Below are 72,089 nucleotides of genomic sequence, written 5' to 3'. Positions count from 1 at the left end.
AGCCTCATTACTCTACAACTGAGCCACAATAAGATAGAAGACTTTCCTGCAGGTGTGTTCGGTAACTTATCTCAACTTCTGTACTTGCACTTAGATAACAATGTCTTGGTGGATCTTGAAGTAGGATCTTTCACAGGTCTAACAAATTTGGACCGTCTGTACTTATCAAATAACACGATCATTGGTGTATCACCGGGAGTTTTCTGGAATTTAACCAAGCTTCTGATTCTTTACTTAGATGGTAATGAAATAATCGATTTAAAGCAAAACAGCTTGGAAGGGATGCCAAACGTGGAGTATATTTACTTGTCACGAAATTATTTGACATCCTTACCTGATTTCAGTTTGGTGACATTGAAGCATCTTTTTCTAGATGGTAATCGGTTTCGTGCACTGATAGATAATGCTTTCAATTCTGAGGTCAATGTAAATATAGTCTATCTAAAACTGGACTTTAACTATCTGACTAGTATACCATCCGATGTGTTTACCAATCTAACACAAATGTTATACCTTGAATTTAGTTATAATCAAATATCAGAATTATCAGAAGATGTTTTCTCTGGCCTTACAGAATTACAAGTTCTTACATTGTCTGGAAATGCATTGACAGAGTTACCCGAATTCATTTGGCACTCAAATGGCAACTTATTACATCTTAGTTTAGCTTATAATAATTTAAACACACTACCAAACATATCATCGTTAGTACGTCTCGAAAAGTTATATCTTGAAGGAAACAATTTAGTTGATTTTCAAAATAATTCTATTACTTCCCGTAAGCTGTTAAAATTAAACATTGCATACAATCAGCTGACTTACGTACCTTACGAAGTATACCAACAAAAAGATCTTACCATGCTTGATTTAAGTTTTAATAAGCTTTCCCAACTAGAAGTAATATCATTTATACACTTAACTAATCTATGGGCAATGTTCTTGGATAATAACCAGTTACGCCAACTCCCCTCTGGAATATTCGAGACCTTGGAACATCTTCATCGCCTAAATATACATAATAACAGATTGACAACATTACATAATAACACATTCCACATAATGATATTCCTGGTTCATCTTAGGGCTGATAATAATCATATAACAATGCTACCACCAGATATATTCATATCAAACACTCTATTGGAATCATTGGTACTGTCTGCTAATGAACTGTCTTTCCTACCACCAGATTTACTCATGTCAAACACTCGATTGGAATTGTTGGCATTGCTTGATAATAAACTGTCTTTCCTTCACCCCAAGATTTTTGAAAATCTTGTTCATTTGAAAACATTAGAATTAGGTGGAAATTATTTACAAGAAATCACAGACAGAGAATTCAATTTCGTAGCTAAATTAAAGACGGTTTCTTTGTCAAGAAATGAGGTGTCGCACCTCCACAAAAACACGTTTAAGATCACAGAAATTGAATTCTCTGTCTGTGATTTCTTGTAAATAAGATAAGTCACTTGCCAATTGATATATTTACGTCATTAGTGCTGTTAGAATACTTGTACCTTGCTCAAAATATATTAATCCAGGTACCATTACTTACTTCTTGTGTAAGCTTGATATATCTTGAGCTCTATAATAATCAATTAACGGAATCAAGCTTCGACTACTTTGGGCATGGAAGTTTATTAAATTTACAAATTCTAACGCTCCATAACAATGTGATAACAAAGATACCAAAAAACGCATTTGACAAATTTGATAACTTGGAAAGTCTTTCTTTGAATTCGAATCAGATAACTGAAATTGTAAGCAACAGTTTTGGTAATCTAAAATACCTTACTGTACTGAAGCTCTCTTATAATAATATTTCAAGCGTTAATAATAACACATTTGTTGGGCTAGAACAGCTGGGCTTACTTGAACTGCAGAATAACAAACTCAGTCGGTTTGACAAAGACTTCTTACAATATTTTGCGCAATTGGATATCCTTAATTTATCCTCTAACTCTATTCAAATCGTTAACCTAGACGGTATAAATACATCTTTTACAGAGAATATAACCACGTTAACGTGTGATTTACGGGGAAATCCACTTGATTTTCTTACTTCTCAATCTTTTACTGGTGTTAAAAATATGAATGTGTTGGTAGATGATTATTCATCATGTTGCTTTATGCATAATAATATTACATGCCTTCCTATGAATGCCCGTTCTGCATTTTTAACATGCAAAAGAATGTTACCTAATATTGGACTGCGATTGATTATGTGGATTGTCGGCTTATTGGCAGTTGTATTTAACATTAGTGTCATATGTAGCCGATTAACAATGAATTTGGATAACAAGGTTCAAAATGTGCTAATATTTAATCTGTCTTTATCAGACCTATTGATGGGTCTTGGTATGCTGATTCTCACATCTACAGACGTGTATTACGCGGAGCTCTTTCCCAGTTTTTCTAATAAATGGACGGAAGATCTGCTTTGCAAAATTGTTGCTGTTTTATCGACACTGTCGAGTGAAGCGTCTGTATTCTTGATAACATTGATAGGATATGATAGATTTTTGGGAATAAAATATCCTTTGGGTGTGAACAGAGGAATAGGCAGTACACGAATGAAAATTTGCGTGACCATTTGTTGGGTTGTTTCGCTTTTGATATCCATTGGTCCAATTGTTTTAGATGTATACATTCCTGGATTTTATGATGTTTCAGAAGTGTGTGTTGGGCTACCTGTGGTTAAAAAAATAGTGGAAATGAAACATGAGGAGTCCATAGAACTGGCCAGAAATGAATACTATGCACAGTCTAATTCACTTATGGATTCCCAAAAATCTTTCTTCCTTCCTAACCGTTCTAGTGTTTTTGGAGCTAGTGTTTTCAGTGTGTTAACAATTGATAAATGGGAACTAGTAAGTGTAACTATAACCTACAGCATCTACTATCAAATTGCAAAGATATCCGGGTTAAAGTTAGCTAGCTATATATCAATTATAGTCTTTATCGGACTGAACACAACCTGTTTTGTGGCAGTAGCTGTGTTTTACATTCAAATATTTCAAACAGCAACAAGGTCTGCGAAAAAGGTTCAGAGCACGGCTCATAACAATGAAATGCGCATGGCTATGAAGATGTCTGCTGTGGTTTTTACGGATTTCATGTGTTGGGTGCCTTTAGCTTTTGTATGTTTACTTGTACAATGTGGGGTCTTTACAGTTGGTCCAGATATGTATGCATGGACGGTAGGATTAATTTTACCGATTAATTCAGCACTAAATCCGTTTCTGTACACACTGGCTATTATCATAGCAGGCTGACTCGAAACTTACTCCAAAAAGGTATCTGACCACCGATGTTAAGTCCTGTAATTGGACGTAGCAAATTTGGTATCCGAGCTTGAGGCGCGTTAAAATATTATACGAGAAAAGGCTTACCATGTTGACGTGACTGCATGGACTCGCACTCGCTACACTCGCCAAAACAAAGACAGATATATCACAGAACCAACAAACAATAGATGCATATTTTAGCTCGGATGTAAGACCTCATTCGTTCAAGAAATAAAGACAATGATTCAAAAACACTGAGAAGAAGATGCAAATTTAAAAGTTGCCGTTTCCTCCATTTCATGCCCTATTGATTTGTACTCAACGCGTTCTGGAACAAGAAAACTAGCGCCGTGATTCCATTGATTAGCACATTAAAACTAGCGCCGTGCTTTCCTTTGATTAGAACATAATAGTGCAACTTTTGACTTCGTTCAACAAACGAAGTCTTAAATCAGAGCTACAGCGTATAGGTACTAGCTGCTTGTTTTAATTTTGATATTTTGTCTTTGTTTAAGATATACAGGGGTTATTCTTTTGCGGTCGGTCTATATACCGCAACAGGTACTGTTGATAGTGAATCAAATTTACCGCAGCTAATATTCACTCAAAAGTTGAATGACCTCAGCTGCAAATTTAAGGATCATTAAATCCACTTTTGCACATTAGCATGTGTCCATTTCTTATTTAAATGGCATATTGTTATTCAAATGATGCCGTGACCTTGCTAGAGCTATTTATACCAACGGCAACCTCTTGCTACATAATTTTTGTGCATATTCTTTTGTTTGGCAAAAATATTGTCAAATTTGTATTTACACCGAAATTACAACACAGTGGCATCATCTTATAAATTCAATACATAGAATGTCACATGGTCGAAATTGAAATATTATGATAAAGAGCATATTTTAAGAAAATGAATGTTGTTAGGGTAATGTACTTTTATGTAATGTAAAGTACGTCCGTTTAAGGCTATGGTATGTTAAGTCAACTATAGTAATGTAGTTATGTAATGGAAACGTACATGTATTATTCGATAATATAATGCACCGTAATGATGTATCTAATCCAACGTGATGTGATGTATATGTAATGTAATGTGATGTAATGTGCTGTACATCAGTATTAGGTTATGTTTAGTAAATTATAGTAATTTACACAAAATATACAATTTGAATTAACATTTAGAAAATTGAGTATAAAAGTCAATCATATTGTTATGACGCTATTTGCTTTCCATAGCTTATTTAAATATATATCGCACAAGAGATTCCTTGATCTTTGAAAATTCTGCGGTGGATCTACTGGCCAGGGATTCAGCGATTCAAGATTATGAACTCTAGGGTTAATTTTAAGGTGTAGTTTAAGGTGTAGAGTAAGATCTTCGCACTTTCTGAAACACATGGAACTTGACATTGTAAATGCCCAGTTTGGGGATTGTGCAAGGTCTTGTTCGATGTCTTTCAGAATTGTGTTAGTTTGTCATCCCTTTCCCCTTTTTTTTCCTTGTCTGCTGTACGAGCTTCAGAGTTTTAAAAGATGTTGTTTTTAAAAATAATTTTCCCCCATCCAATCGTGTTTTGGAGTTAAATGTTTCAGATTAAAAAGATGCAGTTAATTATTAGTCATGCAGTTACTTGATGAATGTTATGTCTGATGTAAAGTTTATGTTAAAAAGATATAATTATTTTTAAATCATAGGTTGATCAATTCAAATTGCTATTTTAAAGTTATATTATTAAATTAGAATTGTCAGGCGCCAATTCAAGAAAGGCAGGGCGTGTGTTATGACGCTATTTGCTTTCCATAGCTAATTTAAATATATATCGCTCCGCGGCGTCCTCTCCTCAATTACCCCGGACTATTATTCTGGGCAGTTGTCAGTCAGCCACAGCCGGAGAAGGAACTAAGAATATTTACTCGTCTATATTATGTTGTGACCACTTGGTTGATGAGTAATTAAAGTTTATTTGTGAAGTTATATTTTGCTCTCCGTTTGTTTCTGTTTGAGTCTTTCCCCGTCTCAGATGGAAGATCTACTAGCATGTATTTGGTTTAATTTCTAGTAATCAGATAACTGGTTAGTGGATCTTCACATCAATTCTGAGTCATATTAATATTATGAAATATTGCAGTTTTTTTACATGTATAAAATGACATATATAAGTATAGTGTATGCAGAACAATTCTAGGTGGCAAAGCAAAAACACAAACTATTTATTAAGGAGGTCAACAAAAAACAGACGACGGGCATGTCCAATATTTTGAGTAGTGAATGAACATGAATTGGGGTTAGATTATGATAAGTTTGAAAATATGCTGTTTTATTCAGCAATATGTTATCGGCCCAACCTGTAACTGCAGCGAAGTAAAGACAAAGCAAAAGCTTAAAAAATCCCCAGATGGAAAATCAACTGGCAACACCAAGACCTACGCTGGAGATACATCTAGCGTCGGTTGCCAGTAGGAATCACTCATCATCAAGTGTTGACAAAGGCAACAGTGTTGCTGAAACGTACACAAAGTAAGTGCAATTTATGGATCAGATATCAAGAACTTTGGTTAAAGGGGCATTTCGTGATCCACAGCCTCATCCCCCACTTTTCTCAAAAAAGTTGAGATTTTTATATCACTGGAAACCTCTGGCTACATAATGTTTATGTACAAAATATTTCTTGCAGATTAATTCGTTTTGCAAAGATATCGTGAAATTTGAATTTCGTTCTGGTGCACCAGAACGAAATTACAACGCATTGTCTATGGAGCAGTGTAATACACATAATCATGCATAACTCGCAAACGCAAAATCGGAATCAACTGAAATTTTGGGAATAAGCTTTTTTCGTGGATATCTACTGAAAAATGTCATAAAAAGAGGATGCTAGGATCACGAAACACTCCTTTAAGGGTTGTGTTTAGCTTTTTCAGGTGGGTAGGGGTAGAAAAAAAATTATTGCCATTTTGACCAAAACACGTGAGTATTTATGATTTGCCAAACAGAAACTAACAGAATAATACCTAAAAGTATCACTTTTTAATCATTTTGTCATAAATACGACTTTCCACCTTTTACAATTATTTGTACCGGGGTGTGCCTGTTGTCAAGTCGATCAAGATTGTGATGTAACATTCCGTACAGAGGGTAATCAGTACGGCGTGAAAAGTATGGCTTCTATAAGGTTACAATAAGGAACAAACCAAAAGATCGATGACGTCCAATAAACGTAACTAGTTTCGTTTCTCAGCCGACCCCCTCCCTCCATGCCAGAAACGTAATAATGAAATGTTGGAAATTTTGACATAATAATAATAATGACACATTCTTCAGACCGATGTTTTTGTACAAACGTAATCGAGTATTTTTACCCCTACCCCTTAAACGAAACTGGTTTCGTTTATAAGACGTTATCGATTTTTTGGTTTGTTCCCTAAAACAGGTAATAGGTATGAATGGCCGTGTAATCGATCTAGAGAAACCTGTCTCGCTGTCATCTTAAGCTGCATGGGTGTCCCAGAAAGATCCATACCGGGAAAGTTGAATTTTGTAGGTAGCATTGTTATCAGTCGTATTGTTTTGAGTTCTAAATATTACATATATTTAGCTTTCTTGGTAATTTAAGATTTTAAAGATCGAATGTTTCTAAAATAAATTACAGAATATTGCGTTCAATGGTGGTGAAGTTTAAGTTTTGACAATACAATCTATTATGAAAATAATGAATAACCGTTCAGCACAAAGTTATTTGGAAAAAGTTTTGCAGCTAATTTGGTTATGATCTATCGATTACTAGCATGCATGGTATACAGGATTTGTTAAGCTTGATTGACCTAATACTGCATGTGTCGTCTTTGGCGGCAGTTTCGAAAATAATGATTGCGGTGTATGAGTTTCATCATTTGAAATGCCGGCAGAGATTGATTTAGGGCCTATTATAAAAATATTATAGAGAAGATTCGTCCTTGTGCCACAGCATGTATTTATGTCCCTATTGGCAAACACACAACTAGGAAAAGGTGAAGATTACATTTGCAGCAAGTTTTTCTTAAACAAGTTATACCCTCTATAAGAATTACATTTTTGGCGTAAAATTGATCGTACATTTTTTTTTTAAATTCAGCACAAATATCGGGACTAATATTGAAAACACATGAAAAAGGTCACTTAAATCAATATTAAGAATTATTCAGTGTTTCAAGCTCTACATTTGTGCCAAATTTGGTGTATCTCCTTTGACAACTGAATGATTTCTACACTATATTGCAAAGTACGTCTACGTCTGGGCGATAGTGATAAAGCAGGTCAATGTCTGGTGCTTATGAAGCCTGTGCTGTAAGTTACACACGTGCAATTTTTGTCCAGTTTTAAGAATATCAATATCACGCCAAAACGAATCAAGTTTTTGAAATGAAAGTAACACAATAAGTAGGTGACATTTATGTCATTAGAGAGCTTGCGAAATGACGTTACTTTAACTTTAACTTTAACGTCTAGAGGATTATAGAGGATTATGTATTCAAAACCAAGGTGGTTTTGAATACATAATCCTCTGTAATCCTCTAGACGTTAAAGTTAAAGTTAAAGTAACGTCATTTCGCAAGCTCTCTATTGTATTCCATGTACCGGTACTAAAATTAAATACACTGTTGATTAATTTTTCAAACACGGTATAGATCATTCTGGAACACCCTGTATCTTAGAACTGTCCTTCAACACAGGTGGTAGTATACGGTTATATTGTTCCGGTCCATTTATGACATAGCCATCCTCATTTTAATACATGATAATACAATAAAACATGAGATCGGTTTGAATGGTTGTGGAATCAAACTAGAGACCTGTTCCTTTGTCACCTTTATAGACCTGATAAATCAAGCGGAACGATTCTTGTCATATCGTTTTACAGAATTGGTCGTATTGCCAGCGCTGCAGTGTTAGTATTAACTTTGGGCTTCTTATGAATTGACTGTCAATATCTTATACTAGGTATACATTAAAACTCAAACGGGAGAAAGAATCGCGCATACGCATGTTAGAACATTTTCAACAATGTTTTAAAATTGTATATTACAATGTATTTACATTAACATTGTACCCTAAATAACATGGACATTTGGGTGATATGTTGATGTAGTTACGGGCCATATTTAGTGCCGATTTGTCCCAATTTGCTTTTGACTTGCCTGGCAACACTCCATAAAATATGGCTAGTCGTGTGAAGACAAAGTTGAAGACCTATAAGGAGTTATATTCGTTCTCAAATGGAATCATTATGAAGATCGTAAGTAAAAGTAATATAATAACATAGCGCTATATTAGCTCGCCTATGAACCTTGATATTCGTTAGTTAACCGGATAAATAACTTCGGCAAAACTGACAAACTTGTACCAAAATTGACGTTAACTCGTTACTGTCGAAAATGTACAAAATATGGCTTCCGTGAATCTGAAAATATTGATATTTCAAAATTGGTTAATTGTATTACCATAAATCGAACACGGACATGCAGGATGGTATCTCCAGAAGTCTTTTTTCTTATAAAAATGGAATTTTGTTGAATTTAGAGTAACAAAATAACATGCGCCAGACAGTGGTCGACGAGACTGTAAAATCAGGTAGAAGTTTGTATGTTGACGAGCTTCGAACATGCCTTCGTCGCATTCCGAAGTCACAAATATCTATCATAATTCTTATTTCAAGGTCCTGTAAATACCTCAGCAAAAAGATAGGGTCATCGTCCAACACGGACTGCTCGAAAAGAGTTCACCTATAAAAAAACTGCGTGGGCTGTTATGCGTTAGTCCGAATAATCAGACCCAGAACAAAATACTAATTTCTGACATGATCTTGTACTGGGTCTGAACTGTTTCCATATGAAATCTTGATGGCAAATTGGACAATAGAAGCACATGGTTCTACGTGACCAGTGGCGTACCGTGGCCGCCCCAACCCCGGGGGGCTGAAGAAGAAACAATTTTGCCGCCCCTTCCTTAACAGCCCGAAAAGGTTGACCCAATTTTTTTCACGGTCGTTTGAAAAAGTGAAGAGCAAAAAAAAACAAAAAAACGGTTTTAGGCGCTAGCGCCCTAAAAGCAACCTATTTTCAAATTTTTTATGCTTTTTCAATTTTTTGCGCCCTTTTTTATTTGCTAATTCGTTTTGCCGCCCCCTTCGTTTTTGCCGCCCCTGTTTTTGCCGCCCCTTCTTCTTCCGCCGCCCCTTCGTTTTTGCCGCCCCCTACTTTGACCCGCCAAAGCCCCCCCAAAATACGCGCATGGTGACAGCTTTTTAATCCCTATTCAGGTTACGTGAATCACGCTATTGTGGACCATCCTTCTGATACTTGAGTGTTTGGACACGCGGAACGGTGTTTTGTCTAACTCTCTGTTTGTAAACAAACCAGGAGGTCGAAATCGTCCTCCTCGCCGAATACGAAAGTCAGCGTAATAGTACGGCACTATTATGCGTCGTTATATGTACAGGCATATTTGAAGAATTTCCTATCAACTAATAATATTAAGATTGCTAAAATATTAATCTAAAGACTTCAATCTTTCATGTGCACCATAAATTTTGCACCTGAGATAGATATTGCTAGGCAAAATTTCACAGCAAACATTGCAGTTTTCTCCCATTTCGGAGATATTTGAGACAATACAGCTCGACCCCTTAATGAACTGTCAAAGTGTTTTGCTTATGGATACTACTATTCAGCAAACACCAAAATGCTTTTAAAATCATGATAATGCATTATGTTTTTGGTTTTAGTTTAAACAATTTGATAACATATCAATATCGGTTTATATAAAAATCATGAAAACTGTTTTTTAAAACGTGTTATACTGAAAAAAATAATACAACAACATTTTAAACCAAAATTCAAAATGGATACTAGTGGCGGAGGGGAGGGGTATCCCCAGAAATTGTTCAGGGATTAAATAAATGGAGACGGAAAAGAGTGAAGTGTCCTTAAAATGACTAAAAATGGGACAAAGAAATTGACGAATGGGCGAAAGTTGGGCTTTGTCCCCTCACATCAAAATCCTGGCTCGCTACTTGAGGCCAGTGGCCTACTCCATGCGCGGCCGCTGTCGCATGGATATCAGACTTGTAGTCGAGTCACTGAAAGTCGAGTCCGAGTCGAGTCGAGTCATCGAGCCCTCGAGTCTCGAGTCGAGTCGAGTCATGAAGGCTTCGAGTCCGAGTCGAGTCGAGTCATTTGAAGTTTTCAGTCGAGTCGAGTCGAGTCGAGTCAGGCCATTCTGTCGAGTCGAGTCGAGTCGAGTCGGATATATTTTGTCGAGTCATTTCGAGTCACTTCACGTTTTATATGCTCATGATACCAGCTGTCAACTTGATAGCCCAATTTGCATGAATTTGTACTTTTTTGAAATTAAAATCCCAGTGAGAGTACATAATATTAATTTATGAATCCAGTGCATTGTGGAAATCAGTAATCAGTCATACTTGTAGTATTGCCATTAGGACCCGCCATGAGTATGGGTACGGGTGCGTGTCCCGGACCACGAGTACTTACGGGTACGGGTCCCAGGCCATGGGTACGGATTTCAGGTCATGGGTAAGGATACGGGTACGGATCCCTAGCCATGAGTATTCAGTACGGGTCCATTCCAAAATAGGGTGCGAGTACGGGTACGGAGCCATGGGTACGGGTACGAGTATAGGTACGGAAATTGGGACTCGAGTACGGGTACTGGTCCAGTAGTGGTATGGAAATTGGGACTTCAAGTACTTGTATGGGTCCTATTATGGGTATAAACAAATTAATTAATCAAGTACAAAAAGAGATCAAATATTGGTGGTCATAGTGAATCTAGCCTAAAGGTGGCATGTTTTGGGATGCAAGTGAAAAACTATGTCTATGTACAGTATGGACAGCCAGACTGTGCAATACTAATTTCAACATATATTTAGCAATGATTTAGCTTTCGAGTCTTATTATGCACATCTGGATAATTATATCCATGTTTTATTAATATTTCAAAATTCATATACATCCCAAATTTCTGTATACCGGTATGGTAAGAACCTCTCTATTCATTTGACTCAGATGCACAAGCCCAAGCCTGGGCACAAGAAGTACATGTGGCTGGTGGAAATGCTCACACCAGTCAGTCACATATTGCAATGTAGTTCTTCATGTGTGCAGCATGTAGAGGAGTGTATTTGGATGGGGAATAAAGTGATCAGTCATTGTGTGAATGAGACATGTAGCATACATGTAGGGGTGTGTGCACAGGCTGTTACAGTGACATGTGTGTAGCATTCATGTACATTTTTAACACACACAAATAAATTAGAAGTACCGGTATTTGCAAAACATTACACTGTAGTGCCAGGATAGTGAGGATATACACTCAAATAACACACTGCACACAACTGTTACCATGGTTACAACAGACTTGAGAAAAAAGCTAAGATTTTCTGTGGGACTCATCAGACCCCCAGCATAGACCATAATGTCATAGGGCCTACTTTCAAACCATGAACTAAAAGGATTTATTTTCGCAAGGATTTTAATTTCGCGAGTGGGCTAAATTCACAAGAGACTGCGTAGGCCTACACCACATTTCGCCATAATATATTCTAGAAACGCTTGCTGTTAGAATAAGAAAAATTTTAATTGTAATTATTGCACAGGTCACGGCGACCCTGTGACCTTTCCGGAAAAAGCCGAGTGGCAGGTTTTTCAAATAAATATTTTCTGTGTAAAAACTGTACCATCAGATAGGTAATGGAATATATGAATATTAACTGTACATCTATCACAACAATTTTTGATAACAACTTGCGTCACAATTGATCTAGTATAGAAGGTAGATAATTTATTTCAATCTTATATACGCCATTTTTTTTTTGAATTGAGTGAAAATTAATTCTGTAAAACTGTATTTTTTAATGTAATTTTCACATTAGACCCGACAAAAGATTACCGTTTTGTTGTTATGATAATCTAATTTTTTGATTTTGTAAATAAAATTAGGGGTCTAATGTGGATTTAGGTTGCAAACTGGAACAATCCAATGCCTTGTCAAAATCATTTGCTTCAAAATGGAGTTCGGATGCACTTCGTAATACAACTTCCGCCACTGCGGGAAACCACATGCACAGCAGAGCACATGGCCGATATCAAAATCGATTTTATGTATTGTGTATGTAGGCCTATTCATAGGACCCTCGTATTAATTGTCTCTATGCGCTTGAGAATTCAACAATATAAATAATGGTAGCTTTATTATAATACACATTAATGTTTTAAGCAGATAAAATTCCAAAATATGATGCAGTAATGAAGTTGCGATTTATTAATATTATATACATGTATAAATTTTCACGATGACACTATCAAGTTCTTCGTGGTCGAGCGGTCTAAGGCGCTGGACGTATGGTATACGTGATACTAGCCAAAGCGGTGAGCCGTGAGTTCGAACCCCGGCTCTGCCAAACTTTAAAAGAATTAAAATTAAAATTTTACTTTTAAAAAATTTCATATTGGGGAAATGTGACTGGGAGAATTTATGTATGGCGTGGAGTGGTGTGGCGTAGGCCTAACAAAAATGAGCACAGGTGAAATTAAAAAGGTAATTGTATTATGAAAGTCAGATTGAAATTCGTAAGCTTACTTATTAAAATCATTAAATCAATATCAAAATTTAGCACAATGGTGATTTGTGAAATTAAGTCTCCAAGAAAATGGTGGATTTTGACAATTTGCAAATGAAAAAAGTCCTCACAAAATTAATTGTTATATATTAACAGGCATGAGAATGGGCAAAATAGCTCAAAACAGCCTGAAAATTAACAAATTTGAGCACAAAATTTGAATTCAGAAAAAATCCTGCAAATTCTCACGCCTGTGTTAAATTGTTTACAGGTTACGAATAAATACCACCATATAAAATCAATTACTTACAATATTGTGTAAAACAACAAGAACTGAAGTATGTGTACTACTACAATTGACCTACATGTACTTATGAGTGATGACCACTTTTGACAATCAACTCAAAACACTTCTGACAATGATCAATTGATGTGTTTTAAGATGATGTACAAATGTATAACAATGTTGATTGATTGAATCTCAGACCATTCATGTTACCATGTAAATTGTTTGTTGTTTGATGTAATAATGTTTGTAATATAGCTACATAAAAGGCAAACATGTAGGCATTGACATGTACTTTTAAGTGTAGGTAATCCAAAATGAAATAAGTATATATTAATTATTAACCAGTTACATCAAAAGGTACACAGTAATCAAAGAAAGAATTAACTTACAAAGTTGGATGTTTGGTTCTGTAGTGTGAGTGTCTATTAAAGTTGGATGTCACACCAATTGGGTTTGAGGCACTACTGTTGCACACTTTGCAGATTGCTTCATGTTTGTTTGGCCCTTTCTTATAACTTTTGTAGCCAAATTCCACAATCCCAGGTTCATCTTTCATCATCTTGCTTTCTGATTCTGATGTGCACAAACAGTTACACTGCACTGCACAGCAATGATGTGTGATGATTGACTGATGACACTTTATTGATTGAACACCACTTGAAAGTTGACCTATTCACTTGTGTGTTTTATGAATGGGGAAGTTCAGTTGCTCATTTGCATAACAGTAACAGACACAATTAATGGGTACAGTTTTGATCAAGTCCTGAAATTATGCTCAACTTGGTAGTTCTATAATTAATGTTGTATAGGTGGAAGGGTTTGAGCTAGACTACTTTTCAATATACCTCCATGCACCAAGTACATGTATGTAGGGATGTGAGAGAGGCTCCCAGCTGGTATAGTAAGAGCCCACTTTGTAAAATATAAGAATCATTCACACACTGAGATATGTGGAAGAATACATGCAGATATTATTAGAAATATTAAGGTATAATTTATATTTTCGAGTCATTTTAAAAAAGTCGATTCAGCCATACTGACTCGAGTCACAAGCCTCGAGTCATCGAGTCGAGTCATCAAATTTCGAGTCGAGTCGAGTCATCGAGTCATCAACCCTCGAGTCGAGTCGAGTCGTCGAGTCGCCTTGCCTCGAGTCGAGTCATCGAGTCACCAAAACTCGAGTCGAGTCGAGTCGAGTCGAGTCATTTCGAGTCGAGTCACTACAAGTCTGATGGATATAATGAGATATGCATTCGATTCGGACCCGGAAACCTTAGGATAACATGATACACAGGCCCTTTAATTAAAAAGCATTTATTATGAAGCCTTTCAAAAGTAACAAACTTCCGCAACTAACTGTTTGACCGGGCTGTTTGATGGTTAGTTGGTGGTTGTTTTCCATCCACGCTTGTTTACACTTTGTCCCCTTTTTTCTCCCTTTTCTTGCCTCTTCTATTTGTCTTTTATCTCTCCATTTCTCCTCTCCACTAGATACCTTCTCCTCAAACATCACCACACCCCACAAAGCACACTCACACACATTGTCTCTCTTATATCCCCTGCATATCTTGCTATTAACGTAGGCATACTTTTTCAACATTGCATCTTTTTGTCTGTGCTATTGTCGATGTCAACCAGTGTTGACGCCCTCTACCACTCAACAGCCCGCTGAATTATTGTGCTTTTCGTCGTTGGATGCATACATTAGAGTCACGCGGTAGCCGTGACCAGCAAGTTAAAAAAAAAAAGACTGATAAAGAAGACTAATAACAGATGCTCCCGCGAGACTATATTTACAGCTAACATTAAAACACTTGACTTCTATTGTTCGATGTTATTTTTCGCTGGGTACAAAATGTATCTAAAACCATGCTAAATGTTATTTACAGTCCCAGGTGTAATATCTTGACAACTCATTAATTCAAAAAGGGCCACCAATCCTATAGTCAATCATTGTTCGTAATAAACAAATATTTTTGCTTCCATTTCACGCGGTATTTCATAGCGAAAATTAGTGGCAAATCATACTGATCCAGAATTTTTAGACACTGCTACAGGTCTATCTGGTTATCACCTTCACACTGCTTTTTCAGATTCACTTCCAATTATACCCTAGCAATTTCTGAAATACCGTACATACAAATTCCGAACCCCATTCGCCAAAAAATCAAGTTTTTCACAATTCTTTTGTTCTTTTCGAACGACACATCAATTCATATAATAAATATTGTACATCGACATGCTATTTCACAGCCGAGTCCCGTGGTGTAATGGTTAAGGCATTGAACTCCTAATCCGGGGACTCGAGTTCGAAATCCGATGACCAACTTATTTTTTCAATATTTTATTAAAGAATAATTTTACTGTCATTAATCAAGGATAACACAATTTTAATCATCCAGTGCTATTATGATATTTTTTTAAAAATCAAAGCAAGATGTTTGATTATCAGGGATATTATTTATTGCATTAAGGGCCTATTTAAAAACAACCTATGTATAGTGCAGCCGCTAGCTGAACAAATAATAAAAGAAATCTTGTTATTAATTTCTTTATTTATTTAAATCTGAATAACACAAGAAAATAGATCTGGTTACCAATATTTTTCTCATTTTTAGTTCTGTCCTACCACGGGGCGATTCGCATGATAATAGGACAATAAAACATGTGATATGTATGAATGGTTGTTGAATCGATCTAGAGATATGTCCCTTTGTCATCTTCAGCTATCGTAGAACTGTATTCAGTATCGAAGTTACGTAATGTTACTATGTCAACGGGATCACGCGCTTGAGTTATGAACCACGATCGAAACAATCACCACACAAAGTATATGGCACTTGAAGGCATATCAAAATAGCGTGATCCGGTAACCAAGAGAATTACGTAACCACTTCGATGCTGAATTCCAACATGACTGTCATTTCAATTGTTATACCGTTCCGGTTGGTTTATTGCATACACTCTATAGGTGTGAAAAATTATTGTTCCACTAGTATGGAAGGCCAGCAGGGACAAAAACGTATCCAAAAAGATACAACCAATATGGAAGGCCATTAAAGTCATAGTTACGTAAAGACAAATTAGCAAAGCGGCAAAAATACCCAAAATGCCTATTAAAAGTCCCCACCACAGACACACGGAACCCCCGATAGAGAGCAGGGCTTGAAGAATGATGGAAATTAAAACCATAAACCGCGAAAGACCGCCAACAACCGCCGCTTAATAGGGATGTCAAACTAGATTGCCCTACATGGTTACAAAGAACCACAAACCGCGGGGCTACAAAGAAGTATGGTTATCCAACAAGCTTAAGCTATAAATTACCCACTCCCCTAGAGATCAGGGCTTGAAGAATGAGGGAAATTAAAAACCACAAATCGCGAAAGACCGCCAACAACCGCCGCTCAATAGGCATGTCAAACTAGAACCACAAACCTCAAAATATGGATATCCAACCAGTTTAAAAGACAAATTAGCCACCGATAGAGGCCAGGGCCTGAAAAATTAAAGAAATTAAAACCACAAACCGCGAAAGAACGCCAAAAACCGCCGCTCACTTGGGATATCCAACTAGATTGGCCCGCAGGGCTACAAAGTACCACAAACCGCGAATTTGAATATCCAACAAATTAAAACCACAAACTGCGAAAGACCACCAACAATAGAGACATCCAGCTATATTGCCCCGCAGGGCTTCAAAAACCACACACCGCGAAGTATAGATATCCAGCAAGCTTAAACTATAAACTAACCCCTGATAGAGGGTAGGGCATGAAGAATGAGGGAAATCAAATCCACAAACCGCGAAAGACCGCCAACAACCGCCGCTTAATAGGGAAATTCAACTAGCTCTATAAATCTAAATAACTATCAACCGCGAAATTTGGATATCCAACTAGATTGCCCCGCAGGTCTACAAAGAACCACACACCGCGAAGTATAGTTATCCAACAAGCTTAAACTATAAATTAACCCCCGATAGAGGGTAGGGCATGAAGAATGAGGGAAATTAAAACTACAAACCGCGAAAGACCGCCAACAACCGCCGCTTAATAGGAAATCCAACTAGATTGCCCCACAGGGCTACAAGAACTATCAACCGCAAAATTTGGATATCCAACTAGATTGCCCCGCAGGGCTACAAAAACCACAATCATTAAAACGTAATTATCTTGCATTACATGCATTTCTCAGCTTCAATTTGAAGTAAATCGGACTGACTCTGTGTCTCGCTGGCATCGTCAACATTGGGTATGTGTTGTTCATATTTACATTTTCTTAGTTGCCTTGAATAATTGAAGTATATTAAAATGTATATGTATCCCTATTATCATTACAGTCACGCGGTAGCTGTGACCAGCAAGTTTTATAAATTAACGGCTGATAAAGTTTTTTTAAATTATTTACTGTCATAAATCAAGGATAGCATATAATTTCAAACATCTATGTTTCGTTTTATTCGTTTTATGGAGTTCTTCGTAACACGATGACTTTCCAAACTTAGAGCTGCTTGGCTACATTCATAAAAAGAAATAAAATCCACCAAAAAAACGTTGACAACGTAAAGAAAGCAGCAAGTTTAAAAAGCCCCCACCTTGGCTCACTTTTTGAAACTTGGTCCCATTTTGAATATCAATAGCAAATCGGTGTTATTAACGTTTAAACAATAGCATCATTGCCATTAACATGCCTACTTGTTATTCGTTTAATTCAATCATTGATCATGAACTTAGTAATTATTATAAAACAAAACATATATAGGATATTGCCCAAGAACAACATAATAACCTTTCTGATCGTTCCAGAATGCTAACAACTTAATATCGCATCGGCACATTAAAGATACATAACACTTCTGGAAATGTTTTAAGTTGATAATTATGACAAAGTTTAAATCAGTATCTGTTACAAATGGGACCAAGTTTCAAAAAGTGAGCCGAGGTGGGGGCTTTTTAAACTTGCTGCTTTCTTTACGTTGTCAACGTTTTTTTGGTGGATCATCATTACCATGATTACCATCATCACTCATCAGATATCAAAACTTATACAGTCTTGAAAAACCGCATCAGATTTTAAAACAAGTTACTTCAAGTTAGTCCGGGAAATGGAAAGTCTACGCTAGCTTAATATTTTGTCACAACCCGCATATCTTATTTAAATTCTTTAGTTCCAAACAATGTAACATGAAAGTGCCTCTGAAACGTCAAATAATCATTTAACCTGCGCGAAATCAGTCAAAACTTGAGGCATTCACGTCAAGTTTTACCATCATGTACACGAAACACTCTGTTCTTGGAAATTGTTTTCCATAGGGCCTAAACAATGATAAATTAATTGTTTTGTGCAAACGGGCGATTTATTTTGACTGAAAAAAGTAGGCCTACATGCAACTAATGATTGAAAAATTGCAAACAAATAAGTAATATATTTATAAATTTGGGTGGTTTTTAGAATCATTTGCTAACAGTGGCGTAGCTAGGGGAGAGAGAGAATGCAACTGTTTGTTTGCACAGTATTTTTCTGGGGCATGTTAGCACATCAGACATATGGAATTGCATTCTGAATACGAGGGATTTTTTTCGTGATATAATACAATTTTATGGCAAATTATTAAAAATTTATATTTTTGATTTTTACAGTCCTCGACAGTCTTTTTCTGGAAATAAATGTGTACCTCAAATACGAAAAGTCAAAATTTTTAAATGATCGTCGGCTTTTCCTACCAGCCAGCTACATACACTTTAAGTACATATCATCAGATTAATTAAATTTACTTCGAGAACTGTTAAAACTAAAAAAATATCAAATCTTAATAATTTGCCATCAAATTTGTATTATACAGTATCGCGAATTAAAAAAAAAAAAAAATCAAAATTAGAATACAATTCGATGTCTGATGGGCTCTCATGTCCGAGAAAAAATATTGTTCAAACGTTGCTATCCGAGCCCTTAATGCAATTAACTCAGTAAATTTCATTGAGACGTCCTTACTCAGAAGCATGTCTAGGAGGTTTTTTTACTGTAGATATTCGGAAGATTGTAACGAAATAATACCATAACTGTAACATGACTTGAATATCGACATAGTGCATTAAAATAACATGAAAATTATTCAATAACAAATCTTAGAGAAAAACGACCTTTAAATGTTGTTAAGTGTTTTCAATTATTATAATTAACCACTCTGACAAGCAATTCAATAAAAGGAATAATATTGTTTGTGTTACAGTAAGACTGAGCAAATAAGCTCTTCTTAAAATCAGCTAATTTAAGGTTAGACGAGGTATTGTTGGTCGAAGCAACCTAAACATCGATTTTCATTATCTAGATCAATATATTATTGAAAAATAACACTTTGATGTTTTGCAAAAGTTCATTCTACAAATCGTATACTTTGCAAACTTGCTTAATTTATTGTTATAAATGGGTTATGTACGTTTTACAAAAGTGTTGTTGTTTCAGCCCCCTTTACAATGTAACTCAAGAACCGCAGCACCTATAAAAGTATATCTGTGATATTTTAATTCTTCTACACACTCGCTATGAATTGAGCATTGCAGTTTTTGCCAAAGCTCACTACCATTCGTAAGATGCTGTGAACTACCAAATCACAACAGTTTAAAATAATTAATAACCTTAAGTGTTTCAGACGTCCAACTGCCAATCAAGCTTTCTTTTTACTGGCTTCAGCCGGTTGGGTCTGTGTTTGCTTAATAAACAAAATAAGACTATTTCAGCTGATTATTTCGTCAACTTGACGTCAAAACTAGAACCCCTGTGCATTTACCGGCTGTATTTTTCATGTTTTTACTATTTTGTGAATATCCCTGCTTACGACACCAATTTTTAAAAGTTTCGCTCGTATTTGTCTCAGAATTTTAGCAATTTAGACAAAAAAATATATGAAACTAGATTTCGCGGTTCTCGGGTTGGGTTGTTCTCATTATAGGCCTATCTCTAATTACCCAACACCCGTTACCCATATACCCGCCCTGACCTTTTAAACTGAGATGCACCTGTAAATTAGTCACATGCACACTGTAATGCTTTGCGATACCCGCACTGCGCCCGTCGGTACTCCGCGCACACGCCCGTTGATACTCCGCGTACGCGCTCTGCGAGCACGCGATAGCTCCGCTTGCACTGCGAGCACGCGATAGCTCCTCGCGCACGCGATAGCGCGCGGACAGACGGACAAACTCTCTATAATTAGTATTAAGATATGTTATAATGTTAATATCACTATGAAATACAACGCAAAGCAATTTTATAATTTCAAACAAACACAACAATGTTGAAACAAATAAACGTGATGTGATGTGGCCTGAGTAATTTAATTTGATATGGGTCTACTGTTAAAAGCCACACCACTCCACGCCATACATAAATTCTCCCAGTCACATTTCCCCAATATGAAATTAAAAAAATTAAACTGTCAATTTTGCTTCTTCTAAAGTTTGGCAGAGACGGGGTTCGAACTCACGGCGCAGGCCGGCGCTTATAATGGTCTATGAGCCTAGCGCCTTAGACCACTCGGCTACTTGTCTTGATGGATTCCATTTGAAACTTATTTGATGATATAATCGCAACTTCAATATAGGCCTACCACGTGACAAGCAAAAGCAGAAAACGTACCACATTTTAGAATTTTATTTGCCTAAAAACATTAATGTGTATTAATAGCGCTCAATTGTTGTTAATCTGACAATAAACATAATAAATGCGCGTCTATATGGACAATACATGATATCGATTTTGACACGTGCTCTCACGGTGTCAGTACATTTCCATGGTCAGTAAAATACTATAGAGGAACCTACCATTTTTCTTGTATACACGTTCGATGTTTTTATCAATTACATAAAAATCCATTTTAGACCCCAAATGTTTCTTCAGGAAATAAAAGATTAGATTACCATAAAAACGAAACAGTGATCTTTTGCCGGGTCTAATGTTATTTATACATAGGATTTTCAACGTTTTTTCTATCCTTATTCTTGGTCAATTAAAAAATATTTTGGCGTATATAAAATTGAAATAAAATTCTCTGCCTCATAAACGACATCAAATGTGCCACAATTGGGTATCACGAATCGTTAAATATGATGTGCAGTTAATATTCATATTTTCTTTTATACAGAGGATGCTTCAGTTTTGACAGGAAAAATATTTTCTTGAAAACCCTCTCACTCGGTTATTTTAAAAAGGTAACCACGCTTCCCTAGAATGTGCAATAAATTAGCATTAAAATTTTTCTTATTCTAACAGCAAGCGTTTCTAGAATGTATTTTGGCGAAATGTGGTGTAGTTAAAAGCTATATTGAAATCGCCATTGATCGCCATTAATTACAATAGTGATAGGTGAATACAATTTTTGAATGTATCGCCCCGCACTAGACGTACGCTGTAACTATGCATCGCACAAAGATCTTTTAGTAAAGCTAGATATGGTGATGCGTAATACTGATGAATGGCTGTAAAGTGTAATCAATCCTGTTACATCACTACTTCTACGGCGAATTAGATAGATTTGGGGAATTCCCAGAATTCCCGGATGTTATTGTTTTACCGGAAGTACTCCTGTGTCCAACGTTGTTTTTGAGCAGAGGATCAAAGATGTGGCTTAGAAAGAATGTCCCCTCGTCTCTGTTCATGGTGTTGTCTCCTCTCTTGCGAATCCATACCGATTCCTTGACCCATCTTGCCCGGGATTCCCGCTCCAAGCAGATGAATTAATAACAACATCAATCGCTTTGAGAAAGCCAGAAGGTTTCTGGCGAAACGGTCAACAGAAAAACGTAAATTTTTCCTTTGGTCTTGACAAAGAACTTTTATTAGCTCTGGCAAATTTACCTTGACACTTATCTTTTGCTCAAAATCAATACTTAAGTTCATGTAAATTTTAAAGTGTGACGTGTTGGGTAAATTCTGACAATTTTAGACCCAAGTCTTTGAATGAAAATATAATACTTTGTTGCCTTACTTCCATGGAATAAAATTGGTTTTCGGTTTGAGATAATGCCACAAAGTTTTTAAGTGTCAATAATTAAAGTGTTTCCATAGTAAGTTTGTGGTATCAATTACATAAGAATGTTTGAAATACTTATGAATATGAACAGGAAAGATCGGGATTTGATTCATTTCAACCCATCTCCATTGTATCTATATAAGGCACGGTTGGGCGTAAGACCATCCTCTCTCAAATACACTTCTGACCTTGAGCGGAAAGGCTGCATAGTGCGCAACACTGTGCTGAGTGCGAATGGCCATGACTACTTTCTCTAAACCACTGAACTGGACAACTGTGCAATGTGTCGCATAGAATAAGTTTCTTATGAATAGTATGGTAGCTGACCATGTACATCTCTTTTTAGAGCCACTGGCAGTCTATATCTGATATAGTTTGTCCAGCAATATAGCCAACGATCTGACGATACCATCTCTGTTCAGAGCCACGGCCAGTCTATATCTGATTGTTTATCAGTAGTATAGTAGCCGACAATACACATCTCTTTTCAGAGCCACTGGCAGTCTATATCTAATAGTTTATTCACTAGTATAATAGCCGACCTTGCACATCTCTTTTCAGAGCCACCGTGCAGTCTATATCTGATAGTTTGTCCAATCGTGTGGTAGCTGACCATGCGCATCTCTTTTCAGAGCCAATGGCAGTCTATAGCTTATAGTTTGGTCAGTAGTATAGTAGCACATCTCTTTTCAGAGCCACTACACTTGTCCTAATAAGATATGCACCCGTTTAAACCATCGACTGAATAATAATTCTATCTTGAAACTGATTTGGGTTCCACTTTCTTTTTAAAAGCAACTTTATCTCACTAAAATGAAACATTTTAATTAATAAGAAGCTAGAATTGAAAATAACAAACAAACACAGCACCATTTAGTTAAGGATCGCGCCTCTGAATGTCATGTGATATATTATTTTTTCATTTAACTGTCAAAAAGAAAGTGAAGAACAAAACAGGCTTACTGATTCCGTAAGAATCCTTTTCAATAAAATAGAAAATCCTTCACAAAATAATGCTATGGAATAGTTAATAAAACAGCGAAACAACGTCAGACTTTGTTTCACGCAAATATTGGAGATCGCGATGATTAACTAGAACAAATTAGTTCCAATCCTTACCATTTACCGTGTTACATCTTCAATCATAGAAATAAACCAAATCAATTTCCAGAAGAGGCCGGCAGAATACTTGCTCAAATATTGACCGCTTGCCGTAATTTCTATTGACATTTCATGCCGGGCGAGTCATTTTGAAAAGCTTCAATCGACAGTTGAATTGCTCTGTGACCTGCCAATTAATAAGTTTGCATGATGTAGTATATTTTTGTAACAGCACTGTTGGTTGGGTATAGAGAATATTTCGAAGGTTGACAAACAGAAGGCCTTAACTCACTTTTGGCCATTTTGAGATTTTGGTACCAAAATAATCTGTAATACCACAGATTCTTAAAATCATAAAGCCTTAAGGGCTGGGGTATGAACGTTTGGACAGTATTTATTGTGGGACATTAGAGCACATCAGACATATCGAATTGCATTCTGAATACGAAGAATGTCATTCTGATATCAAATAATTTAGATTTTTGAAATTCGCAATTTAATACACATTTTATGGCAAATCATTAAAATTTATATTTTTGATATTTAACAGTACTTGAAGCAAACTTTATAAATCTGATGATTTATACTTAAAGTGTATGTAGGTGGGATGAAAAAGCCGACGATCAATTGAAAATTTTGACCTTTCGTATTGAAGATATGGATTTTTTCCCAAAACACCCAAAACAAATTTGGGAAAAAAATCCATATCTTCAATATGAAAGGTCAAAATTTTCAATTGACCGTCGGCTTTTCCTCCCTGCTACATACACTTTAAGAATATGTCATTAGATTTGTATAATTTACTTCGACTGTTATATATCAAAAATTTGAAAAATATCACATTTTTATAATTTGTCATAAAATTTGTATTATATTGTGATTTTAAAAAAATGAAAATTATTTGATATCAGAAAGACATGCTTCGTATTCAGAATACAATTCGATAGGTCTCAGGTGCTCTCATGTCTCACAAAAAATACTGTCGAAACGCAATAAACGCTCATTTTAGATCCCTTAACTCAATTCAACTTCCTATTGCTTCTATAGCACAATAAATACTTGGTCATATCTCAATGCAAAATATTATTTTACTAATTTTTCTCAAAAAGGCACTTTTTTAGTTAAGGCCTTCTGTTTGTCAACCCTCGATTTGATCAGAAAATCGGTAATTTAACAAGCACTATCTAAAACAAAAATCCTCCGGTTCTGGCCGCCTAATGTCAATGGATTATAAAGAATTTTATACAGTGAAACAAACTGATGAAATGTTTTAGAAAATAAAAAATTAAATGATTTGTTTATCAAATTTAAAAAAAAGTATGAACGTTTAATGGCCAGATTTAAATTGTTTAGACAGATCCATGGTCAATCATTTCACCTTTCTTTACTCCAAGAACATGCTGAAATAAGTTATCATGGTGTTTCCTGATGGAATATTTTAGCAGTCAGTGGTAATCCAGTGTAGGGATCTTTCATGTCCTTTCAGGTACATCCATGTAGATTCAGGAATTAAAATGGTATTTTCAGGATATTGGCTGGACTAGTGATACGATTATTTTAACCTAACTACAAAATGTAAAGTCCATATCACAAAATACAAATACATGATGGAATTACCGTAGAAACCTATATGGTAGGTGTTTCGAATCGAGGACGAGCAAACGACCCAAGGCCAAAAACATCTTTTATCCTAATTCACATCAGAATGTACATCAAAAGATAATCTTCAACAAAATATCAATCTTTAATGAGAACTAAAGTATTATTAACCTTTCTAACAATCAACAAATTATAATGATTTACAATATAAATTTCCATATCCGGCAGTCTTCGAGTTGATCATAAAGTTCTGTTCCGCTCAAAATGTTCCTGATGACTTATTATATCCTGATTCAAACTTGTCCAGCGAGGTCCACCTTTGACTTAAATTTATATATCATTTGTGTACAAATCCTTGCACAGATGATAATTTCCAAAACAGTGCGCTTTCACCATTCACTCACTCTCTTCAGGAAACAGGTCACAAATAAAAGGTTGTTCCACCTGTTTTTTTGACAAACATATTGTTTCATAAACCAGACTTCAGCAAGTCGACAGCCTTTTGCACTGTAGGATAAGCACTTTCGTGTACTCTAAATGTCCTTCGTTATACAGGGTGTCTCAATAAAAATAGGCCCTGTGGATCTGGGGGCATAACTTAAAATTATCTGCAGTAAAATTAAAAGTTTCTTGCAGATTCAAAATCCATGAAGTGTCTTCTATAGATTGGTGCATAAACCATCAAAATCCGTTCACGCGTCACTGAGATAATTGGGAAACTACAAATAGACTCATTGTTGGACCTTTCCAATGGGACAATACACATTAACAATAATGTGTTGTATTGTAGTTTAGAATGGAAGAAATTAATGAAGTTAAGGATTGGCTAAGTATTGTTGGTCGAAACAGCCAAAAAGATCGGTTTTCATTATCTAAATCAATATATTATTGAAAAATAACACCTTGATGTTTTGCAAAACTTCATACTTTGAAAACTTGCTTGATTTATTGTTGTTAATGAGTTATGTATGTTTTACAAAAGTGATGTTGTTTTATCCCTCGTTACAACATAACTCGAGAACCACAAGACCTACAAAAGTATATCTGTAATATTTTTGCCAAAGCTCTACCATTCGCAATATGATGTGAACTACCAAATCGCAATAGTTTGAAATAGTGTGAAACCTTAACTCCAAGTGTTGCTAGGTAGGAGATAACTTACCTGATCAGCAACTATGCCTTTTTTTTTTCTGTTATTGATGTTGTTTATCAGTTTTTGTTTATTTCATCATCAATACTATCACCTGGACATTTCATTTTGAGGGAACCAATTTCTTTTGAATCAAATAGTTCAGCCACTTCAATTTAAAGTTCAGCCCTACTGTTGGTCGACAAATGCATGAACAGCGACATTTTCACGTATTTTTTTGTGGGTCTTGAGAGCACATCAGAAATATCTAATTGAATTTCGAAAACGAGGAATGTCCTTCTAATATCATTTTTTTTTAAATTCGCGATATAATGCCATTTTATGCATTTATCATTTTATGTACCGGTATAAATTTAATGATTTGTTCGCACTTAAAGTGTATGTAGCTGGGACGAAAAGCCGTCTATCATATGAGAAAACCTTGTTATTGAAGATAAAGAATTTTTTTGATATCTTCAATATGAAAGATTAAAATTGTCAATTGATGGTCGACATTTCATTCCAGCTACATAAACTAAGTACATATCATTATATTTACGAAGTTTACTTAGAGGATGGTTAAATATCAGAAATAACAAAAAATAAAAACACAATTACAATTTTTTTGATATCAGAAGGACATTCCTCGTATTCAGAATATAATTCAGTATGTCTGATGTGCTCTCAGGTCCCACAAAAATAGTGTGCAAACGTTGCTATCCGAATCCTTAACTCAAAGAGAAACGTGTGAAAAACATTCTTTGGGAGATTGATTGATTGGTTTTGAACTAGCAACACTTGGTGTTTCCTTTTATTTCTTTTTATAATAAATTACACATTGTTGTTAATGTGTATTATCCCATTGGAATGGTCCAAAAATGTGTCTATTTGTACAATCTTAATTATCTCAGTGACGCGTGAACGGATTTGGATCATTTTTGGCACCATTGTTAAGCAGACACTTCATGGTTTTAGAATCTTTAAGAAAATTGTTATTTTATTGCCGATGTTTTAAGATATGCATCACTTTCCATAGGGCCTATTTTTATTGAGACACCCTGTATATCGCTGGATTAATAGCACATTATTGACTATGCAAACTGACTGGCTTACAGGTAAGGCGCAGAAAGTTTACAACAACTTTCTTGATAAAGTCGGCAACGAAAATCTCTTGCTTCTCTTATAAACTTTTAAAATTGGAAAGCCTTCATTCTATTAATATATCATTCTGTCACAATCACCTTAATTTAGGGTCTTTCCATGTTACACTCTGCACTGAACATCCTGTGAGATCTGGGAATTCCCGACCTATAAATAGGTTTGATTGACTTTTTCATTACAACCCATTGGTTTTCCAAAGAAATGTCATAACACATAAACTATTATTGCATGCTTATACTGGTAGTTTCCCTTCATATCACATAAACCTCACCACCTCAATTCTTATGGTCGATTTTGACTCAGTTACGATGAGCGCAAAGAATGGATACACGATTAGCTTAAGTCATTTGGGTGTTACCACAAGTGCCAGGTTTTGAATGCCGGTTAAAAAACCTTGATGAGAGGTAAATAAAAGAGACTAACTCCATCATTACCTGACCCGACCTGATAGAGACCAAGACCATGAACCAGACCCTAATTTTACAGGAATTAGCAGGAAAAAAAAAAAAGAAATTGATCAAAATTCTAAATTGGCCTCTAAATTGGCCTCCTGAACTTCATCTTTTGCATTTGAGCCCTCCAAAAAGTTCCTAAAATGGAGAACCATGACTACCCACAATCAAAGAATACAAATGTCCCTGGAGGACAAATGAAGAGCTAATTTGGCCGGTTTTCACAATTCTATTGTTCATGCATTCTAGAATACTTTGGTTCATGCATACCAACTTTGGTTAACATTGCAAACAGTAAATGTAAAACGTATGAATGAAAAAAAGATGGAACTCTATAAATATGTAGACATTTAGTTGCTCTCCTGAATGTAATTGTAACTTTGTCGTAGCACTATAACTATGTAGAACTGAAATCATGTTGTTGATCTCAGTACAGCACTCACAGGGCACTAGTGAGTACTGTGTGGAAAGATACAAAATACTTTGGTGAACCTCTATGATAGATCTGTTACATTATAGAGTCTCAATTGCTAGCTGTCGAAACCGTATCCCAGACAGATTTGTGTTCTTCCTTACGGGTATACGGGTGACAGGAGTTTGGTCTGAACCAATTTCGTGCCCTATTTAATCTGGTCTGAACCAGTTTCGTGACCTATTTCATTTGAGCTTCATTTACATGTTAATATGGTGATGAATTTATTCATCTTCATGCTTTGTGCGTTCCTTATCCTGTTACCGAACATCCGGGCCGAACATGCACTTGCTTGTTTATGGTTTGTCAAATTGATTAATTATGTCTTAAAGTGACACGACAAAAACAATCAATATAACAAAACAACAACAACCTAGGATTGGTTACTAGTATTAGTTACTTTGCATTTTATGGCACCAAATAGTGAGATCTTAGGCGATTTTTGTCTTAATGGGGGAAATGCATCAGACACCTTTTGGCGCCGCCACTGGCCCTTACAAAATATTCTAAGTGTTATTGAATACTTAGATTAGATTTCTGAATTTCTTTCTTATTTGGTAAAAAATCCAGTGAAAATCGCATGTTTGTACGATTTTTAGTCCAAAAATGAAGTTTTTGCAAACGAATTATAATGCCTGACGGCAATACGTGAGGTCTGTTGGTACTTACTTAACTTTGGTATCATTGGACACAGCTATCTATTGGTACCAAATAGAACGACGTGGTCGTTTAACCTGTAATAAGGAGATGTACGTACTCCATTGGTAAATATTTTGAGTAAACCAACAAACACGGACGAGACAAGACTTGAGCAATGAAGGAGCCTATTTTCATGCTGGGGATATGGCGATTTTACTTTTAATATTGGATGTGTCAACCGCTTACAAATTTGAAAGTGACAAGTTGACCGGGATTTACTGGCCGACTTTTTTCTTTTTACATGTAGCATACACACTAAAGGTTAACCTTTCCACTCGAAATCATTTAGATTCTGTAATTTTTGAGACGTTTTCTTGAGTGTTTAAATTGCTTTACATCGATAATTTGCAATACTGTAGTTTGGCAATTCACCCAACAGCAGTACTTTTGTTTCAAAAATCAGTACATTCGCTTTATCTTTTTCCGGAGTTGTTAGTGCTCTATGAATTTTTATTTTTCTAGCTTGGAAATGGTTTTGGAGTACCAAGAATACCAATGAGTACATGCACTCATATTTCGTGGTTATCTAATTCTAATAAAATGGTTGACAATATTGCATGCAGAAACAAAGTGCATCACTTATATTGATCCAAATATTTGTGTGTTTATCAAGAAAAAATATGAAGTTACTATGGTTATACACCTCAGAGCGACCCACTATGCCTGAAACGCATTGAGCATTCAAGTAACCATAAAGCATAAATGCATAAGTTTTACATTTTTAACCTGAATTTGGAAAATGTCATTTATAGTGTATTATGGATTCAAAGTCAGGAGGATATCTAGTGTGAACACAAGTAATTTGACACTTTACAAATGGAAAGAACTCAATAATGCGAATAAACTGCTGAAATCGTAAGAGCGTGGGAGCTATATTTTGGAAGAAGTATCTTCCAACCAGAGAGCTGTCTTCACTGTCTTTTTTTAACGCACCGGTTTGCGTGCTAATAACTAAAGTGACATATTGTGATTTCCTGCGACTCTGACCAACTTATTACAATTACGCCTCATTAGAACTGACTTGACGTGTTCATCTGTGAACATCATAGACGTTACAGATGATTAAAATTACTTCATTTTGACATGGTTTGCTTTATTCCTGATAGACAACATCAATTTGATCAGCAAATATAGCTACAGTGGCAAGCTCACTACTTATGCAACATGCATCTGATGAAGACCATGCATAATTATCTCAATTTACATCGTATAATTTGCAAAGTTTTAAAGTTTTGTATTTTGATTTGAAGACCCATCCATGTATGCTAGCTACCCAGGGCTAGCTAACTGAAAACACTTATAAGGATCAAAGACAGTAATTGTTTCTGATATATGTTTTATTGGACATATCACGAAAACCTCAGCTAAGGGACGCAACATTAGACTTCAATGGGGGGGGCAAAAAAAAAATGGCGGCAAGTTTTTTATATTTTTTTAAAAATTGTCATGCATTTATACACTGTGAGTTAGGTGGGGAAAGTTTTTTTAGTGTTGGTGGGGACCGGGTTTTTTTGCTCATGTAGTGAGTGAAGTTTTTTTTTCAAAAACATCCTACCCCCACCCTTGAAGTCTAATGGTGCGTCCCTAAGGTCTAGTGTGTTTTCCAATTTTATTATTTATAGACATCGTCATTGTTTAGTTATCGCATAATCGTGAATAATCAGTAAATCTGTAATTTAAATCATAATTCCACTTTCCCGTGATAGATTTTGAGTCGGGCAAAAATGCTCTGTTCTTTCGAGTATTTATAACAATAGCCCTAAGGGATTTGATCTTGTACAATTGGAAAATATATGGAAGTGAATCCCAGAATCTGCTGGTTCGTGAACAACACGGTTACCTTGATTACTAAAGAGCTTTGTGTCAAATAATATGTGACATATCTTTGTATTAACATACTGGAATGCCAGAGTACTTACCTCGCTATTCGTAAGTGCTTTTAAGGTGAATTTATACTCGATCGCCGAGCGATTGTGATGCACCGCTTTTGAAAAGCGATGAGCAATCGCCGAATTTTGCGATGCATCGTTCTTCGCTTTAGCAATTATACTAATCACGGCGATAGCGATTGCAAGCGACAATTAAAATATTCTAAATGCCACAAAATACATTTTTAAAACGTCCATTGCTGTCAATAATTATTTCTTTGAATTAATTCATCACCGAAAGATTGAGAAAAGTAAATTAATTAACAAAATAATAGATCTAGTTGGTTGTAAATGATTGGTTGATGCATTCACGTGTCAAGCGATATCGCTCGAAAGTTGAGATTTCTTCAACTCAGCGATTGGTATCGATAGATCGATTTGACGCTCTGAAAACAGAAGTAAACACTAAGCATGCGTGAGAATCGCTTTTCTGCCGAAGCGATCGAGTATAAGTTCAGCTTTAAGATCCAAAAGCTTTCTGTGACAGTATTCCTGCAACTGTTAAGTCCAACGAGAAATGCAATATTGGATTTGAAGGCGATTGCATGATAACGGACAATTCAGACTACTGCTGTCACCTTAATTACCAGCTTGCATATTTCGCTATGAATATAAGCATTTATGCAAGTGAACAACCTTGTGTGTGCAGTAGGTTAGCTACAGTATTAAATTTAGATCTTGTTTCTGAAACTGAATGCTGAAATCAAAAATGTCTTCCCTATGATAGAAAATCAGTTTTCAGTTTTGTGGAGTAAGGTTTCCCGGCCGGAATGGCACTTATACCATAAAGTCCTCTCCGGTAACATTATGCTGAAGGAAATGTACGACAAGGCGCGCAAACTCACAAAAAACTGGAACAGAAGCCAACCAGTATTGCAATTTCAGATTAGGAAACAATACAAAAGGCGTAGCATATTTATCTTCACCAACGTTTAATAAATTCTATAGAATAACACATGCTAATGCAAAATAATGAAGGAAGATGTTATTTCAGTTGGTATTGGAGTTAAAATAGTCATGCATAAATCAATCAACTCATTTTCTCATTTATTGCACCGTTAATAGTCTCTTCAATGCAAATTAAACTTGTATTATAAGTGCAGTGACTTTATGTTAAGTAAATGGAAAATGGTGATTCCAAGTTTTTTACATATCAAATTTTGCAAAAATGCAAATGATCTTTGGAAGAATACTTACGTTATTGATTTTGAAATTATGCATTGGAAAATAAATCAAGAACATCGTCAACAATGTCTTGCCATTAGCCAGGGCGTCAACTCCGGGGGGACAGTGGGGTCGTGTACCCCACCTTTCGTCAAAATTTCCCATATTTTGTTCTTTTCAGACACTTTTTGACAATTTAGGCCTAACCCTCCGCCTCCACCCCTTGTGGCGCTTATGGCCATTTGTATTCAACAACATAAAAAACATACAATAAAATTCCGTATTATGCCTGAAAGCATAATCTAAAAGCATTATGGGAAGACAGTTTTGAGACAATACCTCAGTAAACAGTTTTCATGCAATTAAGTATGACATATCTAAATTAAATACACGATACAAGTCACGTTTCCACTCAAGACACATCTAATGTAAGACGTGTCTTTTGAAGCTACATTTGAGGTACAATGACTCTGTGTATCTACAAAAACACTATTGCCAGACAGCTTGTTAAGACAGCATTTTGCAGACACTAATGTCATAAATATTAAAATCGTGTGTTGTGCACGAAAGTGCATGCTCTGTTAACACGCATTATGGGAAGCAAGTTTTGATAAATTTTTTAGTCAAGTTTTCATACACGTAAGACATTTCCATATTAATCAATTAATATTACAATCATGTCTCCAAGCAAGACACGTCTAAAATGCAAGACGTGTCATTTGAAGCTACTTTTGAGGTACGTGTTGACTGTGTGTATTTGCAAAATACTATTGCCAGCAAGCTTGCCAAGAAAGCATTTTGTAGACACTATTGTCATAAATATTTAACATCTGAGTAGCCTGAGGCTTGGATGCTCTTTTAGCTTAGATTTCAATTGTCATGTTTAATTGACTTATTGATTTTGATATTATTTTTCACCAAGTAATAACATGTCAGACAATTTCAAAGCATTAATACTAATTAGATTCATGGCGAGCATGGACCATGTCTTGTATGTCACTGGAACAACATAGAGTAATTATATTAATAGTCACGTGTACTCTCGGGTTACATACTTCAAATATTAGCTTTCACTTAGCAGTTGTAGGTCACAATGTTGTGTACATTTTATACTCAAAATCATACAAATTGACATGGCGGACATATAAAAATGTTTCACATAAAAAAGTATTGACTGATTCATCAATTAAAAGCTTTTGAAATGTTTTTCCTGATTTTGAAAGATTAACCTAATCACTGCTGATATACAGTTTAGATTTGCATAGATAGTGAAAATACTCTCCCTTTAAACCATAGTAACCATTAAATTTGCATAATTTGCAAAAAATGCACAAACTTTCAAAATTTAACTTTGTTTCCTTTTGACGTTTTATACACTTTGATTACATTACATTTAATTTAGGGAGAGGCAAAAAGTCTTTATTTTACTGATTAATAATAGTCATGATAATTAGCTGACGAAAATAATTTTTCAAAAATATTTACAATAATTTAGCTGACCCGTGATAATTAATTTAAAGTAGCTAAAAGGTGCCTACTGTGATGAATATGTAGTTAGGAGTGTATATTGCGGTAACAACATTGACCTGCAAGATTGACCCGTTTATGTCAAAGCATATTAGTAAATTGTTTACAAAATGTTATGCCATTTACAAATTAAATTCACTTCTTTTGATCAGGCTTTGTTAACTTTCATATTTTTGTCACATGGTCAGGTTAATTGGTGCTATATTTTGAAACAAAACCATTAGGGGGCAGTGAATGTATTCATAGCAAACACACAACGTTTTACAGAAAGGTTTTAAATCTCGGGTTATATAAAGGGTATAAAAACGAATGTTATTTAAGGGATCCAAAATGAGCGTTTATTGCGTTTCAACAGTATTTTTTGTGGGACATGAGAGCACATCAGACATATCGAATTGCATTCTGAATACGAAGAATGTCTTTCTGATATCAAATAATTTTCAGTTTTTAAAAATCACAATATAATACAAATTTTATGACAAATTATAAAAATTTGATATTTTTCAAATATTTGATATATAACAGTCCTCGAAGTAAATTATATAAATCTAATGATATATTCTTAAAGTGTATGTAACAGGAGGAAAAGCCGACGGTCAATTGAAAATTTTGACCTTTCATATTGAAGATATGGATTTTTTCCCAAAAGACCTTATTTTTTTGTGTTTTGGGAAAAAAAATCCATATCTTCAATACGAAAGGTCAAAATTTTCAATTGATCGTCGGATTTTCATCCCACCTACACACACTTTAAGTATAAATCATCAGATTTATAAAGTTTACTTCAAATACTGTTAAATATCAAAAATATCGATTTTTAATGATTTGCAATAAAATGTGTATTAAATTGCGACTTTCAAAAAATCAAAAATATTTGATATCAGAATGACATTCTTCGTATTCAGAAAGCAATTCGATATGTCTGATGTGCTCTAATGTCCCAAAATAAATACTGTCCAAACGTTCATACCCCAGCCCTTAACTGTCCATAAAATATTTTGCAAAAATGTTTGCCCAAAAAGTTTACAATAACATTTTAAAAACGTATTCATGATCTTTACATAACCCGACAGTTAAATGTTATTGAAACGTTTGGAATACACGTTTTAAGGGAGCGATCGTTATTTATGGCAGGGGGGGGGGATGGGTAAATTTAGGGGGGAACACGAAATTTTTTTGTGGTCTTGAGGGGGGAACCTGAAATTTTTAGTTGAACCAGGAGGGGGGATTGTTAAATTTTAAATGGAGAAAATTGGGAAAACAAGGGGGAACGCGAAAATTTTGAGCGGACGCGAGGGGGGAACACGAAATTTTTTGTCGATATTTTTGCCAAAACACCCATTCCCCCCCTGCCGTAAATAACGATCGGTCCCTAAGAATAGTTGTGTTTGCTGGGTTATATAGACTGTAACAATAAAAATTATACAATTGCAATGTTGCTTCTCAGAAAAAGAAAATAAAGAGATCATGAAAGAAATGTTAGATGCAGTGGTATTAGTAACATCTTAGCCAACAGAAAAACTTTACTTGGTGTCTTTCCTAATTCAGGTTCAAACGCAATGCCCGATTTTACTTAATCGCCCAAGTTGGGCCACTTTTTGCCAATTTGGTGCATCAAGTTTGCACCGCGTAAAATGAACTCTCATTCCTATCGTCAAAGATCTCAAAACAAAAGCAAAGGTTTTCATGTTTTTCTTTCACTTAATTGACATTAGTAAATATATAGATAATATGATATTTATTTCAAAATCATAAATTAAAATCCACTTTAAATGCCCCATTGACCCATCTTAAGAGCATCGACCAGACGGTTCTTGATTCATTACTACACAAAGACACGAAAGTGGCTTAGGCTGTTTTAGGACTACTTTACACAATTGGCCATATATTCGCTTTAAGGCCACCGATATATTGCAGCGGTCTATTGCCATTTGGTCTAATACCATTTCGTCTAATTCCCGTTTAGTCTATATTCAATTGGTCTATTACCAGACAGGCTAATTGCCACTTATTCTAATAATCATATAGTCTAATGTCCATTTAGTCTAATATTATTTGGTCTAATAACCGATATGTCTACTAAACATATAGTCTAATAACCATTTGGCCTAATATTTCTTTAATAACCATTTGGTCTAATACCTATTTGGTCTAATAACCGTTAGGTCTAATACTCATATGGTCTAATAATCAGTTAGTCTAATACCATTTGTCTATTTATTAATAAACTAAATGCTTGTAAGACTAAATGGTTTGTAGACCAAATGAATATTAGACCAAATGGATATTAGACTTATTGGTTATAGACCAAATGGATATTAGACTGAATGGTTATAAGACTAAATGAATTTAGACTTATTGGTTGTTAGACTAAATGGTTATCGGACCAAATGGTTTTGGTTAGACTAAATGATTATTGGACGTAGTGGATATAGACTTAATGGGTTTAGACGAAATGGATGTAGACGAAATGGATATTAGACCAAATGGTATTAGACCAAATGGCAAATCCCCATTGCAGCAATGCTTGGGTAGTAGCTTAAGAAATCACCTTGACGACCAAGTTTAATTTTAATTATAAGTGACATGTTTGCCTAATGCTATTTCAATTACAAGTGACATGTTTGCCTAATGCTATTTTCTAAATTGTAGAAATATTTTTTGTTACAACCTGCAGTGTGTTGAAGACATGAAAACAAGGAACTAGAACAAAGACAACAACTACAATACTCAACCGATAAATGTGAATGCAGCAAGAGAATCAAGTCAACCCTGTTTACGGTGAAATGGAGATTTGGTTATTTTGTGTTATTTGAGAAAAAAGCAGGTAACGATCAAATTTAATCTTCACGTATTTGGCGTGGAATAATACTTTGATAACCGATTTTACTCCATGATAAATATGGTTTGATGTGACATTTCAAAGACTCATAATACATGTAATGAATATACCTGCTCTAAAACTAGGACAAAATCTAATGCCTACACAGTTAATCATGTTGACAAGATAAATCCTTGTAGCATACTTTATAAGCATTCAGTATGCTTGACTCCAAACCCTCTATAATAATTACCAATATCTAGGGTAAACCTTATAAGCTGAAGAAATTATGGCAGCATTATTAAGACATTTGTGATGCGATCAAGCAAAATCAGTCTGAACTCGGAAATATTGATTTTGAGATATAGCCAAACACAGGAAATGTTTCTTTTCTTTCTTGTTGTTTTGGAAACTCTTTAATTGCTCATATCTTTGGAACTGGTTGTTTAATTTCAACGGGGTTTTCTGAAAAATCCAGCTTTGTAAATGCTTTTTACTATTTTATAATAAACTGAAAATGTAATATTTCCGAGTTCCGACTGATTTTGCTTGATCCCATCACATTTGACATTTGGAGCAACTGATTCGATTTAAACCTCTTCGTGTTGAGGTGCATAAGCCGAAAGAGATTTCTTCTCGATTGTGATTTCATTGTAGCCAGAATCAACTAGCAGTGGTTAATTCGGTGGGTTAATCCATAGACCCTAGTTAATCTACATCGTAGCACCGTAGTAATACAAACCATGGGGTCCCTCCCCTAGCCCTCAAGAGCTTTCACGACGAGATGATCCGCAGAAATATAAACAAGATTATTGTTTGATACAATAATCTTGTTTTATCAACTACGAGGTAAGATTTAGTGTATTCAATGGATATTTGGCTTGAAATATTTTAGTGGATCATCTTCATTCCAACCCGTTTTAATTTTGTGAGTGCTTTAAATTTTGACAAGCTTTTGGTGACAGCGCAAAAAAACCATACGTAGTGTTTGATTTCAATAAATGCAAGAATTAGTTATTGCTTTATCGCGGAGATCATTTTGGCAAGTCAATATCATTCATATTTCCTTATTGTTTTCCTTGTTCAGATGAATAATAATAATAATAATAATAATAATAATAATAATAATAATAACAATAATAATAATAAAATAATAATAAAATTATAATAATAATAATAATAATAATAATAATAATAATAATAATAATAAATAATAATAATAATAATAATAATAATAATAATAATAATAATAATAATTATTATTATTATTATTACATTATTAATACACAGTAGTAGTTACATTAGTAGCAGTGGTGGTGTAGTAGTAGTAGTAGTAGTAGTAGTAGTAGTAGTAGTAGTAGTAGTAGTAGTAGTAGTAGTAGTAGTAGTAGTAGTAGTAGTAGTAGTGGTAGTGGTGGTAATAGTAGTAGTAGTAGTGGTAGTGTAGTAGTAGTAGTGTGGTAGTGGTAGTAGGTAGTGGTGGTGGTAGGTGGTGGTGGTGGTGGTGGTGGTAGTGGTGGTGGTAGTGGTGGTGGTGTGGTGGTGTGTAGTGGTAGTGGTGTGTAGTAGTAGTAGTAGTGTAGTAGTAGTGGTGGTGAGTAGTGGTGGTGTAGTAGTGTAGTGGTGGTAGTGAGTAGTAGTAGTAGTGTAGTAGTGGTAGTGGTAGTAGTGGTAGTAGTGGTAGGTAGTAGTAGTAGTTGTGGTAGTGGTGGGAGTAGTAGTGGTAGTGGTAGTGGTAGTAGGTGGTAGTAGTGTAGTGATGGTGTAGTGGTAGTTGTAGTGTGGTGTGGTGGTAGTGTGGTAGTGTAGTGGTAGTGGTGGTAGTGGTGGTGGAAGTGGTGGTAGTGGTGGTGGTGGTGGTGGTGGTGGTGGTGTGGTGGTGTGGTGGTGGTGGTGGTGGTGGTGGTGGTGGTGGTGGTGGTGGTGGTGGTAGGTAGTGGTGTGTGGTGGTGGTGGTGGTGGTGGTAGGTGGTGTGGTAGTGGTGGTGGTGGTGGTGGTGGTGGTGGTGGTGGTGGTGGTGGTGGTGGTGGTGGTGGTGGTGGTGGTGGTGGTAGGTGGTAGTAGTAGTAGTAGTAGTAGTAGTAGTAGTAGTAGTAGTAGTAGTAGTAGTAGTAGTAGTAGTAGTAGTAGTAGTAGTAGTGGTAGAAGTAGTAGTAGTAGAACTTAGTATAATTATTATTTTTAAAGCAAGAAACTACTACATAATTGAAGGATTCAAAATAAGCGAGAATAAGTAAGCGACTCTAAAAACGAAATAACAAATTCTTGTAACTACACCCAAACTCTTGCGTTTAGTTACCGTAAAATGGGGTAACTTTGGGCACTTTTCAGAGTTTTTAAACCACTGCTTCCAAACAAAACCAGTTCGATTTCTAATTATATCTTTTTTGTGACATTAGGGTTCCCTTTACACCTTGAAGTTGAAAAAGATTTTTTAATAATTTTGTAAGGGTGCCCTAGGGGTTGAAAATAGCCTGACCAAAGTTACCCCGCATTTGGGGCAACTTTGGTCAGAGTATTACATTCCATGAAGAAAAAAAAATCAAAAAAAATGATCTTCGCTGTATATGGGCAAGTTGTTATTTTTTGTGACATTTGACCCCTTGAAAAATTAATCAAGCACACATCCATGCTCATAAATATTGATTTTTATTTTGTCTGAAAAAAATGTAAAAAAATGCTAATTTTTGGTCCAAAATCCTGATTTTTTCGTAAATTTCGAGGACATTGGACATGAGCGACTATTATTTCTTCCAAATATATTTCTTAACAAATTGACATCAAATATGACTAAAAACAATATTGCTGTATGAAAATATGACCATTTAAAAATATCTATTTGACCGACCAAAGTTACCCCGCTGACCGAAGTTACCCCATTTTACGGTATTTTGCTATGTCACCGAATGCTTTTCAAAATTAAAAGCACTTAAAAATACTCCATAAAAATGTGAGCGTTGCATAAACACTGATTCTTGGTTATTGAATAGAACTAAACGTGACCCGTATTTTATACAATAATCGTGTTTTCATTTGCCGCGGATCACCTTTCTCGTCACGAAAACTCTTAAGGGCTTATATGAGGAGTATGGTGTACATCACTCCACCTAATTTAGTTACAAGCTGAACAGCAACGAATCCTCGGCAATTTATGAGGGGCTATGGTGTAGATTAACCACGGATATAGTTTTTCCTGGCAGCAAGATCGAAAAGACTTTCGGCTTATTCACCAATGCACTCCACGAAAGAAGTTTAAATCAATTCAGTTGCTCCTAATGTCTTTATAATGCTGCCATAATTTCTTAAGCTTATAGGTTTATTATAAACAGTTTCGAGTCAAATATATTGCATACATCAAGGAATTATCTTTTTAACACACTGTCAACATGTTCACCTGATATTTGCATTATATTTTGCCCTAGTTATTAGAGCGTTGTAGCGAAGGTGTTTATCATGTATCTTCAAAACGTCAAATCAAACCAGATTTATCATAGAATAAAATCGAGGATTAAAGTATTATTTTAAGCCAAATACACATAGACATATTTGAACGTATTCCCTACAAATTACACAAAGAAAATGTTATTTTTGGACCTGTGTGTACAGTTTGGTCAATCAATCGAGCTATCCGCTATTGTAAATTACAAGAGCTAAAACCAATAACCTAATTTAGAGAGTCCCAGTGACAATCTGATGAGGGCCCTATACCTGAACAGCACTATGACGATCAGATTTTTGGACACATTTGAACAACAGGTTCAGCCACCTTAACATTGTCTATTGTCATCTGTATGACATAGTCCCTTTCCTGCTATCTGTTCTTACGAGTATCGGTTGCACATTTTTATAAAAAAAAAAAAGATTTTGTTACTTTTCAAATTAATCAGCAAAAAAACTTATAGGAAAGTATTATAGATTGATGAACCAATTAGCATCAATACTTGAAGAAAGATTGTTCTATATCCGCCATGTAAATTACAATGATGTTGAACCTCATTGCCGTAGTAAGACGAAAATATAGAATGTACACAACATTGTGACCTACAACTGTTAAGTGAAAACTAATATTTGAAGTATGTAACCTGAGAGCACACGTGACTATTAATATAATTACTCCATGTTGTTCCAGTGACATACGAGACATGGTCCATGCTCATTATGAATCTGATTAGTATTTGCTTTAAAATTTCATGGTACATAAGAACGTTAAATCAAACAAGTCAATTTAACATGACCATTGTAAGCTTAAAGCACATCCAAGTCAGCTATTTTTAGACGTCAAATATTTACGACAATAATGTCTGCAAAATTGTGTCTTGTCAAGCATTCTGATATTAGTGTCTTGTAAATAGATATGCCTTCCTTCAATAATAGTAACCTAAAAATAAAAAATACATATCTTGGCTGAAGCCACATACTATACGTTCCACAACTTATAAGTCCCCCCTAAGATTTTTTAGAATAAGTCACAATGTTTAATTGTGTAAGAAAAGAGGCCGTTTTAAAAGTTGCACCAGAGTCCATAGCAGTCAGGTTTTTAACCATTGTTAACAAACACATGAATAGACCTGGCCTACTGTATTGTTTGAGAGCTGACTCCTATGGACTCATATGCAACTTTTAACACTGTTTAAAACGGTCTCTTTTTTTTTACATAATGAACCATTGTGACTGAACGCAATGACGTGTGACGCTATAATTTGGTCCATACGTGTAAAACAAATACGGTTACCCATACCTTTTTACACGTTTGCATTTTGTCAAATATTTTTTCGATTTATTTCAAAAAGTATTTAGGGGGAACTTATAAGTTGTGGACCCTATATGACTCATATGCACATTTTGATGTCCAACCAGAAACCATAAAATCAAAATGTGCCTCAAAGTAGTTTCAAATGGCACGTCTTGCATTGTAAACGTGTCTGATGTGGAAATATGACTTCATGTCTTTAAGGGGTTGGTCACCCACCTTTGCACAGTATTTTTGTGGGGCCTGAGAGCACATCAGACATATCGAATTGCTTTCTGAATACAAAGAATGTGCTTCTGATATCAAATAATTTTGATTTTTTGAAATATTATTCGCGATACAATACAAATTGTATGGTAAATTATTAAAATTTATATTTTTGATATTTTAAAACAGTCCTCGAAATTAAATTTATAAATCTAATGATATTTACTTAAAATGAATGTAGCTGGGAGGAAAAGCCGACGATCATTTGAACATTTTGAATTTTCGTATTAAAGATTTACATTTGTGTATCTTCAATGCGAAATTTGAAGTGTTAGCTTTCGTTTGATATTTAAAAAAATTCTGATTGGATGAAGGGAACACTTGAGGTTTCGACAAAAACCAATCAAAGAGGCCCATTTTTCAGCTAGAAGCTCCATAGCTCTTATAATGCTATATACTTAACCGTGTAGTGTAATCAAAGACTGTGCGGAGACAATTCACTGCTTGCTTGAGAGCTCTTGGACGAAAATGTGTTCTCAGGTGTATCGAGGTGGAAACTGTGATAGATGTGATAGATGGCATACTCAAAGAGCCTACAGAGCAGTAATTTAGAGGAAAAAAAAGTAAAATAAAATAACCCAGCAAACACAAAAACGTTTTAAAAACGTTTTAAATAAGTTGTATTTGGGCTTTTGGTTGAGGTAAAAACGTTTTAATAACATTAAAATGTCGGGTTATATAAAGGTCATGAAAACGTTTTAAAACATTTGGTATAAAAACACACTACAACAATATTTTAAAAATGTTTTCAAAATGTTATTGTAAACTATTTTTGCAAACATTTTTTCCAAATGTTCTTAAAATGTATTTTTTAAAACGTTTTAATAACATTTAAATGTCCGGTTATATAAAGGTCATGAAAACGTTTTTATAACGTTATTGCAAATATTTTGGACAAACATTTTTCGCAAAATATTTTTTCAATCCCAAAATAACATTCTGTTTAGAACGTTTTGTATCAAGTTTTCAATAATGTTTTTGGAATGTTATAAAAACGTTTTTATACCTTTTATATAACCCGACATTTTAAACGTTTTCTGTAAAACATTTTGTGTTTGCTGAGCAGTTGATTATCAAAAAATGTTTTTATAACCATTATAACCTTAATATACCTTTTATATAACCCGACATTTAAACGTTTTCTGACAACCTTTTATAACCTTTTGCGAATGATGTCGAAAACGTTTTGTGTTTGCTGGGTAAGAGACACATTGTGAGTGCCACGTTAAGCTACTTTGCTATTGAACGGTTTTGGGAAAGTTGTAATGGAGCCAAACTATTTCCGATGCTGATTATTATATGGAAAAACAGTACGTACATGTTGAAAACTGGACTTTGACCAAAATTGATCTTGCATCTTTTTTCAAATCTCACAATGCCCCTTTAATTGGGAGATTTCGTACATGCATGACGTGACTTTGTGATGAGTTTAGAGGATGCGGAGAGGACTTTATGTATACGTTAAGTAGCTGTAAGTGCCATTCCGGGCAGAAACCTGAAAACATCCCTGACAGATTTTTTTATTTCTGTCAAGGGAAGATCATTTCTATTTAAGCATTCAATTTCAGAAACAAGATCTAAATTTAATACCCCAGCTAAGGCACTGCATACAAGGTTATTCACTTGCATGAATGCTTATTTTGCGAAATGTGCAAATTTGCAAACTAGAAGCAGTATTAATGTGTCTGTACGTTATCATACAATCGCCTTCAAATCCAATATTGTATTTCTCTTGGAACATTGAGGCCTTAATAGTTGCAGGAATACTGCAATGAAAACCTTTTGGGGCTAATATGCCATTATACCACCTTAATGCAAAAGCTAAATTTACTCTGTATCACATATTATTTTACAAGAAACTACTTAAGGTAACCGTATCATGCACGAGCCAGTGGATACTGGCTCGATATGTTTCACAATAATTGTACAAGATCAAATCCCGAAAACATTGGATGTATTATGCTCAAAAGTTTCGAATATAAAACTTTATATGTCACCTGAAGAATGAGGGAAATTATGGGGTAAAAAAAGAGTAAAAAAATGTAAAAGTAGGCCTATGAAATGGGTGACGAGCTGTCCGTAAATGTAACAGAATTTTCGTTATCAGCTCGTCATCCTTAAGGTTACTCTTGCTTTCTTGCCCTGCAGGGCCCTTATATTGGGGTCCCACTTGGAGTGTTTAGTCGTCGTATGGGAGTCGCCGGCCTCTTAGTAACCCTAAAATATGTTTTTTAAATTAACCTTAAAAGCCTTAAAACCTTGAGTAACCTTAATGTAACGACCTTGAAATGTAACTTCTAAAAATACTAGAACGTAAGAACTGCAAGTACCCAACCCTGACAAAGACCATAAGTGGAATGGAGAGCCTTCAGTACAAGTTTTGACAAATGAAATTCCTTTCTTATTGAAATTGGTTGATTTTTTCATTTATTTGTTTACCTATTTATTGTCAATCGTATATAAGTTCCCCCGGGTAAGTGCCACGCCTACCTAAAGTTAAAATAAGCTAATAAATATGTGTTTATATGGTAGCTATTGGTATTGTAAAGGTCTATAATTGAAAATTATATAATGTTTTGTTAGTAAATGATCACATCAAACAAACGTGAATTAATATATTCTGTAAAGCATGACCAAATTATATTATTCTGGACAACTTCTTTAGAATACGAGAATTTAGAGTTCATAAAGATATCAAAAGAAATGCCAATGAAAGGCATAACAATATACGTTTTCATATTGCCCTACTTTATTTTCAAAGCTGAGCATATTGTGTGTCATGGACAATACATTGGTAATTCACCAACACTTTATTACTTGTCTCCTTTCCTGAATCAACAGCATCTCCATGTAGCAAGCATCCTAATCTAAATAAGCACATTTACTTCCGCAGTTCATACATTTTTGTATTGAAATCAAACTAGAGCAATGAACTGCACCTGAGTTATTGTGATGATACCTGTCCTCACAAGAAGGTTTCATTGAATACATTTCGTGTGACAGCATAGAAGCTTTAGAGCTGCGCATTTGAAGTCGAGCATGCGTTTCCATCTAAACATGTATAATAGAAATCGATGTTGCAAGATTATTTTCTTCTTTATTAGCTCTTTGCTGCTCTAGATTCGTTCTCCAAAATGAAGATATGTTTTTGGTGTGACCTGGTGACGGTACAAAAATAGTCAGTAACATCATCGGGGGAAATGGAAGAAATTCAGCAAACCTGCTTTAAATTAAAGCCATATTATAACATTTGCTGAGGAGGACGCCCTCACTGAATTTTTTAATTCATTTTTTACACGATTAAATTGTACTTTATTAAACCAATATAGTCTTCATAAATCAATACTCTAGGTTCTGTAGTTTTTTCAAAATCCGAGATTTTGAATAAAACGCCGGAACCGGCGCTTTATTATTACGATGGAATTATTAGTCGAACGCATACACGATGTTGATAACACACAGTACGTATACGGCGTGCGAGACGGTGATATACACAACAAAAGGTCGTACTGGCGACATGTGCGCTGGTAGTAAATTCCAATTTTCTTTGCTTTGCCGTAGTTGTTCGGCTCAAAAATAAAAGGGGATATATCTGACAGTAAAAGCTAACATTTTATGGCAAAGAAATGTTAATCTATTTTGTTTGAAAATGTTACAATATGGCTTTAAGCATATTTTGCGTAATGATATAGTGTTCGAATGCTATATACAGGGTGAGTCAAAAAAAGTTATTGAAAAAGTTTATAAATGCCACACTCAAAAGTCACCTTACATACATACATACATACATACATATTGAGCATTTATAAAGCGCTGCTACATTAAGAGCGTAGCGCTACACACAATATTGAAGGTGGCAAAAGGCCAAAATATATACACAAGCAAAATATATACAGAGCAACAGGACAATTAGGAAGATTTATACAAATGTGTCTTAAGAGCCTTCTTAAAAACAGCAAGTGATGCAGATTCACGGATATTGATCGGTAGACGATTCCACATTCTGGGAGCAATATAGTAGAAGGCCCCGCGCTCAGCAGACTTCAGCAATTTAGATGTATTGTGCTCTGTCAGTCGTGTGGTGTCAGATGCTGAGCGCAGTCCAGCTCTACCAGGTTGATTGAGAGTGATACAAGAGGAGATGTAATTGGGAGCCATATGATTCAGGCATTTGTAAACAAATAAAAGTACTTTAAACACAATTCTTTTTTCCACAGGCAACCAATGCAGTTCTTCCAAACATGGAGTTGCATGATCTTGTTTACGGACTTGACATATCATCTTCGCAGCCCAGTTCTGGATGCGTTGAATACGCTGAATGTCAGTTTTGTTTGACCCTAGGAGCAGTCCATTGCCATAGTCGATTTTAGACAAGATGAGGGCACGGATGAGAAGATGGCAAGTATCACGATCAAGATACCTACGGATCCTAGAAAGGTTTCGAAGATGATATGTCAAGCTACAGCAAAGGTTTGTAATATGAGCAGACAATGACATTGAAGAATCAAATATAATACCTAAATTGCGGATGTTATCAGATGGATTGATTAACATATCACCAACACACAATGACACAGGACCCTCAATATGTTTCAGGTGGGACGGAGTGGCTACAAAGAACTCTGTCTTGCTGTCATTGAGCTTAAGCATATTCCGCCTCATCCATTTTCTGAGAGCATCAACACAGCAAGACAGGTTATTCAGAGCAACCACAATGGAAGAAGGGTCCTTGGGGTTAAAATTTGTGTACAATTGTATGTCATCTGCATACATGTGAAAATTCAAATCGAAAGATCTAACAATACGACCAAGTGGCAGAACATACAAAGTAAAACCAAGTGGTCCTAAAATAGACCCTTGTGGTAAACCAAACTCTAAAGACATAGGGTCTGAAAACACACCATTGATTAACACACTGCTTGATCTGTTTGAAAGGTATGACCTGACCCACTGAAGAACAGTACCCTTTATACCAAGATCCAATTCAAGCCTGTTTATGAGGATTTCATGGCTGACAGTGTCGAAGGCACTGCTTAAGTCTAGCAACACTAGAAAGACACCTTGGCGTTGAGCAAGATTTTTCATGATGTCATCCTTAACTCTCATGAGTGCCGTCTCAGTGCTATGTGCTGTACGCCGATTGAAATTCTTCACCCAGATGATAGTTATCAATATAGTTGGTTATAGTGGTACAAGCTTGTTTTTCGATCAGTTTGGATACAAAGGAGAGGTTTGATACCGGTCTATAGTTTTTGAAATCATTTTGGTCAAGAGATGCTTTTTTGATGAGTGGGGTAACAATAGAATATTTTAAACTACTTGGAATGTTTTAAACTACCTTCTGTGAAAATATGAAGTGAATCGGGACTACCGTTTAATTTTTATAAGTCCTTTTGCTGCGATACCCAATTTTGTTATTTGTCCACGAGCTACCATGTATTTTGAATGAGAGCACACAATGCACGATAAAGGCATTAGCTCTGAAACTGACATCAACTTAAAAAGGTTGACTTTTGCGTTATTTTAATTTCTTTTTTTCTGTTCTAACAAACTTTCTAACATTACTTTAAGTCCTTCATACCTCACTCGACAGTATTTTAATCCCAATATGTCCAACTTACTGGATATTATGTAATTCACTCCACTTTAATTTGCGCGCATTTTATTTTGACAAAAAACCGCCTACAAATTTGTATGTTTTGATTGAGAATAAACATCTTTAAAGTAAAGGTAAAATGAAAATACCAACAAATAATGTTTCTTTTCCTTAAAAAAGACCAAGGGCAATAACACTTTGGGTGCTCCATTTAATTTCAATGCCAATGAGGTTAAGAAAATGGCAGTTGTTCCAAATCTACCTTAAACAGAGTGCGCTGACATTCAAATTTTAGATGTCTCTTGGACAAACATTAAAATTGGGTATCGCTATAAAATGTGTCATAAAAACAAAACGGTAAATGCTAATTCCTTCATTTCTTCACACAAGGTTGCTGATGAATATATCATATATAAAATGTTTTCAAACCTAATAGGTTCAACTCGGTTCTTTGATAAAAATGGATTCTTTTCTCTATTGCACTTTTTTTGACTCACCCTGTATAATAGATGCCGGTCATCTATTCGGTTTGAATAGTCTTTAATTAAAACACACCGAAGAGACACCATCAATGTGTTTGAGGAGTTATGAGGACATATTGAAGAGACACCTTATCAGTAAAACATCAATCTAAGAACGATTATATTAAAATACCGTAAAACCCCGTCTACAAGGATATACCTAAGAAACGCCCTCAATAAAATTGGTTGCTTGTTGTATTTGGAGTTTGAGCAAATATATACTGGCACTGGGTGGCTATGCATTCCATCTAAGTATGTTGTAACACCAATCAATTGTATTGACATAATAACGACTGTTTCGTATATCAGGATCGTATAGCTCAATTGATAGAGCGTCAGACTTTGGAACTGAAGACATGCTGAAGAGAGCATGGTCCGGGCACCGGTTCCGTTTTTCATTCTCGTTTAATTTTAACTTTTTGACATGTTCTTTTTTTTTTTCTTCAAATCTACCTTTCTACTTTTAATTTTAGGTGTTTTTTGTTTTTGTTTTTGTTTTTTTTAATAGTTTTTTTAAGTAATTTTGTGGTTTTATAGAAACTAGTAAAAGCATTTATTCTAAATAATAGCGAAACCCACGGTTAGACAGATGTGTTGTAACTACTTTTCTGTCCTCGTCTTTGCAATAAAAACCTATGTTGCACCTTTGTGCCATCCCAATTCTTGAGGAATGGTTGGTAGGGTGCGTTTTTGGCTTAAGCACGATTTTGTTTCTACTTGAAATGAAATCAAAATAAATATTGTTCTGTTGCCACAATTGCAGTTTTTTCAATAAAAAAAATAGATGAGGAATAATAATTATTCCATAATGGAATCTATTGTCCCATCAAGAATAGAGTGTCTTCAAAAACTTCAATCAATTCATCTGACAAAGGAAACTATTCTGGTCATTCAATTTTGTTTCGCTTGCACATGTTATATCACAGGCGTTGGTAGAGAAGGCACACTTCTCTTGTCTTCACCGAAGTAGTGATGTAAACACTAACATGATTAATTACCATAGCTAGCAATGGACATACACTATTTTTTGTTCCACTTGAACCCATACTATAGGCTATTCGCTGTCGATGTGACGTAATTAATCGGATTAACTACCATAGCAATTGATGAATACAATTTCGAATATATAGCCCTGCACTTCATCGTTCACGTGGCACCTATGCATTAAACCATAGTTGTCAAAGAAATGCTAATCACTCGCCATGTAAGATTAGTATTTATGAAAAGAGTGGTATTCAATCTATGTTTGGTGACATACGCGGGTGATTAGTGCAATCTGCTTGATGGTAGTTATTGCGATTATTACGTCACTTCGACAGCGAATTGTAGTATAGACGAATCCAACAAGCCAAGTGATGGTCAGAATTTATTCGGCCATTATACGCTGGTGAAGTTGCGTAATTAATCGGATTAATTACCATAGCAATAGGTGAAAACAATTTTGAACATATCGCGCTGCGCTACAAGCAGGTTACACTCATCACCTGTACTGTGTATGTCTGCAATAATAGATTGAATACAATACTGGTCTTTTCAAAGATCTTACAGGTGCAGCATGATATGGTTCAATGAAGAGGTACCGCCTGAACGTATCAGTGTATAACGCGGTATATTCAAAATTGTTTTCACCTATTGCTATGGTAGTTAATCCGATTATTACGTAACTTCGCCAGCGTATTGAAATAAAACAGGAGGATGTGAGTTCATAAGGGCAATGTCACGGGGGTGACACTAAATTCACGGTTATTCTATTACGCACGCAAACCTATGACAAATCCCGCTGGTTTGCTTGGTAGAAAATGAGTCCAGTTATCGATCGGTATGGATATTAGCATGTTCGACCCCTTGATTATGTTAATTACGGTTGACAAATAAAGCCGCCATTCAGTTTGCGAACTTTGTCTGTTCAATGCGAGTACCAAGCTTGAAAGTGCGCCCCCTCTGAGAGCTGAGACCACTGACCTCCACTGACCTCGTTTGTTTTTGTTTCCTCGTGTGATGATAAATATCATTCAATCTATAGTTATCGGACGTACACGTTGTATTACCGCCCTAAGCAGTTTGTTTTAAAAACAAGTAAATAATCATTACTCGCCGTTCTATTTGATCTTGTGCATTTCCCAAATCACGTAATAAATTGACACGCCCTCAATTGAGCTGAGGCCACTGATTATGTAATCACCCGAGTGTTTTGAATTTTGATTTATACACTACAGCGTGTGAGCCGGTTAGTAATATTAATGAAGTGACACACTGATGCACGGCGTTTATAGCACTTGTACATGTCACTTGCTGAATACGTATACACCAATCCGAGAAGCGTTTACTGTATTTGGCCCTCTATTGACGGCAACACAGATGTACCAGAGCGGGGGATTTAATTCGTAATTCAATACTCATAGTATTTAAAATCTATGGCCTACTAGAAGAGTTTAGGTCTATCAAAAGAATGATTGAATGATTTTGGAGATTATCCCCGGAGATTATCAAGGGCTGTGTAATAATTCTGAGCCGGGGGGGGTTGCACATAGGCCCTATTCATGGTAGGCCTACGCCTATAGTATTAAATAAAATGCTCTAAAAAGGCTTAGGATAGGCCCTAACAGTACGTTACCGGGGGTAAAATTTCCGAATGGCCCGCCAAATATCGTTCCCCCCTCTCGGCCTGCCAACACCGCTCCTGCCCCCCCTCTCGGTCCGCCGAAAATTCTTAGCCCCCCCCCCTCTTGCACATGCCAATGATTTGCGGGTATCATGCGGTATGGCTTATTATGTTGCGAGCGCGGCGAGCAGGAAAATTTGCATATTAAAGCGTTTCCGTACTGTTTTTCGAAGCCTTTTTAGAGCGTTTTATTTAAAACGCACCCCATGGATGTGTGCCAAAAATCGCTTTCCCCCCTCTCGGCTGGCCAAAAATTGCTTGTCCCCCCTTGCGGCTCGCCAAAAATTCTTGCCCCCCCCAATTTTATCCTCCCCAGGGATCATAACTATTGCACAGCCCTAATGATTTCAAAAGAGAAATAGGCCTACAGCAATTTTATGAAAACAAAACAAATATACAGATAGATAGCCGTAAACGAAATGGGACATCTGTTGCATTGATTTTTCTTGCACAACCTATTTATTCATCTAATAATTAATTAGTTAATTAATGAATGAATGTATAAATTAATTACTTAATAAATTAATAAATAAATAAATAAATAAATAAATAAATAAATAAATAAATAAATAAATAAATAAATAATTAATTAATTAATTAATTAATTAATTAATTAATTGAATTAATTGATTATTTGATTAATTGATTGATTAATTAATTAATTAATTAATTAATTAATTAATTAATTAATTTATTTATTTATTTATTTATTTATTTATTTATTTATTTATTTATTTATTTATTTATTTATTTATTTATTTATTTATTTATTTATTTATTAATTAATTAATTAATTTATTTGCTTGTTTATTTATTTATTTAATTTAGGCCTATTGAAGTAACTCAGCTCTTAAACATTTCACGTACTCACTTGCAACGGCTCAACGAATTAATTGATACATCAATTCTTCAAGTTATCAATCAATCAAACAATAACAATATTAATAATTATATAATAGTCAATTTCGATCAATAGACTTATCAAACCATCAAACAATGAAACAATGAACTGATCGACCAATCAAGTTGTCGATCAATTTTAATTTTATGACTTGTGATGACGTGAGACTAAATGACTGACAAATTGACTGATTGATATGTTGATGTATGGGTTGATTGATTGATGAATTGATTGATTGATTGATTGATTGATTGAAGATTGATTGTTGGAATAAAGTGTGAAGGTATAACGGGTAAATGAATGAATGCAAGAGTAATTGAGAGGAGGGAGTTGATTGGTTGATTGATTTACTGACCATATATTATTTCACACAATATTATTTTGTAAGATGGATGATTACTGAATCTGTCATTATGGTAAAATAGACAGCGGTGACGGTAGATTTCTTGGCATTGGTGGATGAATTAATTTTTCTGAAATAAATGCGAGCAATAAATTGCCATTTTGAAATTAAAGTGAGACAGGTGTCAAGAGAAATAAGAAAAATCATCATTATATCAATGTGTTTTTCATTATTAGACACATTAACATAATGCACTTTTGATAATACATTAAACAAACTTTCAAAAGTTATGCAAATCGGATAAAAAAATTTAAAAACAACGTTTTTTTTAATTTTCAAACGCGTTTTTTACACATTTCATTTTTTCACCATATTTCGACCTGAAATAAAATGTAGCTCCAAAAGTATACCCACCATAAAAGGCTTTAAACTTTGCACATATTGTCTTTAGACTATTTTCTACTGCATGCACCTACAATCAAATTAATCTTTCTGGGACAATTCTAAAAATATTTGGTCAAATTTACAAAATTTTAATAATTTAAATAATATTGTTCATGATATAATTAATTGGGTTGTTTTGTCATCAGAATGAGATTAATTTTAAGTGAGTGAGTGATGAAGTGAGTATAAATGTTAGTGATTAAATAATAAATTAAATAATTAATTAATTAATTAAGTAAGTAAGTAAGTAAGTAATAATAAATAAATAATAAATTATAGTACACACAAGTTATTGTAATATATTTTTTTCCAATGGAGGCATAACATTCTGTTTCAAAATATTTATTTAAATTTATTTGATTATTTTCTAACTTAAATATTTTCTTTAGAGCAAAGACAAATATTTTCCCTTTTCTCTAGTAGAGCTGTCTCCAATTTGAGCCCAAAATAAAACTCTGCTTCTTTTATTATTGATTTAATTTCACGATTTATTCCATTGAGCAATACCAAGGATTAAAATCACACGTCTCACAGCAGATAGTTACTTGGCATAGTGGTCGTACGTTGTGCCTTTCAACCGAGAGGTACCGAGATCGATTCCCGCCTCCGCCAACTATTTTGTTCAAGACTGGAAAGAATGAAGCTTATTTGACTTTACAACACTAAATTATTCATGGCTTACCCTACCTGGTGGTGTAAAGTGCTACTGGTAAACATGAATATGAATTTATAACACAATGGCTAATTTAAATAAGAATGCGGCCTCATGCTAATTAGGGAGTGCCTCTTCCTATCAATTATTCCATGGCAATGTCGGGGATTATAGGTCACAATCGATGTGGAGAGATGAGAGGTCTGACACAGCCATAGCGAATGGTTCATGTTCAACTAATTTCAGCGGACGGTCTGTGGCTAGTAAGGAATCGTCTTTGACCACATGCGCAGATCTGTCTCGTCAGGAAGATATTTAATATCCCGAATTTATAATAGGCCTATGCCTACCAGTTCCATCGTATAACCGATCTGCTAGAGAATATTTGTTACCATGTTTAATAAATTCGTATTTATCGTATAATAAAATGTAGCCAAATGTATATTATGTGTCACACGGTTTTCTGCTGAACCACTAGCAGGCTATATGTTACCACATCTATGACAATGACAAAGGTGAATTTTGATGATTTTTACGATCGTCCGGATGAGCAAATCACTGAATGGGTCTTTAGTTCCCGCCTCTCCTTATCCTGCCAATATTATATGAATCAAAGAAAAATAAAGAAAAAATAAAATTAAACAAGAAAAAAAGACAAAGAAAAGAAACAAAAAAAGAAAAACAATAGAATAAATTAAACTAAATATGAAAAAAAATGATCACGAAAGGAGTCTTTAGAAAATGCAAGAAAATATAAATGAAAAGTTTGAACAATATTTTGTTTATAAAAGTTTGTGTGACCGTGATGAGGCTCGAACTCACCATCTTCCGATCTAAAGAACCAAAGTCTTATGCCTTGCCAAGTGAGCTATGCTCGTGAGATGCGAAATAAAGATAAAATAATACATTGTATACCTGCTTGTGTCGGTAAATGATTTGCTCAAATTCCATAATGATATAATATTGTGGAGGGCGCTAGCGTGAAATATGCTATCATCACAGTCGCTTCTATTCCTTATAGACGGGTTTCTACGGTATGTCATGATTTTGGCTAAAATGTGATTCTCAGAAATGACGATAATATTGGTCAGAACTTAAAATATAACACTTGCAAAAGCAGGTACAGAAGATATGCGTAGATAGTATAGTTCTATACAAACATTGACAACAGTTAAAACATTTTCCGAAAAACAGCAATATATAAACGATGTTTCAAACAGTTCGTGAGTAAATTCAAGTAAGAAAGGGGATTATTCTTGGCCGATATAGAAGATCGGAACTCTCATTATGTATTTAACATCATACATCAAAATGTGTAATTTTTACTCTGCCGATACTTCGGACAAGAAACCTAAATCTAGTAATAAAGCAGGTAAAACTTATCGCACAATGTCGCAAAACAGGGACGAGGCGAATGCCCTCAGACACAGTGCTATTTTTCGCTATTTTTACAATAGTGAAAAGTTTCACAGGTATAAGCGGTTCTCGAATTACGTAATATAGCCAACAAAACAGACCACTTTAATAAAAAGATATTTGACTAAAATACATTTGATTCTCAGAAATGGAGAAAAGTATTGGCCAGAACTCATAATATAACACTGCCTTGTTTCAATAGAGATAGAGAGAGGGGGGATCTTTAAGGGACCCTAAGGAAGGGGAGGGGAGAGTGGAGTGGAGTGGAGTGGAGTGGAGTGGAGTGGAGTGGAGTGGAGTGGAGTGGAGTGGAGTGGAGTGGAGTGGAGTGGAGTGGAGTGGAGTGGAGTGGAGTGGAGTGGAGTGGAGTAGTGTGTTATGTGCAAAGGGCAGATGAGAAAGTAGACGAGCTAGAGAAGGAGACAATGGGGGAGAGAAGGAGGGGCAACGGTAGAAGAGACGGTTATATAGGTGAGGGGAAAGGGGAGCATAGGTGAGAGGTAGGAGTTGTGCTTTTCGGGGACAAGATCCTAATTTTTAATCAAATCATCTCCATCATCATCGCTTATGTCTCATACAAACAAAGAAACGAACAAAAAAAAAAAAAATTGTATGACGTGTATGATGGTTCAGACTTACCATCAGTCACCGTGCACGTGTGATTGATCTATATATAATTGTCTATATTCAACACGAACAAAAAGGTGCTATTATTGTACCCAGCTTTCTGCTCTTTTTCTCCCAGGTTTTTGGTTTCCGAACAAAATAGTAAGTAAAACTTTCAATTTGAAGCAAGACACTGTCAAAACCTGTAACACTGTCAAAACCTGTAACACTGTCAAAACCTTCAACACTGTCAAAACCTGCAGCACTGTCAAAACCTGTAACACTGTCAAAACCTGTAACACTGTCAAAACCTGTAACACTGTCAAAACCTGTAACACTGTCAAAAACCTGTAACACTGTCAAAACCTGTAACACTGTCAAAACCTGTAACACTGTCAAAACCTGTAACACTGTCAAAACCTGTAACAATGTCAAAACCTGCAACACTGTCAAAACCTGCAACACTGTCAAAACCTGTAAAACTGTTAAAACCTGCAACACTGTCAAAACCTGCAACACTGTCAAAACCTGTAACACTCTCAAAACCTGTAACACTCTCAAAACCTGTAACACTCTCAAAACCTGTAACACTCTCAAAACCTGTAACACTGTCAAAAGCTGGAACAATGTCAAAACCTGGAACACTGTCAAAACCTGGAACACTGTCAAAACCTGGAACACTGTCAAAACCTGTAACACTCTCAAAACCTGCAACACTGTCAAAACCTGTAACACTCTCAAAACCTGTAACACTCTCAAAACCTGTAACACTGTCTAAAGCTGGAACAATGTCAAAACCTGGAACACTGTCAAAACCTGGAAAAATGTCAAAACCTGGAACACTGTCAAAACCTGGAACACTGTCAAAACCTGGAACACTGTCAAAACCTGTAAAACTCTCAAACCTGCAACACTGTCAAAACCTGTAACACTGTCAAAACCTGTAACACTTTCAAAATCTGTAACACTTTCAAAATCTGTAACACTGTCAAAATCTTGTCAAAACCTGTAACAGGAGAAAAGAAGATACAGTAGATAGTGTAGTATTGCCAACAGCTACAAACCTTTATCCGAAAACAGGAATATATCAAAAATAGTGTTTCAATGGTAAATTCACGTCGGATGCCAAAGGGAATTTATGGTACTCTTATTATGTATTCAACATCATAAACAAAAATATGTCGTTCTTACTATACCGATGTTTTGGACAAGAAACCTAAATCCTGTAATAAAGTGGACTGACTTATCACACAATATCAGAAAACGGGGACGAGGCGAATGCCCCTAAGATACAATAAGAGTGCTATTTTGAAATTTTCACAGACAGGTATGAGCAATTCTCTAATTACGTAATATAGATGTAAACCGGATATAAAATGGTACCTATAGAGTATCTCACATAATGCTCAAGTTATCTGCTAACTCAACATTATGTATGTATAAAAGGTTACACGAAGAAACGTATAAAAAACGTATAAAAGACGTATAAAGTTGTTCTCTAAAACAGCGTTTTCTCAGTAATCAAATATCGCAGCGAGTGAAATGTTGGTGCATTGGACGTAGCTTAACATTTTTGTGTGTGTTATATACACATTTTTAGAATAAATTTGAAAATCCTTCGTTTAAAGCATTTTTACGCACCATATTCACAAGACCAAAAACACGTTCCATGACGTTTTTCTCAAATGTGCGCCCCGTATAAATCCACGCCGAGTGATTGTTTTCTTCTTTTTCGTATTGTACTACAAATCGATCAAAGAAATAATGTTGCCATGGGGAAGAACCAAATACAGTACCGATTAAATTTTAAAAGCCCGTTTTAGGGGAAAATTTTGGAGAATTTGCTTGAGAAAAAGCTGGTTTGTGAAATTATCGATATCTTGATTACGGGACGTTAATTTAGACATCTGAATACCTACATTATTTCTCAACATTTTGCCAATTGCCATTCCATTTCATTTTCACTCCAAATTGAAGCTAGTTTTGTAAAAAACGAGGTTTTTCTCCATCGGGTTCGTCCAAAATTTCAGCGCCGACATGCGTGTTTATTCTAAGCGGACGCAATTGTAATCACGTCATTGCGTCAAATTATAATTATATATCCCCTTCGAGGACTATCAATTGCGTAAGCTGATGTGTGGCCGAGCGGATAGAGCGTTGGACTTTGAATCTATTATGATTAAGTTTTGTGGGTTCGAGTCCCCGTGTGGCTGAAATTTCAGTTTTTTTCCCTCTTTTCTCATTTTTACTTATGTTCTTCCCTTTTTTCTTTCTCCTTTTCTTTTTTCATTTCTTTTTCTTTTTCTTTTCTTTCTCTCTCTCTCTCTCTTTTTTTCTTTCTTTCTTTCTTTCTTTCTTTCTTTCTTTCTTTCTTTCTTTCTTTCTTTCTTTCTTTCTTTCTTTCTTTCTTTCTCTCTTTCTTTCTTTCTTTCTTTCTTTCTTTTATTCACTATTTCTTTATTCTTTCTTGCTCCTTTCTTTTATAGTTTTTGTATATTTGATTGATTCGCTGACTACAGTGATTGATTGTTTTGTCACTTTATATAATTCAGAAATTTGTAGGCCTGCTAAGTCTATCTTGTTGAATATTCCCAAATTCGATTTAGCCTACAAATAATTGCATTGTGATGCTGTTGTTGATGTTATTTATTTATTTCATCAAAGATATCAAGGCTCTATAAATTTAATATCAACACATTTTCTAGACGGTGGCGTATCTTCATGGGGCGGGCATAGGGGCCAGAGGAAGTGCCCCCAATCGATTTTAAAATGTATAAAATCCTCATGAAAATTGCCGAAAATGGCTTGTGCCCCCCCCCGCATCACGAGCTCCCGGGCACGAGCTGAGCCAAGTTTCATGTCTTGACCGTGGATCGATATTCTATTATAATTATTAAAGTAGGCATATACCTCCCGGTACGCTTGTTCATTTTTTGCATGGCTGTTTTTGTTATGAACTTACGCCCCTCTGAAATCAAGCGCATGAAAAACCTTTCGGCTAACCTTAAAGCGAGACGAAGCGGGTCATGATGTAGAGCTTTTCTGAATCATTTTGTGAAAAATGAGGAAGAATTACCGTAACAAACTATTTACCATGTTGTAGCTGAGATATTTATGCTCTTCCTTATTCCAGGGTTTGATGGCAGAAAATGCTAAAATAATTGAATGAGGGGGACAAGCATACAAAACTTCCCACGTTTTTTATTTAAGACAAAGCCCTATATTTAAGACAAAGCCTTTATTTTCGCGACCTGATTTCATTCTACATAATGTACAAAGAGAGCGACCAACACACAGCAATAAACTCTTGGCTATGAACGTTCGTCTGATTTATAATTTTAGTGTATTTTAAAGGCAGAACAAGCTAATTATGAGCACAGCGAGTGAGTGTTGAGCTGTCACGCTGTAATGAGCCCGTTACAAAAGTCAATGATAATCGCTCTGAAGGAACTGAGAAATATCCCATATGTGTCACTTTTGAAATGCTCACACAATAAAGTCGAATAAAGTCGCACCATGCCGAATGCGCTGTCAATATACGCAAAACAAAATTATCCAACTATTGATTACTTTATTGGGTAATTTAGGTTTAGTGTATTAAGTGTACGGATACTTTTTGTGCGCAGTATATTTTGTTACTATAGTTTTTCCCAATTTTATCACAAAATGGGCCAGAACAGCTCTACCTCATGAACCAACTCCTATACGCCTGTACCCTAATGTGTTTCTAAATTGGCATCTTGTAGGCAAATGAAATTACTTCATGATCTGTGATGTTTCAGTCTGTTTTACTTCAAATCACCCCGTTGATGCTATTGCTTATGCTTTCGAGGATGATTTCAAGTGCTGTGTTGGCTTCCCTTAGCTCTTATATTTATTTTTAAACTTCTCCTTGTTAAATTACCCCACTAAGCGTTGCTCCATGTAAGAAATCACCAAAACTACTCTAATGTGAAAACTTCATTGAGGGATTATAAGCTTTATTCCGTATAATCCTTCAATTAAGTCACCCTAATCTAACTCTGTATGTCTTGCATGAAAAAAAATGACTTGAATAATCGTAGATCCATCCTTTGCGCTTATTTTGTAATACCAATTCTAACAACGCACATTACCTAGTGGTAAGGTCGACAATCAAACATTTAGGTTAAGGGGGTTTGCTGAAGCATACATTTCTACAGTAAAAGCCATGATTTTTATCTTGCTCTTGTGAAAATATTCTAATTTTTAAACATGATTAACATAAAAATAATTTAATTTGTAACATCAAGACTCGGTTAGCATTTCACCAGCATCAATATTACAAGAAAACGTAACTATAGAAATGGTGTGTCATTGTATACTGACTGTTGTCTGTCTGACGCCAATCCAATGTGCGACATCACATTTTATGTAGGTCACTCTATACGTTTGACTTCAGTTATGAAATGGGTGACATAAGATTAATTATGTATTTCTTAGTTGCGATCATAATTCTTGATATATTTCATGTTTGTCTACTGGCATAAACAGAAGAGAAAATACAATGTATATAAATGAAAAATGGGATGCAAACAGAATTGGATAATGAAATCACTGATATTTTATTTTAGATTATATAACTCATACAAAGATTCTTATAATTTTGATTGGTCAATTACTATTGATTATTTTTGCCATTCTTAGAAAAACGACTACTACACTCCGCGCGAGTGCAATAGTCCATTTTCCATTGCACTCACGCGCAGCTACCTTGGCAACGCTGACAAACGCGAGCGTATAGCGAGATTATACATGTAGGTATGGGTGTCGCTTCTAAAATATATACACTTTAAATATATTTTTTAATTTATTTTGTTTTCCTGGTGATATATAGAATTAAGTGGAAGAAAAGGAATTTGTATAATGAGTTAAATAAAACAAATATTGAATGTTTTTATTTGTTCAATGGAAAGAATATTTTTATGAGATGAAATATGAGTTGGTCCATTCAACTCGGCAAAGCCTCGTTGAATGGAACAGTCCATATTTCACCTCATGAAAATAATACCCATTGTACTCATAAACATTCAACATTTGTATACTGTCCAATGATATTTGCCTTTCAAATGGCAAACAGGTACGGATAAACTTAAGGTTATACTAAACTTTGTAATGATCGATCCAGAATGAGACTGCATGTAGCCCCCTTTAAAATTATCTATTTCTGGAAATAAATATCGTAGAGAGAAAACGCAAACTACGTCTAAAAGCTGAAAGTGTAAGGGTTATTATTATGCTTGAATTTTCCACTTGGCTCAAAAAGAAATGTACTTTTCAAACATTTCAATTTTTTTTCAATATCCGGAGCATCAAGATTTTTTGGAACACGGCCATAATTTCTCAGTGGAAGTGGCGATTTTGTTGGGAACTACGACGCACATTACAAACAAGTCAATAAAAGAATGTGCATATTCATTCTTGATATTGCTTGTCTCGATTTGTTTTAGTAAGCTTACATGTTGGCCGAATTTGAAGTAAAATGGCCTCCACTTGTATGTCGTTTTGTAACCAGTAATAATAATTCCGTGCACGATTTCATAGACAAAAATCTGACCTACATTATTTCTATAAACCCTCTTCTATATGCAGGTGCTATTTAAATTTTTATTTCGATAGCAGAAAATTGAGATATTTGCTATTTTTCCGACTCGCTGCTGTCAAATTGTCTAGTTTCGCGATAAAAGATACAGCGAAATCAATATTTTTTAGAACCATTTCACCTCGTTTCGGCTTGTGCTTTGAAGTACAAACTTCAAAATTGATATAGTGATTCTATATTTCAAGCTGCGTCATACTGTGTTTTTTGGACAAAAGTGGCACTCTCATTTTTTTTTTACACACGCTGTTTACGTACGACATGTACGACGGGCTCTATTTGTGGTGTTGCCGCCGGGTGTTGCCGAGTTTGGATTTTAAAATATTTAGGTATTTTCTAGCTTAAAATCTAGCGCCAATGAACCTGGTGCATGGGAGGGAAAATGTGGGGGGGGTTAGGGCGCGAAAAAATGTGCACATTTTCATGCTTGCTGCGCTTGCAACAGGTAGATATTTCGAAATCCATTTAAGGTATGGGTATGGAAATTGGGGATCCCAAAAATTGGCATATAGGCCTAGGCATATGCAAAGGGGTGGGGGCATTTTGGCAGGCCAAGGGGAGGGGCCACAAAATTTGGCAGTCCAGGGGTGCGGACAAGCGATTTTTGGCTGGCCGAGACGGGAGGCAAGCGATTTTTAGCGAGTCGCTTGGAAATTTTGGCTTATAGGCCTAATTAGTAGGCTAATACCGGTACTGATTGCACAGCCTTTCGAGAAAGCAATTTTTGGCAAGCCGGGGCCGGGGGAGGGAATAAATTTTGGCAAGTCGAAAGGGAGGAAGAATGACTTTACCTAGCACACATTAAAGGGGCATTTCGTGATCCACAGCCTCATACAACCCCATAGGCCTACGTCCTTTCTCACAAGTTAAGATTTTTATACCACTCATCCCGCTCTGGCCACATGTTTAGGCATTTTCACGCAGATCAATTCGTTAAGCAATGGAAAATATTGCCAAATTTGAATTTCGTTTTAAAAGCCTACTCCCCATTAAAAAAAACCCACTAATTTTGGGGGATTAAAAAAGTTCTGTAAAATGAAACAAAAGGCTGCCTCAATCCTAATTATTCATTTAATAGGCCAGGCCTTCATTTCTGAAAATAGCGGGAGCTCAGTTAGTCACTCTCCTATGTGTACTGAGGAGCTTGACAAGGAGCTCAATTGTATAATATCAATATTAAACCATATAATTTTCAAGAAGTGAGCAGCTCAATAAATGCCAGTGGTAAATTATTAGGCCTACGATATTTTATTTGACTGTGATCCGTTTTAATAGGCTATATACACTGTATATACCTTTAAAATTTCTAAAATTGGTGGAATTGAACAAGCTCTAAATTTCTCATACGTCCAGCATAACCAAGGGCAACTGGGGTGGGGTGGGAAAGCCCCTAGCTATGGCCATACCCGTAGTGGCGGAACCAGAATTTTTTCGCGGGGCATGGGGGAAGTGAATTTGAGACGGGGCACTTGGAAATCATTGCACTAAATTGCCGCAAAAAGTGGAAAATTACATAATTGTGGGGATTTTGCCTAAAAACTGAGTGGGAAAGAAAAAATATTGGGGGAAATACTGCCCCCCTCCCCTAGCGGCGCCACTGCATATCCAAGATTATCCATCCATGATGCTAGAATGACGGAAGTTCTGGCGCTGAAATTCAATTTCAATATCACGAGTTTTTATCAGGGATTTTACCAAGGGAAGGCGATAGGTGTAGGATTTTGCTGATATATACCAGGCAACCCGATAAAGGAACAGAGGTGTGGCTAAATAAGGGAGTGTTCATTATAAATATTTTCCATTTTCATACTTTCGACGCCGAGAGCATAATTATTTGAAGCGTAGGCCTACATCGTGTCAGTCACATGGTCACATATTTTCTGTTGAAAGAGAAACGCACATGTCTCTGATTAGCTCGGGGATTAGCTACTGCGCGCTGCGTGCTGGCCTGTTGTTGTCGAGTGGAAATGGGAAATTTATGAATGAACTTCCGCAACTTTGCAACATCATCACGCAGCGGCGTAGCTGGGATTTTTCCCAGGAGGGGCAAGACTGTAGGCCCTATGGGGCGGGGCCCAAATCCACCAAATTTTCCCACTGGGGCAGGGGCCCAAATAGACAATTTTTGCGAGGCTTATTGATAAATAATATATGGTAGGCCTATTGAGCTGTATTGCATATCGTTTGGATTCCCCATCTCTCTGCCCCTCCTCTCACCCTCTCTTTTTCCTCTTCCCCCCCCCTCTTTCCCCTTTTTTCCTTGCACTAGGGGCGGGGGGGCCCAAATAGGCAATTTTGCAATTGCCCCCCCAGCAGCTACGCTACTGTCATCACGGTAGACATACGCGGTAGCCTACAACTACAAGAAAGGTTTACAGACAAATATAGGCCTAGTAAGCCTATCAAAATGTTATATTTTTATATTTTCTGGTGGACTCGCGGAGAATATCATGTCATGGAGGTCCCGGCGCTGGGTTGGGGGGGTCTCAAGGCATTTTGGTATGCCTACCCATGCTTGATTCCGGGAGGTTTTTTAGCAGGCCCGACCATTTTTTTTTATAACAACACCTCGGGGCGGGTCTCTTCAAAACATTTGTACCGCGCGGGGATCAAAGTCACCCACATTTGGCCTAATTTGACGCTTTTTAAGGGCACTTTTGCCAAAATGCGCCCAAAAGTTGGTCTTCGCTGTAAACCCACCCATCATAGTCGTTGAAAAGGTAGGCCTACCCCAAAACTGTGGCACATCCACGAACCCGAGGGAGAGACCTCCGCGGGTAAAAACACACCTCTAGCGGGACCAGATTTATAATTTAAAATAGGCCTACATTTTGGAAGCCAGTCATCACGACAAAACGGGCCATGGTCGTGTTAATGGTATTAACACTTTGATTTTAGGCTTACTAATGATGAGTGTAGGCCTATAAATTGCAAATTTGCACACACCCCGGGGGAACCTTCTCAAGTTGGGTAAGGATGCGATTTTAAACCAAATTTGAATAAAACAGACCCAAAATTGTATCAACTTTTGGACTGAAAAAAGTCGCAAATTTGTACTTTTTCGAGAAAATGATTGAAAAATACCCTTCTTAAACCTAATTTTCATGACACTGAGGGTCAATAAAATCATGGCTAAAAATACAACAGAGTCTAAACTAAATGGCTGAAAATGCACCCCAAATCTGCCGCACATCCCCACGACACATTTCACCTTATAGATTTTGAAAATTGTCGCAATAAAATAGGCCCGAACTTATCCCAAATTATCCGGCCCCCGAAATAAATATTTTTTTGCAGGTGAGGTTGGAGTCTTATTATTTTTATTCTCAGAGAGGATAGGGGTTGATATTTTTAGCAGGGTACAGTTTGTATTGTTTTTGTTTTGTTTTTTTTGACGTTGAATTTCCAGATTCTTTTTTCATATATTATTATTCATTTATTATTTATACCCTGTACGTGGGGAAAAAGACACACAACAGCTACAGAGAAGCCACGAAAAAACTCCTGTGAAGTGCATGAAAATGCCCCGAAAATGTGCCAACCGAAACACCCGAACAGGAAGATAAAATAAAAAACAAAACCAAAAACCCAGGACATTTCCCGAAATAAGTTCCAAATTCTTTGTCCCCACTAAAATATATTATGAACACTCCCTTATGAAGTCTGCCCTCTTCCGGCTATTCTGGTAGTAGGCGTTGACAATTACCTATATTTTTGAAGCATGTTTGAACCCGGTGGGGAACCCGATTTGTTCTCTATTCACATTTTTAACGTTGCAAGTAACATTTCAAGACCTCTATTTGTGACAGGTATTTAATTATCTTGCTAGAGATGTGCCTAAAGTTGAAATTCAATATTTCGGATCGCAAAGATCGAGAGATATAAAGTTGCTGAATATCAGTTTAACACCATGGATCATATGGGCGTCTTATATGAACGATTATGAAAGCTAAGCAAAAATGGCTGGGATACAGGTTGTATAAATACTACATGAATATTCATGAACTATACAGATTCCATTCTTCTCTAATAATAAAGATGTCAATCACTCTCCTTGACGACAGTTGCTTGGCGCTTGTAAACAAATCGAATAATAGTGCTTGACAAGAGCTAAAAAATAGGCTAAAAACACATTTTCACACATTTTTTTCCGGATTTTTTTATTTCACATGATAAGTACACATATTTTCTTACGTATAAGGTAATAATATATTTTTTCTGGAGGTAAAGCCCTTCAACACTTTGTTTAACCTTAATGAAAAAGATGGAGATTTATATAGTTTTTACATTATTAAAGCAGGAAGTACACAAATCAGCCGTTCACTACGACAGCAAGTAAGTCATTCTGTTTTACACAGTTAATAATTAAGCTTGTCCAAAAAATCGAAGGGACATTTTTGAATCATTATGATCCATTTTGCAATTCCATACCTTAGAAACACAACCGGCCGGAAATTGACCTGCTCGATTTTACCAACTATACATGGTATATAATGGTACAGCAAAAATCATCCCAAAACCTATCGAAGGCACAACTAGGATTTACTCAAGTTTACCACATTTTATTGATTATTTTCAAACCCTCTTACCATAACAAACATATTAAGCTACCAGAAGTACAACTAGCCGAAGCCTTTCCTTCCAGAATTTGATTTCACAAATGACGTTGACTTCCAAACTGACTTTTCTTGACTAGATATTCATAGTTTATCAACTGGATTTTGTCCACATGTCTTCCATACCCTGCTGATAGCTTATTACTTGCAGGTATTTACGTTTTGCTATTCGTGTAATTGCGACTCTTGATATATTCCATGGGTGTATGCATGGGATTTACCTTTAAAACTATACATGAGATACAGTAAAAATCATCTCAAAATCTACCGAAGGCACAACCAAAGAATCTTTTTCAAAATCACCGATCATGTTTCTAGTACGGCTCTCGCTTATTTGAGCAATATTATCACTTTATTAAGTCACAATGTAACCTCTGAGAGCAGACAAAGACTCTGTTCCTCAACTGAGAAGACAAGTTCTGTTTTCACAAAAAAGCTGGGGATTGTTCTTTTGTGGTTGCGGGTCCCCAGCAATATAGTGGTTTTTTTTTATGTATTGGAGAGCATTTTGTTAAGCAATATGTTCTTTGTAGAGCGCTACTAATCGTCGTCGTCCTATGGGTCATGACTGGCCCGTTGTGACCCTTTTGATATTCGAGACCGGCATGTCCGAGACCAAGACCGAGACCGAGACCGGCTGGTCCGAGACCGAGACCAAGACCGAGACCGAGACCGGGCTTGAAATTGATACGCTTTGAGGATTCAGAAATATCTCAATGACCATGATGACTGATACACCATGTACACGATGGACCATATAATCATTTATTTAGCACAAGGTTTTCCAAGAAGGGGTCAAAAACCACAGCAGTAAGGGGTTCAAGTAAATCTTTTGCAACCTTTAAATGGTAATAATGTTGTCTGCCAAAAGCTAAAAGAATGCATCTAAACCACTTACAAGTATGGTCCCATAGAGCTCTGCTATACATGAGAATTGTTATAAAAAGTGGTATTTTTCCCCAGAATTTTCACTTTTATAATTAAGAAAATAGTAAAATCTAAAACTCTTCAAGGAATTGGAACATAAGCTGTATTAAGAAAATCAATAATTTTGAAGCAAATAAGTTTGTTTACATTACTATATATTCAGGAAAATGGAAACAATGACAAAATGTCTAATTATTAATCATACATAAATGAGTAGGATGTGAGGTAAGACTTTAAATGTGTGATTTAGTTCATCATTTTATTCTTGTCTGGTTAAACCTGACTGCGCACAAATAAAATCATTCAATCGCAAGTTGCCAGATGTTTACATTCAGAATGGTGCAATTTTGGCTGATCTCGAGCCGGTCTTGGACCGAGACCTCGAGACCAGGAGGGCCGAGACCGAGACCAAGACAGAAACCAGCAGGTCCGAGACCAAGACCGAGACCAAGACCAGGCTTAGCTGGTCTCGAGACCGGTATCAAGACCGAGGCCGGCCTCGAGACCTATAACACTGCTGATGATGTTGTTTCAACTCTGCCTGACCAATGCAATAATAAAATAATAATAATAAAATAATAATAATAAAATAATAATAATAAAATTATAATAAAATAATAATTATAAAATAATGATAATTATTTTCTGTCCTATGAAAGATATTATATCAAGAGCTGCTTTGCAAAAGGGCTAACATCCACATTTGACTTTTTGATGGATGGAAACTAAAACAATAGGTTTGGTAGAATTTTTTAGACTTCTTATTTATTTTCTTATTTCTTTTATATCTTACCGTTTGTGAATGTAACCCCTTTTGCAGCACAACAAATTCACCCCTTTTCTAGAAACTATCTTTGCAATCAAATTTGATGCCATCTTTTAGCACTACTTTATGTATCTTGACTAATGCTTTCAACACTACGAAATGTAATGCTGAAACATTTATCCTTATAATTTTGCCTGCATACTGAACTATACTCAATACTTATTTGCCAACAACTGTACAAGATGCCAAGTTAGAAACACCTGTTGGGTTGAGGTTCATAAATGAAATGGCCACTGCAATGGACGTTCAACTTACTTTATCATAATCGTGTAATTCCATTGGTTGAACAACCCTGTGTGAGTACAGGCAATTGAACAGAGTGATAAATGTTATGTATCTACATTGGATAAAAGCCAATTTGTTAAGAGCATTGCATTTGCTCTTCGTCATTTTCAGAAAAAGTCGATGATGACAATGTGAAAACTCAAATATATAATTCACGATCGAACATTACCCGTATCATAGTCGTCAAAATGTAATGTAAAGTTGAAAAGATAGTTTTGATCAAGGTAATAATCATTATAACAAGATAGGTAACATCTGCCAGCGGCATCTACCCACTATACTCCCCCAATGAGGCAGGCGCACAATAGAAGCAATGTCGGTGATCAAAATTGACAGAAACCTTAAAAGGTTACAAAAACTTTCTCTCAAAGAGGTAGTTGATGCTATACCACAATGCATTACAATTACATCACGTAAAGAAGTTTGATTTCAAAATCACCTCTTAGACATCTTCAGCTCCCTTTGGTCATTCTGCTTTTCTTTCCTGATTCTTAGCGGCCCCTTATGTTTTAATCATGAGAAAATTACTCATGAATTATATTAAGAGAATTCAGAGAGAAAACCACTTCGATTATTTATACAGGCTGTATCAAAATGTTTGGTACCTATGTTACGAGTCGTACTGGACTCAAGGCCAAAAGCACCTTTTACTCGAACTCACACGAATACACAACACAAATACACTGTTTGATTAAGCTAACAAAATCTAAGTCTTTAATTGAAAGCAAAATATGATTGGTACAATATATGACAACAAATGCACATTCAAAAATAATCAAATAATAATAATCACTCCTTTAACTAATTAGTACTTAGCCAGCATTCTTCTTCTTGAAGATAACAGAGTTCTTGCAATGTTCTGGACGGCTGATGTAAATATCCTTAATCATTTATCCTGCGAAAATCAGCGAAGTAATTTGTACACTTGCACTTATAAATATCCTTGTGTATAAAACCTCACACAAAAATGGTGCTGCTTTAAAATGATCTCCTTGCGCTGCTTTCTCCAAGTATTTATCTCCTTGTGCTGCTTTCTTCAAAAATGGTGTTTCTTTCACCAATCACTCTTTCTCCAGGGAACAGGATTTTTCTGCATTGCTCCACTGTATCTGACAGATGTGTGGTTTTAAATTATCTCTAGCAAGTCAACAGAAGAACTTTAATCCTTCGATGAGGAAGAGCACATTCGCGTACACATAAATCTCCTTCGTTGCTGTATTAAAATAGCTCAATTATTGGCTATGTAAACTGGTTAAAATGTACTTCTTTTTTGAAGCACGAAGACCAACACACACATGTGGAGTTTTACAATCTCCCATGACAGTCCAAACTCAAGCCTCCAGCTTTTATACCAGTACTCATGCAAAACCCATCATCTATTAATAAACCATTACTTCATTCACATCTTCACAACAGATGATTCAAGCTTGGGATTTCCCAAGATAAATTACACATATTAACCTTTCACATTACATCACTTCCTGGGGTTTATTCCTATGGTGCAATACCCTGAACTGGGGATTTCCAAGTTCCGAACATAGATCTGACTTTGTTTACAATAACATGGGGGGGGGTCCCAAACTGACTTAAAACACCAACTCTTGCAAGTGCAAGGGGGTTTCCCATCTCATGAAATACTTTCAGCTTGTAAACAAAGCTAAATAATTAAATTAAATTACTCAGGGCACATCCCACCTATCAATTTTGATGTTTATTGGAAAGCCTTCAACTTCCAAATAGCATCATTGGATACTCAAATGCCCAGAATGCATAGTTTAGGGCTTGCTATGCAATTAATCTACAAAATATTTGGATCTTATATTGAATTTTGATATGTCAGACTCATCCATTATCAATGTAACTGGTGGGTACCAATCATTTTGATACAGTTGTATTGCGATTATTTTATGATGACGACCAGAACAAATAACAACTTTGTACCACCATTAATTTTTATATAACCTGTAAAAGCGGATTTTCAAGTTTTCGTTTTAGCTTCAACCAATTTAAAAATATGTCATCTATATTAAGCGTTTTTCGGTCATGCATTGTGGGTGCTGTTAAGTCACGTCCAAGTATAAATTGCTGGTACAGTACACATTTTTATAATGTTCCGCTCGCGTTTCTGATCTGGCAGGGCAGTGAACTTTCCTGTTACAATGGTTATAGTATAGTTTGACCTACCTGCGACATACCGTTCTTGAGTTATAAGCAAAAAGGTCAAATTTTGGGTGGTGGTTATTTTTTTTGGTCACACAGGGGCCAAAAATGAAAAAAGCTCCGATTTCAACGCAAATGGTCTCAAATTGCTCGTCAGGCAAATGCAAGTCAAAAAATGAATCGTTTGCAATGTCTAAAATACTTCGTTATTGACCAAATTGGCCATTAAAGGTCAATCCCCATTACAGCAAACACAAAACGTTTTCGACTTCATTCGCAAAAGGTTATAAAAGGTTGTCAGAAAACGTTTAAATGTCGGGTTATATAAAGGGTATATTAAGAGTATAAAACGTTTTCATAACCTTAAAAAATATTTTGTGATAATCTACTGCTCAGCAAACAAAAATGTTTTACAGAAAACGTTTAAATGTCGGGTTATATAAAGGGTATAAAAACATTTTAATAACATTCCAAAAACATTCTTGAAAACTTGATACAAAACATTCTAATCAGAATGTTATTTTGGGGTTGAAAAAATATTTTGCGAAAAATGTTTGCCCAAAATATTTTCAATAACGTTTTAAAAACGTTTTCAGGACCTTTATATAGCCCGACATTTAAATGTTATTAAAAGGTTTTGAAAAAACATTTTAAGAACATTTCTGTGTTTGCTGGGTTCAAATATTTTAACATAATGTTATTTAAGTATTGACACAATATTTGGCAAAAATGTTTGCAAAAATAGTTTACAATAACATTTTTGAAAACATTTAAAAATATTGTTGTAGTGTAAAGTTTTTGATTATGTAGTCAAATCAATGAAATTCTACTCATTAGACAGTTTCGTCTTCCTGGTCGCACAGTTCTTCAGTAGTGCACTACTGAACTGTGCACCCTAGGGATGAGAAGTCTTCGGGAAATCCAGTGGATCATCGTTCTTAGTGAAGAAGTCTTCTACCAGGAAGACGAAACTGTCTAAGTGAGTAGAATTTCATTGATTTGACTACATAATCAAAAACTTTAGTTTACTTCACAATCCTGATGAATTTGTTTCAAGATTGTTGTAGTGTGTTTTTATACAAAACGTTTTAAAACGTTATCATGACCTTTATATAACCCGACATTTTAATGTTATTAAAACTTTTTTAGCTAAACCAAAAGCCAAAATATAACTTATTTAAAACGTTTTTAAAACGTTTTTTGTGTTTGCTGGGTATTGACCACAACCTATGTTGTGATGTTTCCTAGGTAACGAAACATCCTACATGGTTACAACTATTCCTTATTTGACTTATTTTTACATCAAATCGGAGCATATTTAATTTTTGGCCCCATGCTGGTCTTTACATTTGAACGGTTTTGGTAGATTTCCCCTCGAACGCTAACGTTTATTTAAAACATTAGAACAGTCTTTTAAATTTAACATTTAAACTTTGAGTTACATAATAAGAGTTCAACCGTGATCAACGACTTGAGCTTCCTTCATTATATAATGCCCTAATCCGATCAATTGAAAGGACATCAAAGGTCGAGAGCAGGACATTCAATTCCATCAGTTCATCATTGGGGCCCTCCTGATGAGGATGTGTGTTGTACATATCGAAATATTGAGGTAAATATCTCAATATATTTGTGTTGAATGACAGTTTAAATTTACTTTGCAATAATCTTCTTATTATGTGCTATGAAAAGTACCTTTTGGAATTCCTACAGTACGTGAATCTACGTAGAAAAGTGTTTGAAATACTACTTGTGATCTATTTCTGTTTTCTGAAAATATTTGTAATTGTTGGCAATGTTTACTGATCGGGTTAGATAAAGAATCATGAATATGGTTAAATATCATATCACTTGACTGAATTCTAGATATGTTTTCAGATTTCTTTCATTCCCCAGTGATATTACTGACTATTTTGGTACCGTCGCATCAACATTGGTGAACATTGGTGAACGAATCTAGAGCAACCACGAGCTAATATTGAAACCTTGAGACAGATATTAGCGCAGTACAGGGTGTAACAATACAATTTGTACAATTTTGAAAATAGAATGACACAAGTATGCCGCCTATTTTTTGGTTTGTATATTTATGTCTATCAAGATAATTTCTTTAGCCACCAGATAAGCTTTGTTCCATTAAAATCGTAGGTATACAAGTGAAGATATAGCCAATTATGTAACCTAGTCTTAAAACCGCTTGGGCCACTTTTGTCTAAGTGTTACAAAAGTGACTGAATAGAGTTGAATCATGGACCAGTTGGACGGCACTCTTACGATAGGTCGATTTAAACAATGGGGTATTCGAAGTGGTAGAAATGATTACATAATAGAATATCTCCTTGAGTTTTTTGAAAGTAACAACTAAGCACTGACATAACAACCTCATTTACTAGAAATCGTGGCTGCAGCTCAACACCTTCAACCCCAATTCACGTTGGAAGAGCGTATTTTTATGGTTGTGATATTCGGTAGCACATGGAGTCAAGCAGAAACCATAAGATTGTTTATCTAGCCCATTTTCCAAACTCACATCTTCCATCAAGGCATAGAATTACATATAACTATGAGAAGTATGTAGAATTTGTTAACAGAAATGCTGGCAAAAGTGGTCGCCCCAAAACAGCTAGAAGCCCAGCTGAACTTAATTTCAAAATCTTATTGTTTTGTACTTATGGATGCAAAAAATGTTCTCGGTTTTACCAATGATATCTCAGGGATATGAGAAATTACTTTATTTGTAAGATAATTTGTAAGAAATTTCATGACTTCATTTATAGAATTTAAAGAAATATCATATTATTATTAAGTTCATGTTAATCATAATTATGAACAAACACCACTTATAATTCTTTTGTGTCAGTTCTTTTGATGTTAAATGCACGATAAGCACAATCTACGCTAACATGGCAAAAGTGGCCCAACACGTTTTCTGGACGATTTAATTAATCGAACATAACTTTTGAACCCAAGCTAGTAAAGAAACCAACTAAACGTCTTATTTTAGCCAAGATATTGCTGATTGTATTGCATATAACATCTGTGCCGTAACTCTTTTAGTTTTTTCCTGAGAAGTCAAAATGCAATTGTACAAATTTTATTGTTACACCCTGTATAACACAGTTACAGTTCACTGCTTTACTAATGTCAATACAATATGCTTGAACTGTGGAAATTAAATGTGCTTAGGCCATCTTAATTAAATCATATGTCTCAATG

This window comes from Amphiura filiformis, chromosome 9 (assembly GCF_039555335.1).
Source record: "Amphiura filiformis chromosome 9, Afil_fr2py, whole genome shotgun sequence".
NCBI classification, from domain to species: domain Eukaryota; kingdom Metazoa; phylum Echinodermata; class Ophiuroidea; order Amphilepidida; family Amphiuridae; genus Amphiura; species Amphiura filiformis.
Note: the sequence above shows the minus strand (reverse complement) of the source record.